Source organism: Oncorhynchus gorbuscha, unplaced genomic scaffold (genome assembly GCF_021184085.1).
Source record: "Oncorhynchus gorbuscha isolate QuinsamMale2020 ecotype Even-year unplaced genomic scaffold, OgorEven_v1.0 Un_scaffold_3149, whole genome shotgun sequence".
NCBI lineage: Eukaryota > Metazoa > Chordata > Actinopteri > Salmoniformes > Salmonidae > Oncorhynchus > Oncorhynchus gorbuscha.
Window position 1 is genome coordinate 1 of NW_025745176.1, and position 55,738 is coordinate 55,738.

General features: G+C 44.7%; 1 protein-coding gene across 1 annotated transcript; it reads right to left on the reverse strand.

Moving 5' to 3' along the window:
• Nucleotides 1–802: 802 nt before the first annotated feature.
• LOC124017736 (neprilysin-like) lies at nucleotides 803–48,584 on the reverse strand (the record flags this gene model as incomplete). Its single annotated transcript, XM_046332967.1, has 19 exons — nucleotides 48,002–48,584; nucleotides 47,539–47,619; nucleotides 47,311–47,406; nucleotides 39,642–39,760; nucleotides 27,683–27,751; nucleotides 25,981–26,115; nucleotides 19,884–19,985; nucleotides 16,550–16,686; nucleotides 15,281–15,374; nucleotides 15,003–15,131; nucleotides 14,419–14,517; nucleotides 8,141–8,218; nucleotides 7,815–7,918; nucleotides 7,620–7,678; nucleotides 4,773–4,892; nucleotides 4,517–4,650; nucleotides 3,701–3,766; nucleotides 1,954–2,049; nucleotides 803–879 (listed from the first exon to the last, which is right to left on the reverse strand). Coding segments are annotated over exons 1-19 (2,378 nt in total), but the record flags the coding sequence as incomplete, so codon positions are not given.
• Nucleotides 48,585–55,738: the final 7,154 nt, after the last annotated feature.

The following is a 55,738-nucleotide window of genomic DNA, read 5'->3' on the forward strand; positions in this document are numbered from 1 at the left end:
GAGGAAGTGGCCCTGAGTTAATATGGACAGAGATGGGGTGAGGGGAAGAGGAAGTGGCCCTGAGGACAGAGATTAGGGGAAGAGGAAGTGGCCCTGAGTTAATATAGACAGAGAAGGGGTGAGGGGAAGAGGAAGTGGCCCTGATTAATATGGACAGAGATGGGGTGAGGGGAAGAGGAAGTGGACAGAGTTAATATGGACAGAGAGGGGAAGAGGAAGTGGAGTTAATATGGAGGGGAAGAGGGGAAGTGGCCCTGAGTTAATATGGACAGAGATGGAGTGAGGGGAAGAGGAAGTGGCCCTGGATTAATATGGACAGAGATGGGGTGAGGGGAAGAGGAAGTGGCCCTGAGTTAATATGGACAGAGATGGAGTGAGGGGAAGAGGAAGTGGCCCTGAGTTAATATGGACAGATGTGGGGTGAGGGGAAGAGGAAGTGGCCCTGAGTTAATATGGACAGAGATGGAGTGAGGGGAAGAGTGGCCCTGAAATATGTGGGGTGAGGGGAAGAGGAAGTGGCCCTGAGTTAATATGGACAGAGATGGAGTGAGGGGAAGAGGAAGTGGCCCTGAGTTAATATGGACAGAGATGGAGTGAGGGGAAGAGGAAGTGGCCCTGGGTTAATATGGACAGAGATGGAGTGAGGGGAAGAGGAAGTGGCCCTGGGTTAATATGGACAGAGATGGAGTGAGGGGAAGAGGAAGTGGCCCTGAGTTAATATGGACAGAGATGGAGTGAGGGGAAAAGGAAGTGGCATTGATTGATACAGGAGAGGAATTGAATGAGGAGTGAGAGATCGTACCTGAACTTCCCTGGACTGTGTACATCTACTTTGATGGAGTTGCCAGCTTGTTGTGGTCGATGTGTTCCACACCACACCTGGAGGAGGAAGAGATGGGAGTGAGATAGGCTGTGACATACACCCATCCATTCTTCCAACCATCCATCCATCCAATCATTCACCCACCCATCCATTCTTCCAACCAACCATCCATCCATTCATTCATCCATCCATCCATTCTTCCAACCAACCATCCATCCATTCATTCATCCATCCATCCAATCATTCACCCACCCATCCATTCTTCCAACCAACCATCCATCCATTCATTCATCCATCCATCCATTCTTCCAACCAACCATCCATCCATTCATTCATCCATCCATCCATTCATTCACCCACCCATCCATTCTTCCAACCAACCATCCATCCATTCATTCATCCACCCACCCATCCATCCATTCATTCACCCACCCATCCATTCTTCCAACCAACCATCCATCCATTCATTCATCCATCCATCCATTCTTCCAACCAACCATCCATCCATTCATTCATCCATCCATCCATTCTTCCAACCAACCATCCATCCATTCATTCATCCATCCATCCATTCATTCACCCACCCATCTATTCTTCCAACCAACAATCCATCCATTCATTCACCCACCCATCCATTCATCCACCCAACCATCCATCCATTCATTCACCCACCCATCCATTCAATCATTCATCCACCCACCCATCCATCCATTCACCAACCCACCCACCCACCCATCCATTCACCCACCCATCCATTCATCCACCCACCCACTCATCCATTCATTCACCCACCCATCCATTCATCCACCCACCCACCCACCCACCCACCATCCATTCACCCATTCATCCACCCATCCATCCATCCAGTCACCCACCCATCCATTCATCTATCCATTCACCCATCCATCCATTCACCCACCCATTCATCCACCCATCCATTCACCCATCCATCCATACATCCATTCACCCACCCATTCATCCACCCATCCATCCATCCATTCACCCATCCATCCATCCATTCATCCACCAATCCATTCATTCACCCACCAATGCATTCATCCACCCACCCATCCCATCCGTCCATTCATCCATCCATCCGTCCATTCATCCATCCATTCATCCAGTCTGACCTGGGCGAAGTTGACAAAGAAGAGTTGTTGATGGTTGAGGTTTATTCCAGGCAGGAGAGGCTCATTCCCATTCTTCTCCACATAGTTCAGGTATGCCTGAAATCATCACAACACCACTTCAAACCACACTGGCCTGAAATCATCACAACACCACTTCAAACCTCACTGGCCTGAAATCATCACAACACCACTTCAAACCTCACTGGCCTGAAATCATCACAACACCACTTCAAATCTCTCTGGCCTGAAATCATTACAACACCACTTCAAACCTCACTGGCCTGAAATCATCACAACACCACTTCAAACCTCACTGGCCTGAAATCATCACAACACCACTTCAAATTTCAGCCTCTTTTGCTGAACACATGGTGAAGTTTAAATTAAGCTCACATTCTTACTGTAAAATAAAAATATTAATGTGTTTGGTATATGTCAATTCCTGACCAGATAGGTCACCCAACTGATTCCAAGGGAACAACTTCATTTTGGTTCAATGCTTGAAGACATAAACAGTTGGCACCCATTTTGAAGCTATTCCAATGCATTCATCCACCCACCCATCCCATCCGTCCATTCATCCATCCATCCGTCCATTCATCCATCCATTCATCCAGTCTGACCTGGGCGAAGTTGACAAAGAAGAGTTGTTGATGGTTGAGGTTTATTCCAGGTTGATTTCACTGGCCTGAAATCATCACAACACCACTTCAAACCTCACTGGCCTGAAATCATCACAACACCACTTCAAATTTCTCTGGCCTGAAATCATTACAACACCACTTCAAACCTCACTGGCCTGAAATCATCACAACACCACTTCAAACCTCACTGGCCTGAAATCATCACAACACCACTTCAAATTTCTCTGGCCTGAAATCATTACAACACCAGTCTTTAATACTTGACAATAGATCGATAGGTACTTGATTTAACACCAATCACATCAGATGATCTCAGACTCTCCTACCTTCTTAGAAAATGTATAAAGTAAACAAAGGGCTCTCAGAATCAGTGAAGAAGTGTTCTCCATTCCTCCGTCATCACTTCCCTCTGGACACTAACCCGAGACGCCTGGTTGGCCAATCACATTGCTCATTACTCACACCATGCTCAGAGAGCATGTCTAATGGTTCACCATGCTCCGAGAGCATGTCTAATGGTTCACCATGCTCCGAGAGCATGTCTAATGGTTCACCATGCTCCGAGAGCATGTCTAATGGTTCACCATGCTCCTAGAGCATGTCTAATGGTTCACCATGCTCCGAGAGCATGTCTAATGGTTCACCATGCTCCGAGAGCATGTCTAATGGTTCACCATGCCCCGAGAGCATGTCTAATGGTTCACCATGCTCCGAGAGCATGTCTAATGGTTCACCATGCTCCGAGAGCATGTCTAATGGTTCACCATGCTCCGTGAGCATGTCTAATGGTTCACCATGCTCCGAGAGCATATCTAATGGTTCCATCAGAGAGCTGGCAGGAGGAGTAATTAGTAATATTACTGGCAGATGGCAATTACCCACAAGTCCTTCCGATCTCATTTCATCTCACAACATGTCACTCAGACGTATATAGCTAATCATCAAATGCTAAAACAATGTAGATGTGAGGGAGCAATAGAGAAAATGGTGTAACAGATTACTGGAATCCATTTCTTGCCTGGGTTAAAGGACTCTGTCTTCATAATGTGGGTGCATCTTTTTTTAAGCTGGAAAATGTGTCTTTCTACAGTGGGCATTCGTACCTGGTAGGACTGACGGATGCCTCCATTGTCTGCGATGTTCTCACCCAGAGTGTTATTCCCATTGAGCTGCTTACAGAAAACAAAAAGACAGATGAATACAGCCTGTAATTGAGTATTTCAGCAGTTCTCCATCCCAGGGAAACCATTTTCCACGCTGCGGGTAAATGAGCATAAAACAAAATGCTATTGTTCACGGCAACAAGTCAGGGGAGGACAGGAGATGGAGAGAGGAGAGGAGAGGAGGGGAGGGGAGGGGAGGGGAGGGGAGAGGAGGGGAAAGGAGGAGAGGAGAGGAGTGGGGAGGACAGGAGATGGAGAGAGGAGAGGAGGGGAGGGGAGGAGAGGAGATGAGCATACGTGAAGAAACAGAGTGGTATAAATGTGAACCCTGCACTCATTTACTGGAAAAGAAAGGAGAGAAGGGGAGGAGAGGAGAGGAGTAGTGGGAGGGGAGGTGAGGTGAGGGATGGAGGGGAGGGATGGATGGAGTGGGGGAGGCGAGGGATGGAGGGAGGAGAGGTGAGGTGAGGGGAGGGATGGAGGGGAGGCGAGGGGAGGGGAGGGATGGAGTGGGGGGAGGCGAGGGATGGAGGGGAGGAGAGGTGAGGTGAGGGGAGGGATGGAGGGGAGGCGAGGCGAGGGGAGGGGAGGGATGGACTGGGGGGAGGCGAGGGATGGAGGGGAGGAGAGGTGAGGTGAGGGATGGAGGGGAGGCGAGGCGAGGGCAGGTGTGGTGAGGGGAGGGATGGAGGGGAGGTGAGGTGAGGGGAGGGATGGAGGGGAGGGGAGGCGAGGGGAGGGGAGGGTAAAACATACATTCAGCCCGTTGGCCAGGTCCCAGGAGAAGCTTCCATACTGGTCCACAATGCACTTGGACAGATTCACAAAGTTCTGGGTGGAGCTTGGCGTCCACCAGTCCTTCAGGTCACCATCTTTATCGTAGTTACGCCCTGGCAACCGGACAAACAAACTGTTACGGACAGCTGACCAGCTAGTCCACATGTCATGAAACGACACTTTGAATTGGACTGTCCATTCTAACAAAGGTAATTCCATGTGCAGAGTGTCTTACCGTTGTCATCGAACCCGTGTGTGATCTCATGTCCGATCACCATGCCGATACCGCCAAAGTTCAGAGACTTGGTCTGGCCCTTACCGAAGAACGGAGGCTGGAGGATCCCAGCTGGGAACACTGAGGAGGAGGAGGAAGAGGATGAAGAAAGGATCTCACATCTTTCACCTTCAGAGTGAAGGGAGAAGACAAGTAGAGGTGATGGGAGAAGACAGTAGAATTGATGGGAGAAGACAGTAGAGATGATGGGAGGGAACAGTAGAGATGATTGGAGGTGACAGAAGAGAAGACAGTAGAGGTGATGGGAGAAGACAGTAGAATTGATGGGAGAAGACAGTAGAGATGATTGGAGGGAACAGTAGAGGTGATTGGAGGTGACAGTACAGGTGACAGTAGAGGTGATTGGAGATGACAGTACAGGTGACAGTAGAGATGATTGGAGGGAACAGTAGAGATGATTGGAGGTGACAGTACAGGTGACAGTAGAGATGATTGGAGGTGACAGTACAGGTGACAGTAGAGATGATTGGAGGTGACAGTACAGGTGACAGTAGAGGTGATTGGAGGTGACAGTACAGGTGACAGTAGAGGTGATTGGAGTTGACAGTACAGGTGACAGTAGAGGTGATGGGAGATGACAAAAGAGATGACAGTAGAGGGGATTGAAGTTGACAGAAGAGATGACAGGAGAGGTGATTGAAGGTGACAGTAGAGATGATTGGAGGGAACAGTAGAGATGATTGGAGGTGACAGTACAGGTGACAGTAGAGGTGATGGGAGATGACAAAAGAGATGACAGTAGAGGAGATTGGAGTTGACAGAAGAGATGACAGGAGAGGTGACAGAAGAGATGACAGTAGAGGTGATTGAAGGTGACAGTAGAGGTGATTGGAGATGACAGTAGAGGAGATTGGAGATGACAGTAGAGGTGATTGGAGATGACAGTAGAGACGACAGTAGAGGTGATGGGAGGAGACTGTAGAGGTGACAGTAGAGGTGAGTGGAGGAGACTGTAGAGGTGACAGTAGAGGTGATTGAAGGAGACTGTAGGTGATTGGAGGAGACAGTAGAGGTGACAGTAGAGGTGATTGAAGGAGACTGTAGGTGATTGGAGGAGACTGTAGAGGTGACAGTAGAGGTGATTGGAGGAGCCTGTAGAGGTGACAGTAGAGGTGATTGGAGGAGACCGTAGAGGTGACAGTAGAGGTGATTGAAGGAGACTGTAGGTGATTGGAGGAGACTGTAGAGGTGACAGTAGAGGTGATTGAAGGAGACTGTAGGTGATTGGAGGAGACTGTAGAGGTGACAGTAGAGGTGATTGGAGGAGACTGTAGAGGTGACAGTAGAGGTGATTGGAGGAGACTGTAGAGGTGACAGTAGAGGTGATTGAAGGAGACTGTAGGTGATTGGAGGAGGCTGTAGAGGTGACAGTAGAGGTGATTGAAGGAGACTGTAGAGATGACAGTAGAGGTGTCAGTAGAGATGATTGGAGGAGACTGTAGAGATGACAGTAGAGGTGAGTGGAGGAGACTGTAGAGATGACAGTAGAGGTGATTGGAGGAGACTGTAGAGGTGACAGTAAAGGTGTCAGTAGAGGTGATTGGAGGAGACTGTAGAGGTGACAGTAGAGTTGATTGGAGGAGACTGTAGAGGTGACAGTAGAGGTGATTGGAGGAGACTGTAGAGGTGACAGTAGAGGTGATTGAAGGAGACTGTAGGTGATTGGAGGAGACTGTAGAGGTGACAGTAGAGGTGATTGAAGGAGACTGTAGAGATGACAGTAGAGGTGTCAGTAGAGGTGATTGGAGGAGACTGTAGAGATGACAGCAGAGGTGAGTGGAGGAGACTGTAGAGATGACAGTAGAGGTGAGTGGAGGAGACTGTAGAGGTGACAGTAAAGGTGTCAGTAGAGGTGATTGGAGGAGACTGTAGAGGTGACAGTAGAGGTGATTGGAGGAGACTGTAGAGGTGACAGTAGAGGTGATTGGAGGAGACTGTAGAGGTGACAGTAGAGGTGAGTGGAGTAGACTGTAGAGGTGACAGTAAAGGTGTCAGTAGAGGTGATTGGAGGAGAGTGTAGAGGTGACAGTAGAGGTGATTGGAGGAGAGTGTAGAGGTGACAGTAGAGGTGATTGGAGGAGACTGTAGAGGTGACAGTAAAGGTGATTGGAGGAGACTGTAGAGGTGACAGTAGAGTTGATTGGAGGAGACTGTAGAGGTGACAGTAGAGGTGATTGAAGGAGACTGTAGGTGATTGGAGGAGACTGTAGAGGTGACAGTAGAGGTGATTGAAGGAGACTGTAGGTGATTGGAGGAGACTGTAGAGGTGACAGTAGAGGTGATTGGAGGAGCCTGTAGAGGTGACAGTAGAGGTGATTGGAGGAGACTGTAGAGGTGACAGTAGAGGTGATTGAAGGAGACTGTAGAGGTGACAGTAGAGATGATTGGAGGAGACTGTAGAGGTGACAGTAGAGGTGATTGAAGGAGACTGTAGGTGATTGGAGGAGACTGTAGAGGTGACAGTAGAGGTGATTGGAGGAGACTGTAGAGGTGACAGTAGGGATGATTGAAGGAGACTGTAGGTGATTGGAGGAGACTGTAGAGATGACAGTAGAGGTGATTGGAGGAGACTGTAAAGGTGATTGAAGGAGACTGTAGGTGATTGGAGGAGACTGTAGAGGTGACAGTAGAGGTGATTGAAGGAGACTGTAGGTGATTGGAGGAGACTGTAGAGGTGACAGTAGAGGTGATTGGAGGAGACTGTAGAGATGACAGTAGAGGTGATTGGAGGATACTGTAGAGGTGACAGTAGAGATGATTGAAGGTTACGGTAGAGGTGACTGGTACCTATTTGGTTTTTGCTTGAGGAGTAGAAGGCATTGACAACGGCTGCTCCTGTTACCCATCTAGGGATGAGGCACAAAGACGTTCCACAACAATATTGAATAGAGGAGTTCATAATTAATCACTACTGTAATATTAGTGCTGTGGCTGCTATTTTAGCCAGCGCGGACAATGGGTTTTGGAAAGGAAGGATCTTACTCTTCTTTGTTAACTTTGACCCGTAGCATCCTCAGACGTTTCTTCTGTACGTAGTCCAGGTTCTGGAGGATGTTCTCAAAGTACTCCTCTGCACTGTAGCTCAACTAACACACACACCAACACACACACGCACACGCACACGCACACACGCGCACACACACGCACACACACACACACACACACACACACACACACACACACACACACACACACACACACACAGTGTCAATGGCAGATATCAGGTATGATAGTTTGAACCCTGTGTCCACTGTATCACGACAACTGACGAAATGCATGATTATGTTCCTTCACCTTTTAACACTCACATTTCTATACTCGTTGTTCAGGTAGGTGTCATTCTTGATGTTGTCGGAGTAGCCAATCCGCTCACGGATAGCTTGTGCCTACAGAACATTCGAAGAGTTTGAGGGGAGTAACAAGTGGTGTAAAGTACTTAAGTAAAAAATACTTTAAAAGTATTTTTGGGATATCTGTACTTTACTTTCCTATTTATATTTTTTGATAACTTTAACTTTTACTTCACTACATTCCTAAAGAAAATAATGTACTTTTTACTCCATACATTTTCCCTGACACCAAAAAGTACTTGTTACATTTTGACAAGAAAATGTTCTAATTCACACACTTATGAAGAGAACATCCCTGGTCATCCCTACTGCCTCTGATCTGGAGGTTTCACTAAACAGAGAACATCCCTGGTCATCCCTACTGCCTCTGATCTGGAGGTTTCACTAAACAGAGAACATCCCTGGTCATCCCTACTGCCTCTGATCTGGAGGACTCACTAAACAGAGAACATCCCTGGTCATCCCTACTGCCTCTGATCTGGAGGTTTCACTAAACAGAGAACATCCCTGGTCATCCCTACTGCCTCTGATCTGGAGGTTTCACTAAACAGAGAACATCCCTGGTCATCCCTACTGCCTCTGATCTGGAGGACTCACTAAACAGAGAACATCCCAGGTTATCCCTACTAGCCTCTGATCTGGAGGACTCACTAAACAGAGAACATCCCAGGTTATCCCTACTAGCCTCTGATCTGGAGGACTCACTAAACAGAGAACATCCCAGGTTATCCCTACTAGTCTCTGATCTGGAGGACTCACTAAACAGAGAACATCCCAGGTTATCCCTACTAGCCTCTGATCTGGAGGACTCACTAAACAGAGAACATCCCTGGTCATCCCTACTAGCCTCTGATCTGGAGGACTCACTAAACAGAGAACATCCCTGGTCATCCCTACTGCCTCTGATCTGGAGGACTCACTAAACAGAGAACATCCCTGGTCATCCCTACTGCCTCTGATCTGGAGGACTCACTAAACAGAGAACATCCCTGGTCATCACTACTGCCTCTGATCTGGAGGACTCACTAAACAGAGAACATCCCTGGTCAATCCCTACTGCCTCTGATCTGGAGGTCTCACTAAACAGAGAACATCCCTGGTCAATCCCTACTGCCTCTGATCTGGAGGTCTCACTAAACAGAGAACATCCCTGGTCATCCCTAACTGCCTTTGATCTGGCGGAAACACAAATGCTTCGTTTGTAAATGATGTCTGTGTGTTGGAGTGTCCCTGGCGATCTGTCAAAAAATAATTAAATACAAGAAAATTGTGCTGTACAAGGAATTTGAAATGGTTTATACTATTGATACTTAAGTATATTTCAAACGATTTTTGAAAGTAGTATTTTACTGGGTGACTTTCACTTCTACTCAAGTATGACAATTGAGTAATTTTTTCAACCACTGGGAATAACAACACAGAATGTATGAATAGAGCTTGTGATTATAACACTTGACAGAGGTAAAACAGAGACAGGTAAAACAGAGACAGGTAAAACAGAGACAGAGACAGGTAAAACAGGGACAGGTAAAACAGGGACAGGTAAAACAGAGACAGGTAAAACAGAGACAGAGACAGGTAAAACAGAGACAGGTAAAACAGAGACAGGTAAAACAGAGACAGAGACAGGTAAAACAGGGACAGGTAAAACAGAGACAGGTAAAACAGAGACAGAGACAGGTAAAACAGGGACAGGTAAAACAGGGACAGGTAAAACAGAGACAGGTAAAACAGAGACAGAGACAGGTAAAACAGGGACAGGTAAAACAGGGACAGGTAAAACAGAGACAGGTAAAACAGAGACAGAGACAGGTAAAACAGGGACAGGTAAAACAGAGATAGAGACAGGTAAAACAGGGACAGGTAAAACAGAGACAGGTAAAACAGAGACAGAGACAGGTAAAACAGGGACAGGTAAAACAGAGACAGGTAAAACAGAGACAGAGACAGGTAAAACAGGGACAGGTAAAACAGGGACAGAGACAGGTAAAACAGGGACAGGTAAAACAGGGACAGGTAAAACAGGGACAGAGACAGGTAAAACAGAGACAGGGACAGGTAAAACAGAGACAGGTCAAACAGAGACAGGTAAAACAGAGACAAGTCAAAGAGACAGGTCAAACAGGGACAGGTAAATCAGAGACAGGTAAAACAGAGACAGAGACAGGTAAAACAGGGACAGGTAAAACAGAGATAGAGACAGGTAAAACAGGGACAGGTAAAACAGAGACAGAGACAGGTAAAACAGGGACAGGTAAAACAGAGACAGGTAAAACAGGGACAGGTAAAACAGGGACAGAGACAGGTAAAACAGGGACAGGTAAAACAGGGACAGAGACAGGTAAAACAGAGACAGGGACAGGTAAAACAGAGACAGGTCAAACAGAGACAGGTAAAACAGAGACAAGTCAAAGAGACAGGTCAAACAGGGACAGGTAAAACAGGGACAGGTAAAACAGGGACAGAGACAGGTAAAACAGAGACAGGTAAAACAGGGACAGGTAAAACAGGGACAGAGACAGGTAAAACAGAGACAGGTAAAACAGGGACAGGTAAAACAGAGACAGGTAAAACAGAGACAGAGACAGGTAAAACAGGGACAGGTAAAACAGAGACAGGTAAAACAGAGACAGAGACAGGTAAAACAGGGACAGGTAAAACAGGGACAGGTAAAACAGAGACAGGTAAAACAGAGACAGAGACAGGTAAAACAGGGACAGGTAAAACAGAGATAGAGACAGGTAAAACAGGGACAGGTAAAACAGAGACAGGTAAAACAGAGACAGAGACAGGTAAAACAGGGACAGGTAAAACAGAGACAGAGACAGGTAAAACAGGGACAGGTAAAACAGGGACAGAGACAGGTAAAACAGGGACAGGTAAAACAGGGACAGGTAAAACAGGGACAGAGACAGGTAAAACAGAGACAGGGACAGGTAAAACAGAGACAGAGACAGGTAAAACAGGGACAGGTAAAACAGAGATAGAGACAGGTAAAACAGGGACAGGTAAAACAGAGACAGAGACAGGTAAAACAGGGACAGGTAAAACAGAGACAGGTAAAACAGGGACAGGTAAAACAGGGACAGAGACAGGTAAAACAGGGACAGGTAAAACAGGGACAGAGACAGGTAAAACAGAGACAGGGACAGGTAAAACAGAGACAGGTCAAACAGAGACAGGTAAAACAGAGACAAGTCAAAGAGACAGGTCAAACAGGGACAGGTAAAACAGGGACAGGTAAAACAGGGACAGGTAAAACAGGGACAGAGACAGGTAAAACAGAGACAGGTAAAACAGGGACAGGTAAAACAGGGACAGAGACAGGTAAAACAGAGACAGGTAAAACAGGGACAGGTAAAACAGAGACAGGTAAAACAGAGACAGAGACAGGTAAAACAGGGACAGGTAAAACAGAGACAGGTAAAACAGAGACAGAGACAGGTAAAACAGGGACAGGTAAAACAGGGACAGGTAAAACAGAGACAGAGACAGGTAAAACAGGGACAGGTAAAACAGGGACAGGTAAAACAGAGACAGGTAAAACAGAGACAGAGACAGGTAAAACAGGGACAGGTAAAACAGAGATAGAGACAGGTAAAACAGGGACAGGTAAAACAGAGACAGGTAAAACAGAGACAGAGACAGGTAAAACAGGGACAGGTAAAACAGAGACAGAGACAGGTAAAACAGGGACAGGTAAAACAGGGACAGGTAAAACAGGGACAGGTAAAACAGGGACAGGTAAAACAGGGACAGAGACAGGTAAAACAGAGACAGGGACAGGTAAAACAGAGACAGGTCAAACAGAGACAGGTAAAACAGAGACAAGTCAAAGAGACAGGTCAAACAGGGACAGGTAAATCAGAGACAGGTAAAACAGAGACAGAGACAGGTAAAACAGGGACAGGTAAAACAGAGATAGAGACAGGTAAAACAGGGACAGGTAAAACAGAGACAGAGACAGGTAAAACAGGGACAGGTAAAACAGAGACAGGTAAAACAGGGACAGGTAAAACAGGGACAGAGACAGGTAAAACAGGGACAGGTAAAACAGGGACAGAGACAGGTAAAACAGAGACAGGGACAGGTAAAACAGAGACAGGTCAAACAGAGACAGGTAAAACAGAGACAAGTCAAAGAGACAGGTCAAACAGGGACAGGTAAAACAGGGACAGGTAAAACAGGGACAGAGACAGGTAAAACAGAGACAGGTAAAACAGGGACAGGTAAAACAGGGACAGAGACAGGTAAAACAGAGACAGGTAAAACAGGGACAAGTCAAAGAGACAGGTCAAACAGGGACAGGTAAAACAGGGACAGGTAAAACAGGGACAGAGACAGGTAAAACAGAGACAGGTAAAACAGGGACAGGTAAAACAGGGACAGAGACAGGTAAAACAGAGACAGGGACAGGTAAAACAGAGACAGGTCAAACAGAGACAGGTCAAACAGAGACAGGTCAAACAGGGACAGGTAAAACAGGGACATAGACAGGTAGAACAGAGACAGGGACAGGTAAAACAGAGACAGGTCAAACAGAGACAGGTAAAACAGAGACAGGGACAGGTAAAACAGAGACAGGTAAAACAGAGACAGAGACAGGTAAAACAGGGACAGGTAAAACAGGGACAGAGACAGGTAAAACAGGGACAGGTAAAACAGAGACAGGTAAAACAGGGACAGGTAAAACAGAGACAGGTAAAACAGGGACAGGTAAAACAGAGAGAGAGACAGGTAAAACAGAGACAGGTAAAACAGGGACATAGACAGGTAAAACAGGGACAGGTAAAACAGGGACAGGTAAAACAGAGAGAGAGACAGGTAAAACAGAGACAGGTAAAACAGAGACAGGTAAAACAGGGACATAGACAGGTAAAACAGGGACAGGTAAAACAGAGACAGGTAAAACAGGGACAGGTAAAACAGAGAGAGAGACAGGTAAAACAGAGACAGGTAAAACAGGGACATACACAGGTAAAAAAAGGACAGGTAAAACAGAGACAGGTAAAACAGGTAAGACAGGTAAAACAGAGACAGGTAAAACAGGGACATAGACAGGTAAAACAGGGACAGGTAAAACAGGGACAGAGACAGGTAAAACAGGGACAGGTAAAACAGGGACAGAGACAGGTAAAACAGGGACAGAGACAGGTAAAACAGAGACAGCTAAAACAGGGACAGGTAAAACAGAGACAGGTAAAACAGAGACAGGTAAAACTGGGACAGGTAAAACAGGGACAGGTCAAACAGAGACAGGTCAAACAGGGACATAGACAGGTAAAACAGGGACAGGTAAAACAGGGACAGAGACAGGTAAAGCATGGACAGGTAAAACATGGACAGGTAAAACAGGGACAGGTAAAACAGAGACAGGTAAAACAGAGACAGGTAAAACTGGGACAGGTAAAACAGAGACAGGTAAAACAGAGGCAGGTAAAACAGAGACAGAGACAGGTAAAACAGAGACAGGTAAAACAGAGACAGGTAAAACAGGGACAGGTAAAACAGGGACAGAGACAGGTAAAGCATGGACAGGTAAAACATGGACAGGTAAAACAGGGACAGGTAAAACAGAGACAGGTAAAACAGAGACAGGTAAAACAGAGACAGAGACAGGTAAAACAGAGACAGAGACAGGTAAAACAGAGACAGGTAAAACAGAGACAGAGACAGGTAAAACAGAGACAGGTAAAACAGGGACAGGTAAAACAGAGACAGGTAAAACAGGGTCAGGTAAAACAGAGACAGGTAAAACAGAGACAGGTAAAACAGGGACAGGTAAAACAGGGACAGAGACAGGTAAAAAAGAGACAGGGACAGGTAAAACAGAGACAGGTCAAACAGAGACAGGTCAAACAGGGACAGGTAAAACAGGGACAGAGACAGGTAAAACAGAGACAGGGACAGGTAAAACAGAGACAGGTAAAACAGAGACAGGTCAAACAGAGACAGGTCGAACAGGGACAGGTAAAACAGGGACAGAGACAGGTAAAACAGAGACAGGGACAGGTAAAACAGAGACAGGTCAAACAGAGACAGGTAAAACAGAGACATAGACAGGTAAAACATAGACAGGTAAAACGAGACAGGTAAAACAGAGACAGAGACAGGTAAAACAAAGACAGGTAAAACAGAGACAGGTAAAACAGAGACAGGTAAAACAGAGACAGAGACAGGTAAAACAGGTCAGTCTGAGGTCAACAGGTAGATATCAAATGGCAGGTGAGTCTCACCTTCTCCTCAGCAGCCTTCTTGGTCTCTACATCCATCCATCTTAGGTGGTCTAAGTTACTGATGAATACCTCCCGTATAACAGAGATCATCTCTTCCATCTAACACACACACACACACACACACACACACACACACACACACACACACACACACACACACACACACACACACACACACACACACACACACACACACACACACACACACACACACACACACACACACACACACACACACACACACACACACACACACACACACACACACTTTAAACAGATCAGTATGTACTTGATAATGTCTCTATTGTGGATCTCAGCCCAGGTTCCTCTGGAACAGAATGTGATAGGTATCTCTTCTTTCAGAGTGTTAAGGAAAACAATGCTTTAGAGTGAACTTAAAATAAGCTTAAAATAGCTGTGTATGTGTCAGAGGCCTGACAAAACGTTTCATAGAAAATATGTGTTTGGATCACAATCTGTGTGAGCATAAACTCAATGGTATGAGACCCTATTGTGTCAGCCAATGGGTGACCTGAACAGGCTTACGGACACACACTCTCCCCCCTCCCCCTCATGAACCTCACCAGTTCTTTGCTCTCCCCAGAGAAGGACTCCTCTACGTACAGTCTTCCGACAGCGTTGTCCATATTGTTGTTGACGTAGATGACACACTGCCGCCACACCGCCGCCTCCGACGTGGCACCGTACAGCGCCTGCAGGGGGGGGGGGGGGGCAGCAGGGCATGGCTCACACTGATGACATCACACACACCAGAGAAATAGTGAGATGTAGGAAGAGAAGACGGACTAGAGAGAAAGGCGGGAGGTGAGAGTGAAAGGACGAGGAGATGGCGTGTCTGTACCTTGCGGAAGGCTTTCCTGGTGTCCCTGTACTGTCTGCTCAAACCCACCACCATGTTCATGACAAAACGCCACACCATGTAATTCTGCAGGACTCTGGAAAAAACAACACGGAAACACTACACCAGCGACTACAGTTGATCTACAATGTACTAGAAATGAGAACGTTTGAATAACTTATAATGATGTGCTTTTCTCAGTGTTCTCAGTGTGCTTCACAAGGATAGGGTTGAGTCAATGTTCTCAGTGTGCTTGGCTAGGATAGGGTTGAGTCAATGTTCTCAGTGTGCTTGGCTAGGATAGGGTTGAGTCAATGTTCTCAGTGTGCTTGGCTAGGATAGGGTTGAGTCAATGTTCTCAGTGTGCTTGGCTAGGATAGGGTTGAGTCAATGTTCTCAGTGTGCTTGGCTAGGATAGGGTTGAGTCAATGTTCTCAGTGTACTTGGCTAGGATAGGGTTGAGTCAATGTTCTCAGTGTGCTTGGCTAGGATAGGGTTGAGTCAATGTTCTCAGTGTGCTTGGCTAGGATAGGGTTGAGTCAATGTTCTCACCTCTTAGTGTTCTTGGCTAGGATAGGGTTGAGTCAATGTTCTCACCTCTTAGTGTTCTTGGCTAGGATAGGGTTGAGTCAATGTTCTCACCTCTTAGTGTTCTTGGCTAGGATAGGGTTGAGTCAATGTTCTCACCTCTTAGTGTTCTTGGCTAGGATAGGTTTGAGTCAATGTTCTCACCTCTTAGTGTTCTTGGCTAGGATAGGGTTGAGTCAATGTTCTAACCTCTTAGTGTTCTTGGCTAGGATAGGGTTGAGTCAATGTTCTCACCTCTTAGTGTTCTTGGCTAGGATAGGGTTGAGTCAATGTTCTCACCTCTTAGTGTTCTTGGCTAGGATAGGGTTGAGTCATTGTTCTCACCTCTTAGTGTTCTTGGCTAGGATATGGTTGAGTCAATGTTCTCACCTCTTAGTGTTCTTGACTAGGATAGGGTTGAGTCAATGTTCTCACCTCTTAGTGTTCTTGGCTAGGATAGGGTTGAGTCAATGTTCTCACCTCTTAGTGTTCTTGGCTAGGATAGGGTTGAGTCAATGTTCTCACCTCTTAGTGTTCTTGGCTAGGATAGGGTTGAGTCAATGTTCTCACCTCTTAGTGTTCTTGGCTAGGATAGGGTTGAGTCAATGTTCTCACCTCTTAGTGTTCTTGGCTAGGATAGGGTTGAGTCATTGTTCTCACCTCTTAGTGTTCTTGGCTAGGATATGGTTGAGTCAATGTTCTCACCTCTTAGTGTTCTTGGCTAGGATAGGGTTGAGCCGTCTGAAGTACTTAGGTGCGTAGTTGATAACATTCTCTGTGTCAGGCACAGTGATGCCGACCGTCCCCATGATCTTCCTGGTGAAGTAACTCCAGTCAAACACCTGAGAGGAGTGGTTCATCATCACCTGAGATGAGGGGTTTATCACATCTCGTGTATGATAGTTTTTGCATGTCTCACTCACGAAGCATTTAGCATACTCCCTGCCTGTACTGTTGTCATTTTTGGACCTACTGTGTATGACCTTCTGCCTGCCCCTAAACCCATCTACCTGCCTCCTACTAAAGACAATTGCATTAAACATCAGCTGCGATCTGAGCTTCAAACCAGCTATATGTCTCCCTCAAGTTCATTACACATCTGAGGAGAGGGGTTTATCATCAACACCTGAGAGGAGGGGTTTATCATCAACACCTGAGAGGAGGGGTTTATCATCAACACCTGAGAGGAGGGGTTTATCATCAACACCTGAGAGGAGGGGTTTATCATCAACACCTGAGAGGAGGGGTTTATCATCAACACCTGAGAGGAGGGGTTTATCATCAACACCTGAGAGGAGGGGTTTATCATCAACACCTGAGAGGAGGGGTTTATCATCAACACCTGAGAGGAGGGGTTTATCATCAACACCTAAGAGGAGGGGTTTATCATCAACACCTGAGAGGAGGGGTTTATCATCAACACCTGAGAGGAGGGGTTTATCATCAACACCTAAGAGGAGGGGTTTATCATCAACACCTGAGAGGAGGGGTTTATCATCAACACCTGAGAGGAGGGGTTTATCATCAACACCTGAGAGGAGGGGTTTATCATCAACACCTGAGAGGAGGGGTTTATCACATCTCGTGTATGATAGTTTTTGCATGTCTCACTCACGAAGCATTTAGCATACTCCCTGCCTGTACTGTTGTCATTTTTGGACCTACTGTGTATGACCTTCTGCCTGCCCCTAAACCCATCTACCTGCCTCCTACTAAAGACAATTGCATTAAACATCAGCTGCGATCTGAGCTTCAAACCAGCTATATGTCTCCCTCAAGTTCATTACACATCTGAGGAGAGGGGTTTATCATCAACACCTGAGAGGAGGGGTTTATCATCAACACCTGAGAGGAGGGGTTTATCATCAACACCTGAGAGGAGGGGTTTATCATCAACACCTGAGAGGAGGGGTTTATCATCAACACCTGAGAGGAGGGGTTTATCATCAACACCTGAGAGGAGGGGTTTATCATCAACACCTAAGAGGAGGGGTTTATCATCAACACCTGAGAGGAGGGGTTTATCATCAACACCTGAGAGGAGGGGTTTATCATCAACACCTAAGAGGAGGGGTTTATCATCAACACCTGAGAGGAGGGGTTTATCATCAACACCTGAGAGGAGGGGTTTATCATCAACACCTGAGAGGAGGGGTTTATCATCAACACCTGAGAGGAGGGGTTTATCATCAACACCTGAGAGGAGGGGTTTATCATCAACACCTGAGAGGAGGGGTTTATCATCAACACCTAAGAGGAGGGGTTTATCATCAACACCTGAGAGGAGGGGTTTATCATCAACACCTGAGAGGAGGGGTTTATCATCAACACCTAAGAGGAGGGGTTTATCATCAACACCTAAGAGGAGGGGTTTATCATCAACACCTGAGAGGAGGGGTTTATCATCAACACCTGAGAGGAGGGGTTTATCATCAACACCTGAGAGGAGGGGTTTATCATCAACACCTAAGAGGAGGGGTTTATCATCAACACCTGAGAGGAGGGGTTTATCATCAACACCTGAGAGGAGGGGTTTATCATCAACACCTGAGAGGAGGGGTTTATCATCAACACCTGAGAGCAGGGGTTTATCATCAACACCTGAGAGGAGGGGTTTATCATCAACACCTGAGAGGAGGGGTTTATCATCAACACCTGAGAGCAGGGGTTTATCATCAACACCTGAGAGGAGGGGTTTATCATCAACACCTGAGAGGAGGGGTTTATCATCAACACCTGAGAGCAGGGGTTTATCATCAACACCTGAGAGGAGGGGTTTATCATCAACACCTGAGAGGAGGGGTTTATCATCAACACCTGAGAGGAGGGGTTTATCATCAACACCTGAGAGGAGGGGTTTATCATCAATACCTAAGAGGAGGGGTTTATCATCAACACCTGAGAGGAGGGGTTTATCATCAACACCTGAGAGGAGGGGTTTATCATCAACACCTGAGAGGAGGGGTTTATCATCAACACCTGAGAGGAGGGGTTTATCATCAACACCTGAGAGGAGGGGTTTATCATCAACACCTAAGAGGAGGGGTTTATCATCAACACCTGAGAGGAGGGGTTTATCATCAACACCTGAGAGGAGGGGTTTATCATCAACACCTGAGAGGAGGGGTTTATCATCAACACCTGAGTGGAGGGGCTTATCATCAACACCTGAGAGGAGGGGTTTATCATCAACACCTGAGTTGAGGGGTTTATCATCAACACCTGAGAGGAGGGGTTTATCATCAACACCTGAGAGGAGGGCTTTATCATCAACACCTGAGTGGAGGGGTTTATCATCAACACCTGAGAGGAGGGGTTTATCATCAACACCTGAGAGGAGGGGTTTATCATCAACACCTGAGTGGAGGGGCTTATCATCAACACCTGAGAGGAGGGGTTTATCATCAACACCTGAGTTGAGGGGTTTATCATCAACACCTGAGAGGAGGGGTTTATCATCAACACCTGAGAGGAGGGGTTTATCATCAACACCTGAGAGGAGGGCTTTATCATCAACACCTGAGTGGAGGGGTTTATCATCAACACCTGAGAGGAGGGGTTTATCATCAACACCTGAGAGGAGGGGTTTATCATCAACACCTGAGTGGAGGGGCTTATCATCAACACCTGAGAGGAGGGGTTTATCATCAACACCTGAGTTGAGGGGTTTATCATCAACACCTGAGAGGAGGGGTTTATCATCAACACCTGAGAGGAGGGCTTTATCATCAACACCTGAGTGGAGGGGTTTATCATCAACACCTGAGTGGAGGGGTTTATCATCAACACCTGAGAGCAGGGGTTTATCATCAACACCTGAGAGCAGGGGTTTATCATCATCACCTGAGTGGAGGGGTTTATCATCAACACCTGAGAGGAGGGGTTTATCATCAACACCTGAGAGGAGGGTTTATCATCATCACCTGAGAGGAGGGGTTTATCATCATCACCTGAGAGGAGGGGTTTATCATCATCACTTGAGAGGAGGGATTTATCAGACATACTTAACAGAGCAGACAACACACATTGAGTCTCTTACTTGTGTGTCGACCTCTAGGCTGAAGTTAGCATTGAGAACACCCAGCTCCATTTTGTTGTAGAGGAGAACTGGGTTGTTACGGTCCTCTGGAGTATCAGTTGCCTGGGGGAGAGACAGTGAAAGAGGGCGAGAGAGAAAGGAGAGAGAGCACAATTTGCAAATTCAGCACAAACACCATTAACTCTATATCAAATAAAGCATTAAATAGATTTGGCTTGACGATCTGTCCTCTGGCTGTCACAGAGTTCAATTGTCAAAAACAGGCACCGCTGGTCCCATCATAAATGTCTGTTTTTCAATACACACACACACACACAACAGCATGGTTAGAGGCCCAGGGGTCCCTACCCTGTAAATGTCAGTAACAGAGCAGCCTGATTGTCCTGTAAAGGCAGCAGTGTAGCACTGAGCTATGGGAAACACAGGGATCTGCTACAAATTTATTAAGAAAGAGCCCATGGGCTCAGCGCTTGCTTAACCCAACAACTGGTAAGAACCAGAGCCGCCTGGTTGACACAACTGGTAAGAACCAGAGCCGCCTGGTTGGCACAACTGGTAAGGACCAGAGCCGCCTGGTGAACACAACTGGTAAGAACCAGAGCCGCCTGGTGAACACAACTGGTTAAAACCAGCACCCCCTGGTTAACATAACTGGTTAGAACCAGCATCCCCTGGGTAACACAATTGGTTAGAACCACCGTCGATTGGTTAAAGCCACAACTAGTAAGATGGAGATGTGGTAAGGGCTGAAGTCTGGCTTCATAAACACAGTGATAGAGAGGAGGTTAAGGGCTGAAGTCTGGCTTCATAAACACAGTGATAGAGAGGAGGTTAGGAGCTGAAGTCTGGCTTCATAAACACAGTGATAGAGAGGAGGTTAAGGGCTGAAGTCTGGCTTCATAAACACAGTGATGGAGAGGAGGTTAAGGGCTGAAGTCTGGCTTCAGAAACACAGTGATGGAGAGGAGGTTAAGGGCTGAAGTCTGGCTTCATGAACACAGTGATGAGAGGAGGTTAGGGGCTGAAGTCTGGCTTCATAAACACAGTGATGGAGAGGAGGTTAAGGGCTGAAGTCTGGCTTCATAAACACAGTGATGGAGAGGAGGTTAAGGGCTGAAGTCTGGCTTCATAAACACAGTGATGGAGAGGTGGTTAAGGGCTGAAGTCGGGCTTCATAAACACAGTGATGGAGAGATGGTTAAGGGCTGAAGTCTGGCTTCATAAACACAGTGATGGAGAGGAGGTTAAGGGCTGAAGTCTGGCTTCATAAACACAGTGATGGAGAGCAGGTTAAGGGCTGAAGTCTGGCTTCATAAACACAGTGATGAGAGGAGGTTAAGGGCTGAAGTCTGGCTTCATAAACACAGTGATGGAGAGGAGGTTAAGGGCTGAAGTCTGGCTTCATAAACACAGTGATGGAGAGGAGGTTAAGGGCTGAAGTCTGGCTTCATAAACACAGTGATGAGAGGAGGTTAAGGGCTGAAGTCTGGCTTCATAAACACAGTGATGGAGAGGAGGTTAAGGGCTGAAGTCTGGCTTCATAAACACAGTGATAGAGACGAGGTTAAGGGCTGAAGTCTGGCTTCATAAACACAGTGATGGAGAGGAGGTTAAGGGCTGAAGTCTGGCTTCATAAACACAGTGATGAGAGGAGGTTAAGGGCTGAAGTCTGGCTTCATAAACACAGTGATAGAGAGGAGGTTAGGAGCTGAAGTCTGGCTTCATAAACACAGTGATAGAGACGAGGTTAAGGGCTGAAGTCTGGCTTCATAAACACAGTGATGGAGAGGAGGTTAAGGGCTGAAGTCTGGCTTCATAAACACAGTGATGGAGAGGAGGTTAAGGGCTGAAGTCTGGCTTCATGAACACAGTGATGAGAGGAGGTTAGGGGCTTAAGTCTGGCTTCATAAACACAGTGATGGAGAGGAGGTTAAGGGCTGAAGTCTGGCTTCATAAACACAGTGATGGAGAGGAGGTTAAGGGCTGAAGTCTGGCTTCATAAACACAGTGATGGAGAGGTGGTTAAGGGCTGAAGTCGGGCTTCATAAACACAGTGATGGAGAGATGGTTAAGGGCTGAAGTCTGGCTTCATAAACACAGTGATGGAGAGGAGGTTAAGGGCTGAAGTCTGGCTTCATAAACACAGTGATGGAGAGGAGGTTAAGGGCTGAAGTCTGGCTTCATAAACACAGTGATGGAGAGGTGGTTAAGGGCTGAAGTCGGGCTTCATAAACACAGTGATGGAGAGATGGTTAAGGGCTGAAGTCTGGCTTCATAAACACAGTGATGGAGAGGAGGTTAAGGGCTGAAGTCTGGCTTCATAAACACAGTGATGGAGAGGAGGTTAAGGGCTGAAGTCTGGCTTCATAAACACAGTGATGAGAGGAGGTTAAGGGCTGAAGTCTGGCTTCATAAACACAGTGATGGAGAGGAGGTTAAGGGCTGAAGTCTGGCTTCATAAACACAGTGATGGAGAGGAGGTTAAGGGCTGAAGTCTGGCTTCATAAACACAGTGATGGAGAGGAGGTTAAGGGCTGAAGTCTGGCTTCATGAACACAGTGATGAGAGGAGGTTAGGGGCTGAAGTCTGGCTTCATAAACACAGTGATGGAGAGGAGGTTAAGGGCTGAAGTCTGGCTTCATAAACACAGTGATGGAGAGGAGGTTAAGGGCTGAAGTCTGGCTTCATAAACACAGTGATGGAGAGGTGGTTAAGGGCTGAAGTCGGGCTTCATAAACACAGTGATGGAGAGATGGTTAAGGGCTGAAGTCTGGCTTCATAAACACAGTGATGGAGAGGAGGTTAAGGGCTGAAGTCTGGCTTCATAAACACAGTGATGGAGAGGAGGTTAAGGGCTGAAGTCTGGCTTCATAAACACAGTGATGAGAGGAGGTTAAGGGCTGAAGTCTGGCTTCATAAACACAGTGATGGAGAGGAGGTTAAGGGCTGAAGTCTGGCTTCATAAACACAGTGATAGAGACGAGGTTAAGGGCTGAAGTCTGGCTTCATAAACACAGTGATGGAGAGGAGGTTAAGGGCTGAAGTCTGGCTTCATAAACACAGTGATGGAGAGATGGTTAAGGGCTGAAGTCTGGCTTCATAAACACAGTGATGGAGAGGAGGTTAGGGGCCTGACATCTGGCTTCATAAACACAGTGATGGAGAGGAGGTTAAGGGCTGAAGTCTGGCTTCATAAACACAGTAATAGAGAGGAGGTTAAGGGCTGAAGTCTGGCTTCATAAACACAGTGATAGAGAGGAGGTTAGGAGCTGAAGTCTGGCTTCATAAACACAGTGATAGAGACGAGGTTAAGGGCTGAAGTCTGGCTTCATAAACACAGTGATGGAGAGGAGGTTAAGGGCTGAAGTCTGGCTTCATAAACACAGTGATGGAGAGGAGGTTAAGGGCTGAAGTCTGGCTTCATGAACACAGTGATGAGAGGAGGTTAGGAGCTTAAGTCTGGCTTCATAAACACAGTGATGGAGAGGAGGTTAAGGGCTGAAGTCTGGCTTCATAAACACAGTGATGGAGAGGAGGTTAAGGGCTGAAGTCTGGCTTCATAAACACAGTGATGGAGAGGTGGTTAAGGGCTGAAGTCGGGCTTCATAAACACAGTGATGGAGAGATGGTTAAGGGCTGAAGTCTGGCTTCATAAACACAGTGATGGAGAGGAGGTTAAGGGCTGAAGTCTGGCTTCATAAACACAGTGATGGAGAGGAGGTTAAGGGCTGAAGTCTGGCTTCATAAACACAGTGATGGAGAGGTGGTTAAGGGCTGAAGTCGGGCTTCATAAACACAGTGATGGAGAGATGGTTAAGGGCTGAAGTCTGGCTTCATAAACACAGTGATGGAGAGGAGGTTAAGGGCTGAAGTCTGGCTTCATAAACACAGTGATGGAGAGGAGGTTACACAAGGGCTGAAGTCTGGCTTCATAAACACAGTGATGAGAGGAGGTTAAGGGCTGAAGTCTGGCTTCATAAACACAGTGATGGAGAGGAGGTTAAGGGCTGAAGTCTGGCTTCATAAACACAGTGATGGAGAGGAGGTTAAGGGCTGAAGTCTGGCTTCATAAACACAGTGATGGAGAGGAGGTTAAGGGCTGAAGTCTGGCTTCATGAACACAGTGATGAGAGGAGGTTAGGGGCTGAAGTCTGGCTTCATAAACACAGTGATGGAGAGGAGGTTAAGGGCTGAAGTCTGGCTTCATAAACACAGTGATGGAGAGGAGGTTAAGGGCTGAAGTCTGGCTTCATAAACACAGTGATGGAGAGGTGGTTAAGGGCTGAAGTCGGGCTTCATAAACACAGTGATGGAGAGATGGTTAAGGGCTGAAGTCTGGCTTCATAAACACAGTGATGGAGAGGAGGTTAAGGGCTGAAGTCTGGCTTCATAAACACAGTGATGGAGAGGAGGTTAAGGGCTGAAGTCTGGCTTCATAAACACAGTGATGAGAGGAGGTTAAGGGCTGAAGTCTGGCTTCATAAACACAGTGATGGAGAGGAGGTTAAGGGCTGAAGTCTGGCTTCATAAACACAGTGATAGAGACGAGGTTAAGGGCTGAAGTCTGGCTTCATAAACACAGTGATGGAGAGGAGGTTAAGGGCTGAAGTCTGGCTTCATAAACACAGTGATGGAGAGATGGTTAAGGGCTGAAGTCTGGCTTCATAAACACAGTGATGGAGAGGAGGTTAGGGGCCTGACATCTGGCTTCATAAACACAGTGATGGAGAGGAGGTTAAGGGCTGAAGTCTGGCTTCATAAACACAGTAATAGAGAGGAGGTTAAGGGCTGAAGTCTGGCTTCATAAACACAGTGATGGAGAGGAGGTTAAGGGCTGAAGTCTGGCTTCATAAACACAGTGATAGAGAGGAGGTTAAGGGCTGAAGTCTGGCTTCATAAACACAGTGATGGAGAGGTGGTTAAGGGCTGAAGTCTGGCTTCATAAACACAGTGATGGAGAGATGGTTAAGGGCTGAAGTCTGGCTTCATAAACACAGTGATGGAGAGATGGTTAAGGGCTGAAGTCTGGCTTCATAAACACAGTGATGGAGAGGAGGTTAAGGGCTGAAGTCTGGCTTCATAAACACAGTGATGGAGAGGAGGTTAAGGGCTGAAGTCTGGCTTCATAAACACAGTGATGAGAGGAGGTTAAGGGCTGAAGTCTGGCTTCATAAACACAGTGATGGAGAGGAGGTTAAGGGCTGAAGTCTGGCTTCATAAACACAGTGATAGAGACGAGGTTAAGGGCTGAAGTCTGGCTTCATAAACACAGTGATGGAGAGGAGGTTAAGGGCTGAAGTCTGGCTTCATGAACACAGTGATGAGAGGAGGTTAGGGGCTGAAGTCTGGCTTCATAAACACAGTGATGGAGAGGAGGTTAAGGGCTGAAGTCTGGCTTCATAAACACAGTGATGGAGAGGAGGTTAAGGGCTGAAGTCTGGCTTCATAAACACAGTGATGGAGAGGTGGTTAAGGGCTGAAGTCGGGCTTCATAAACACAGTGATGGAGAGATGGTTAAGGGCTGAAGTCTGGCTTCATAAACACAGTGATGGAGAGGAGGTTAAGGGCTGAAGTCTGGCTTCATAAACACAGTGATGGAGAGGAGGTTAAGGGCTGAAGTCTGGCTTCATAAACACAGTGATGAGAGGAGGTTAAGGGCTGAAGTCTGGCTTCATAAACACAGTGATGGAGAGGAGGTTAAGGGCTGAAGTCTGGCTTCATAAACACAGTGATAGAGACGAGGTTAAGGGCTGAAGTCTGGCTTCATAAACACAGTAATAGAGAGGAGGTTAAGGGCTGAAGTCTGGCTTCATAAACACAGTGATGGAGAGGAGGTTAAGGGCTGAAGTCTGGCTTCATAAACACAGTGATAGAGAGGAGGTTAAGGGCTGAAGTCTGGCTTCATAAACACAGTGATGGAGAGGTGGTTAAGGGCTGAAGTCTGGCTTCATAAACACAGTGATGGAGAGATGGTTAAGGGCTGAAGTCTGGCTTCATAAACACAGTGATGGAGAGATGGTTAAGGGCTGAAGTTACAAAACCTAAAGCAGATGGTAAGTAAAGCAGGTTTTCCTAGAGCAGCAGTGTTGAACTTACGTTGGCGATCTCCCTCTCCAGCTCAATGACCCTGGTGACCTCCTCTCTGATTTGGGTCTCGTTGACCTCTAGGCTGCGGTCGGTACGGATCAACCTGGCCACGTCTATCATGAACTGTTCATATGCTCTACATGGCTGGGAGGACACACACACACACACACACACAGACAGACAAACAGACACACATTAAAAACATGTATTGTAGTATCAACAGAAAAAAAGTAGTCATAAGTAGTTGGCTAGATGATGAAGAATGAGAGATACTGTATTCACATCACTGGAAATACAATGAGAGATACTGTATTCACATCACTGGAAATACAATGAGAGATACTGTATTCACATCACTGGAAATACAATGAGAGATACTGTATTCACATCACTGGAAATACAATGAGAGATACTGTATTCACATCACTGGAAATACAATGAGAGATACTGTATTCACATCACTGGAAATACAATGAGAGATACTGTATTCACATCACTGGAAATACAATGAGAGATACTGTATTCACATCACTGGAAATACAATGAGAGATACTGTATTCACATCACTGGAAATACAATGAGAGATACTGTATTCACATCACTGGAAATACAATGAGAGATACTGTATTCACATCACTGTAAATATATATTAGGCTTCATCATCCTCTGTTTGCTATTAAGAGACAGGAAGAGAACACTATGAAAATATAATCTGTCTAATCAATGACACACACACACACACACACACACACACACACACACACACACACACACACACACACACACACACACACACACACACACACACACACACACACACACACACACACACACACACACACACACACACACACACACACACACACACAACACACACACTCCTATCCCCCACGCCAAGTTTGGCAAGTACATAATCCTTTCAGAATACAAATCAGTGGTGAAACCATACCAGATAATATCCACCCCAAACACTCACATCTGGTTTGAGTTGGGCTGCGACCAAATCGGTCATCTCACTTCGTTATTTTAATGATCACATTGCTCCAGATGGCATCACACACACACACACACACACACACACACACACACACACACACACACACACACACACACACACACACACACACACACACACACACACACACACACACACACACACACACACACACACACACACACACAGACACACACTCCAGCTAGTCACATTGACAGTTAGATAAGTTGGAACACAGGTTATCCGTGGGCCAAACATCAGATTGGTTTTTAAGTGGGAAATGGATCATAATGTGGTTTATAGTTTCTTCCTAACAGAGACCTCAGACAAACAGGCTTATTTGGAGGTCTGTGTTAAACCACACTAACACAAACTCATTAGAGCATGTCAATGCTAATGATTAGTTCAATCATTAAACTACAGCAAAATATTCAGGTTCAAATGTCATCAGCTTTAGAGTTCTTCACATCTAGTTCTGGATGTTCATTAAACCATGCTGGAGATTTGGACCCAACGTGATTACCTAGAGAGGATGGTGATCTTATCCTAGACTGATGCTGAGGGCTTGCAGGCACTGCGGAAGTGGGTCATTGTGTGTTCTGGATGGATGGACCAGTGATCAGAACAACATGGGGTTGAAACCCAGACTCTGACATACCCGGCCAGATAAGTAATGTCCTTGAAACATTAACATGTGTGTAGCAGGTACAGTCTTACCTCTGCGTAGGGCCCGGTGCAAGTATAATGCTCTCTGGATAAGAGACCAAGGCTGGTTTGCTGGTCAAACTGGCAGAGGAGAGAGAATCAGGACACAAGCAGCCATTCATTCAACAGCAGGTGAAAGACAGTTCAGAGAGATTAGTGTGTGAATACTAAACACTGCCTAGGTTAGATTTAGGGTAGTTTACTGAGCAAATAAGTACACTATATCCCTAACTATGAGAGCGGGTTAAGGGGTACAAGTGATGGGGTACAGGCTTATTTATGTGTCTATCATATAATGGGGTACAGGTGTGTTTATGTGTCTATCATATAATGGGGTACAGGTGTGTTTATGTGTCTATCATGTGATTGTATACAGGTGTGTTTATGTGTCTATCATATAATGGGATACAGGTGTGTTTATGTGTCTATCATATAATGGTGTACAGGTGTGTTTATGTGTCTATCATATAATGGGATACAGGTGTGTTTATGTGTCTATCATATAATGGTGTACAGGTGTGTTTATGTGTCTATCATATAATGGGATACAGGTGTGTTTATGTGTCTATCATATAATGGGATACAGGTGTGTTTATGTGTCTATCATATAATGGGATACAGGTGTGTTTATGTGTCTATCATATAATGGTGTACAGGTGTGTTTATGTGTCTATCATGTGATTGTATACAGGTGTGTTTATGTGTCTATCATATAATGGGATACAGGTGTGTTTATGTGTCTATCATGTGATTGTATACAGGTGTGTTTATGTGTCTATCATATAATGGGATACAGGTGTGTTTATGTGTCTATCATATAATGGGATACAGGTGTGTTTATGTGTCTATCATATAATGGGATACAGGTGTGTTTATGTGTCTATCATATAATGGGATACAGGTGTGTTTATGTGTCTATCATATAATGGGATACAGGTGTGTTTATGTGTCTATCATATAATGGGATACAGGTGTGTTTATGTGTCTATCATGTGATTGTATACAGGTGTGTTTATGTGTCTATCATGTGATTGTATACAGGTGTGTTTATGTGTCTATCATATAATGGGATACAGGTGTGTTTATGTGTCTATCATGTGATTGTATACAGGTGTGTTTTTGTGTCTATCATGTGATTGTATACAGGTGTGTTTATGTGTCTATCATGTGATTGTATACAGGTGTGTTTATGTGTCTATCATATAATGGGATACAGGTGTGTTTATGTGTCTATCATGTGATTGTATACAGGTGTGTTTATGTGTCTATCATATAATGGGATACAGGTGTGTTTATGTGTCTATCATGTGATGGTGTACAGGTGTGTTTATGTGTCTATCATGTGATTGTATACAGGTGTGTTTATGTGTCTATCATGTGATGGTGTACAGGTGTGTTTATGTGTCTATCATGTGATTGTATACAGGTGTGTTTATGTGTCTATCATATAATGGGATACAGGTGTGTTTATGTGTCTATCATATAATGGGATACAGGTGTGTTTGTGTCTATCATATAATGGGATACAGGTGTGTTTATGTGTCTATCATATAATGGGATACAGGTGTGTTTATGTGTCTATCATATAATGGGATACAGGTGTGTTTATGTGTCTATCATATAATGGGATACAGGTGTGTTTATGTGTCTATCATGTGATTGTATACAGGTGTGTTTATGTGTCTATCATGTGATTGTATACAGGTGTGTTTATGTGTCTATCATATAATGGGATACAGGTGTGTTTATGTGTCTATCATGTGATTGTATACAGGTGTGTTTTTGTGTCTATCATGTGATTGTATACAGGTGTGTTTATGTGTCTATCATGTGATTGTATACAGGTGTGTTTATGTGTCTATCATATAATGGGATACAGGTGTGTTTATGTGTCTATCATGTGATGGTGTACAGGTGTGTTTATGTGTCTATCATGTGATTGTATACAGGTGTGTTTATGTGTCTATCATGTGATGGTGTACAGGTGTGTTTATGTGTCTATCATGTGATTGTATACAGGTGTGTTTATGTGTCTATCATGTGATTGTATACAGGTGTGTTTATGTGTCTATCATGTGATTGTATACAGGTGTGTTTATGTGTCTATCATATAATGGGATACAGGTGTGTTTATGTGTCTATCATGTGATGGTGTACAGGTGTGTTTATGTGTCTATCATGTGATTGTATACAGGTGTGTTTATGTGTCTATCATATAATGGGATACAGGTGTGTTTATGTGTCTATCATATAATGGTGTACAGGTGTGTTTATGTGTCTATCATGTGATTGTATACAGGTGTGTTTATGTGTCTATCATATAATGGTGTACAGGTGTGTTTATGTGTCTATCATATAATGGGATACAGGTGTGTTTATGTGTCTATCATATAATGGGATACAGGTGTGTTTATGTGTCTATCATATAATGGGATACAGGTGTGTTTATGTGTCTATCATATAATGGGATACAGGTGTGTTTATGTGTCTATCATATAATGGGATACAGGTGTGTTTATGTGTCTATCATGTGATGGTGTACAGGTGTGTTTATGTGTCTATCATGTGATGGTGTACAGGTGTGTTTATGTGTCTATCATGTGATGGTGTACAGGTGTGTTTATGTGTCTATCATATAATGGGATACAGGTGTGTTTATGTGTCTATCATATAATGGGATACAGGTGTGTTTATGTGTCTATCATATAATGGGATACAGGTGTGTTTATGTGTCTATCATATAATGGGATACAGGTGTGTTTATGTGTCTATCATGTGATGGTGTACAGGTGTGTTTATGTGTCTATCATGTGATGGTGTACAGGTGTGTTTATGTGTCTATCATGTGATGGTGTACAGGTGTGTTTATGTGTCTATCATATAATGGGGTACAGGTGTGTTTATGTGTCTATCATATAATGGGATACAGGTGTGTTTATGTGTCTATCATGTGATGGGGTACAGGTGTGTTTATGTGTCTATCATATAATGGGATACAGGTGTGTTTATGTGTCTATCATATAATGGGATACAGGTGTGTTTATGTGTCTATCATATAATGGGATACAGGTGTGTTTATGTGTCTATCATGTGATGGGGTACAGGTGTGTTTATGTGTCTATCATATAATGGGATACAGGTGTGTTTATGTGTCTATCATATAATGGGATACAGGTGTGTTTATGTGTCTATCATATAATGGGGTACAGGTGTGTTTATGTGTCTATCATATAATGGGATACAGGTGTGTTTATGTGTCTATCATGTGATGGGGTACAGGTGTGTTTATGTGTCTATCATATAATGGGGTACAGGTGTGTTTATGTTTCTATCATATAATGGGATACAGGTGTGTTTATGTGTCTATCATATAATGGGATACAGGTGTGTTTATGTGTCTATCATTTAATGGGGTACAGGTGTGTTTATGTGTCTATCATATAATGGGATACAGGTGTGTTTATGTGTCTATCATATAATGGGGTACAGGTGTGTTTATGTGTCTATCATATAATGGGGTACAGGTGTGTTTATGTGTCTATCATATAATGGGATACAGGTGTGTTTATGTGTCTATCATATAATGGGATACAGGTGTGTTTATGTGTCTATCATATAATGGGATACAGGTGTGTTTATGTGTCTATCATATAATGGGATACAGGTGTGTTTATGTGTCTATCATATAATGGGATACAGGTGTGTTTATGTGTCTATCATGTGATGGGGTACAGGTGTGTTTATGTGTCTATCATATAATGGGATACAGGTGTGTTTATGTGTCTATCATATAATGGGATACAGGTGTGTTTATGTGTCTATCATATAATGGGATACAGGTGTGTTTATGTGTCTATCATATAATGGGGTACAGGTGTGTTGATGTGTCTATCATGTGATGGGGTACAGGTGTGTTTATGTGTCTATCATATAATGGGATACAGGTGTGTTTATGTGTCTATCATATAATGGGGTACAGGTGTGTTTATGTGTCTATCATATAATGGGATACAGGTGTGTTTATGTGTCTATCATGTGATGGGGTACAGGTGTGTTTATGTGTCTATCATATAATGGTATACAGGTGTGTTTATGTGTCTATCATATAATGGGATACAGGTGTGTTTATGTGTCTATCATGTGATGGGGTACAGGTGTGTTTATGTGTCTATCATATAATGGGGTACAGGTGTGTTTATGTTTCTATCATATAATGGGATACAGGTGTGTTTATGTGTCTATCATATAATGGGGTACAGGTGTGTTTATGTGTCTATCATATAATGGGGTACAGGTGTGTTTATGTGTCTATCATGTGATGGTGTACAGGTGTGTTTATGTGTCTATCATGTGATGGTGTACAGGTGTGTTTATTACAGGTGTGTTTATGTGTCTATCATGTGATGGTGTACAGGTGTGTTTATTACAGGTTTGTTTATGTGTCTATCATGTGATGGTGTACAGGTGTGTTTATGTGTCTATCATGTGATGGTGTACAGGTGTGTTTATGTGTCTATCATGTGATGGTGTACAGGTGTGTTTATTACAGGTGTGTTTATGTGTCTATCATGTGATGGTGTACAGGTGTGTTTATTACAGGTGTGTTTATGTGTCTATCATGTGATGGTGTACAGGTGTGTTTATTACAGGTGTGTTTATGTGTCTATCATGTGATGGTGTACAGGTGTGGTTATTACAGGTGTGTTTATGTGTCTATCATGTGATGGTGTACAGGTGTGTTTATTACAGGTGTGTTTATGTGTCTATCATGTGATGGTGTACAGGTGTGTTTATTACAGGTGTGTTTATGTGTCTATCATGTGATGGTGTACAGGTGTGTTTATGTGTCTATCATGTGATGGTGTACAGGTGTGTTTATTACAGGTGTGTTTATGTGTCTATCATGTGATGGTGTACAGGTGTGTTCATTACAGGTGTGTTTATTACAGGTGTGTTTATTACAGGTGTGTTTATTAGAGGTGTGTTTATTACAGGTGTGTTTATGTGTCTATCATGTGATGGTGTACAGGTGTGTTTATGTGTCTATCATGTGATGGTGTACAGGTGTGTTTATTACAGGTGTGTTTATGTGTCTATCATGTGATGGTGTACAGGTGTGTTTATTACAGGTGTGTTTATGTGTCTATCATGTGATGGTGTACAGGTGTGTTTATTACAGGTGTGTTTATGTGTCTATCATGTGATGGTGTACAGGTGTGTTTATGTGTCTATCATGTGATGGTGTACAGGTGTGTTTATTACAGGTATGTTTATGTGTCTATCATGTGATGGTGTACAGGTGTGTTTATTACAGGTGTGTTTATGTGTCTATCATGTGATGGTGTACAGGTGTGTTTATTACAGGTGTGTTTATGTGTCTATCATGTGATGGTGTACAGGTGTGTTTATTACAGGTGTGTTTATGTGTCTATCATGTGATGGTGTACAGGTGTGTTTATTACAGGTGTGTTTATGTGTCTATCATGTGATGGTGTACAGGTGTGTTTATTACAGGTGTGTTTATGTGTCTATCATGTGATGGTGTACAGGTGTGTTTATGTGTCTATCATGTGATGGTGTACAGGTGTGTTTATTACAGGTGTGTTTATGTGTCTATCTTGTGATGGTGTACAGGTGTGTTTATTACAGGTGTGTTTATGTGTCTATCATGTGATGGTGTACAGGTGTGTTTATTACAGGTGTGTTTATGTGTCTATCATGTGATGGTGTACAGGTGTGTTTATGTGTCTATCATGTGATGGTGTACAGGTGTGTTTATGTGTCTATCATGTAATGGTGTACAGGTGTGTTTATGTGTCTATCATGTGATGGTGTACAGGTGTGTTTATTACAGGTGTGTTTATGTGTCTATCATGTGATGGTGTACAGGTGTGTTTATGTGTCTATCATGTGATGGTGTACAGGTGTGTTTATGTGTCTATCATGTGATGGTGTACAGGTGTGTTTATGTGTCTATCATGTGATGGTGTACAGGTGTGTTTATGTGTCTATCATGTGATGGTGTACAAGTGTGTTTATTACAGGTGTGTTTATGTGTCTATCATGTGATGGTGTACAGGTGTGTTTATGTGTCTATCATGTGATGGTGTACAGGTGTGTTTATTACAGGTGTGTTTATGTGTCTATCAGGTGATGGTGTACAGGTGTGTTTATTACAGGTGTGTTTATGTGTCTATCATGTGATGGTGTACAGGTGTGTTTATGTGTCTATCATGTGATGGTGTACAGGTGTGTTTATTACAGGTGTGTTTATGTGTCTATCAGGTGATGGTGTACAGGTGTGTTTATTACAGGTGTGTTTATGTGTCTATCATGTGATGGTGTACAGGTGTGTTTATGTGTCTATCATGTGATGGTGTACAGGTGTGTTTATGTGTCTATCAGGTGATGGTGTACAGGTGTGTTTATTACAGGTTTGTTTATGTCATAAGGTGAATGCACCAATTTGTAAGTCGCTCTGGATAAGAGCGTCTGCTAAATGACTTAAATGTAATGTTAAATGTTTATGTGTCTATCATGTGATGGTGTACAGGTGTGTTTATTACAGGTGTGTTTATGTGTCTATCATGTGATGGTGTACAGGTGTGTTTATGTGTCTATCATGTGATGGTGTACAGGTGTGTTTATGTGTCTATCATGTGATGGTGTACAGGTGTGTTTATGTGTCTATCATGTGATGGTGTACAGGTGTGTTTATGTGTCTATCATGTGATGGTGTACAGGTGTGTTTATGTGTCTATCATGTGATGGTGTACAGGTGTGTTTATGTGTCTATCATGTGATGGTGTACAGGTGTACAGGTGTGTTTATGTGTCTATCATGTGATGGTGTACAGGTGTGTTTATGTGTCTATCATGTAATGGTGTACAGGTGTGTTTATGTGTCTATCATGTGATGGTGTACAGGTGTGTTCAACGGAACGAATTTGATTAGTGTAGTGTCAACAACGCACCCACTGCCAGCTAGCCTACTTCAGCAGTACTGTATCATTTTAATCATTTTAGTCAATAAGATTCTTGCTACGTAGCTTAACTTTTTGAACATTCGAGACGTGTAGTCCACTTGTCATTCAATCTCCTTTGCATTAGCGTAGCCTCTTCTGTAGCCTGTTAACTATGTGTCTGTTTATCCCTGTTCTCTCCTCTCTGCACAGACCATACAAACGCTCCACACCGCGTGGCCGCGGCCACCCTAATCTGGTGGTCCCAGCGCACGACCCATGTGGAGTTCCAGGTCTCCGGCAGCCTCTGGAATTGCCGATCTGCGGTCAACAAGGCAGAGTTCATCTCAGCCTATGCCTCCCTCCAGTCCCTCGACTTCTTGGCACTAACGGAAACATGGATCACCACAGACAACACTGCTACTCATACTGCTCTCTCTTCGTCCGCCCACGTGCTCTCGCACACCCCGAGAGCTTCTGGTAGGCGGGGTGGTGGCACCGGGATCCTCATCTCTCCCAAGTGGTCATTCTCTCTTTCTCCCCTTACCCATCTGTCTATCGCCTCCTTTGAATTCCATTCTGTCACAGTTACCAGCCCTTTCAAGCTTAACATCCTTATCATTTATCGCCCTCCAGGTTCCCTCGGAGAGTTCATCAATGAGCTTGATGCCTTGATAAGCTCCTTTCCTGAGGACGGCTCACCTCTCACAGTTCTGGGCGACTTTAACCTCCCCACGTCTACCTTTGACTCATTCCTCTCTGCCTCCTTCTTTCCACTCCTCTCCTCTTGACCTCACCCTCTCACCTTCCCCCCTACTCACAAGGCAGGCAATACGCTCGACCTCATCTTTACTAGATGCTGTTCTTCCACTAACCTCATTGCAACTCCCTCCAAGTCTCCGACCACTACCTTGTATCCTTTTCCCTCTCGCTCTCATCCAACACCTCCCACACTGCCCCTACTCGGATGGTATCGCGCCGTCCCAACCTTCGCTCTCTCTCCCCCACTACTCTCTCCTCTTCCATCCTATCATCTCTTCCCTCCGCTCAAACCTTCTCTAACCTATCTCCTGATTCTGCCTCCTCAACCCTCCTCTCCTCCCTCTCTGCATCCTTTGACTCTCTATGTCCCCTATCCTCCAGGCCGGCTCGGTCCTCCCCTCCCGCTCCGTGGCTCGATGACTCATTGGGAGCTCACAGAACAGGGCTCCGGGCTGCCGAGCGGAAATGGAGGAAAACTCGCCTCCCTGCGGACCTGGCATCCTTTCACTCCCTCCTCTCTACATTTTCCTCCTCTGTCTCTGCTGCTAAAGCCACTTTCTACCACGCTAAATTCCAAGCATCTGCCTCTAACCCTAGGAAGCTCTTTGCCACCTTCTCCTCCCCCCTGAATCCTCCTCCCCCTCCCCCCCCTCCTCCCTCTCTGCAGACGAAGGTCGACGACATCCGATCCTCGTTTGCTAAGTCAAACGACACCGCTGGTTCTGCTCACACTGCCCTACCCTGTGCTCTGACCTCTTTCTCCCCTCTCTCCAGATGAAATCTCGCGTCTTGTGACGGCCGGCCGCCCAACAACCTGCCCGCTTGACCCTATCCCCTCCCCTCTTCTCCAGACCATTTCCGGAGACCTTCTCCCTTACCTCACCTCGCTCATCAACTCATCACTGACCGCTGGCTACGTCCCTTCCGTCTTCAAGAGAGCGAGAGTTGCACCCCTTCTGAAAAAACCTACACTCGATCCCTCCGATGTCAACAATTACAGACCAGTATCCCTTCTTTCTTTTCTCTCCAAAACTCTTGAACGTGCCGTCCTTGGCCAGATCTCCCGCTATCTCTCTCTGAATGACCTTCTTGATCCAAATCAGTCAGGTTTCAAGACTAGTCATTCAACTGAGACTGCTCTCCTCTGTATCACGGAGGCGCTCCGCACTGCTAAAGCTAACTCTCTCTCCTCTGCTCTCATCCTTCTAGATCTATCGGCTGCCTTCGATACTGTGAACCATCAGATCCTCCTCTCCACCCTCTCCGAGTTGGACATCTCCGGCGCGGCCCACGCTTGGATTGCGTCCTACCTGACAGGTCGCTCCTACCAGGTGGCGTGGCGAGAATCTGTCTCCTCACCACGCGCTCTCACCACTGGTGTCCCCAGGGCTCTGTTCTAGGCCCTCTCCTATTCTCGCTATACACCAAGTCACTTGGCTCTGTCATAACCTCACATGGTCTCTCCTATCATTGCTATGCAGACGACACACAACTAATCTTCTCCTTTCCCCCTTCTGATGACCAGGTGGCGAATCGCATCTCTGCATGTCTGGCAGACATATCAGTGTGGATGACGGATCACCACCTCAAGCTGAACCTCGGCAAGACGGAGCTGCTCTTCCTCCCGGGGAAGGACTGCCCGTTCCATGATCTCGCCATCACGGTTGACAACTCCATTGTGTCCTCTTCCCAGAGCGCTAAGAACCTTGGTGTGATCCTGGACAACACCCTGTCGTTCTCAACCAACATGAAGGCGGTGGCCCGTTCCTGTAGGTTCATGCTCTACAACATCCGCAGAGTACGACCCTGCCTCACACAGGAAGCGGCGCAGGTCCTAATCCAGGCACTTGTCATCTCCCGTCTGGATTACTGCAACTCGCTGTTGGCTGGGCTCCCTGCCTGTGCCATTAAACCCCTTCAACTCATCCAGAACGCCGCAGCCCGTCTGGTGTTCAACCTTCCCAAGTTCTCTCACGTCACCCCGCTCCTCCGTTCTCTCCACTGGCTTCCAGTTGAAGCTCGCATCCGCTACAAGACCATGGTGCTTGCCTACGGAGCTGTGAGGGGAACGGCACCTCAGTACCTCCAGGCTCTGATCAGGCCCTACACCCAAACAAGGGCACTGCGTTCATCCACCTCTGGCCTGCTCGCCTCCCTACCACTGAGGAAGTACAGCTCCCGCTCAGCCCAGTCAAAACTGTTCGCTGCTCTGGCCCCCCAATGGTGGAACAAACTCCCTCACGACGCCAGGACAGCGGAGTCAATCACCACCTTCCGGAGACCTGAAACCCCACCTCTTTAAGGAATACCTAGGATAGGATAAGTATTCCCTCCCCCCTTTAAGATTTAGATGCACTATTGTAAAGTGACTGTTCCACTGGATGTCATAAGGTGAATGCACCAATTTGTAAGTCGCTCTGGATAAGAGCGTCTGCTAAATGACTTAAATGTAAATGTAAATGTTTATGTGTCTATCATGTGATGGTGTACAGGTGTGTTTATGTGTCTATCATGTGATGGTGTACAGGTGTGTTTATGTGTCTATCATGTGATGGTGTACAGGTGTGTTTATGTGTCTATCATGTGATGGTGTACAGGTGTGTTTATGTGTCTATCATGTGATGGTGTACAGGTGTGTTTATGTGTCTATCATGTGATGGTGTACAGGTGTGTTTATGTGTCTATCGTGTGATGGTGTACAGGTGTGTTTATTACAGGTGTGTTTATTACAGGTGTGTTTATGTGTCTATCATGTGATGGTGTACAGGTGTGTTTATTACAGGTGTGTTTATGTGTCTATCATGTGATGGGGTACAGGTGTGTTTATTACAGGTGTGTTTATGTGTCTATCATGTGATGGTGTACAGGTGTGTTTATTACAGGTGTGTTTATGTGTCTATCATGTGATGGTGTACAGGTGTGTTTATTACAGGTGTGTTTATTACAGGTGTGTTTATTACAGGTGTGTTTATTACAGGTGTGTTTATTACAGGTGTGTTTATGTGTCTATCATGTGATGGTGTACAGGTGTGTTTATTACAGGTGTGTTTATTACAGGTGTGTTTATTACAGGTGTGTTTATTACAGGTGTGTTTATTACAGGTGTTTATTACAGGTGTGTTTATTACAGGTGTGTTTATTACAGGTGTGTTTATGTGTCTATCATGTGATGGTGTACAGGTGTGTTTATTACAGGTGTGTTTATGTGTCTATCATATGGTGTACATGTGATTACAGGTGTGTTTATTACAGGTGTGTTTATTACAGGTGTGTTTATTACAGGTGTGTTTATCATATGGTGTACAGGTGTGTTTATTACAGGTGTGTTTATTACAGGTGTGTTTATTACAGGTGTGTTTATTACAGGTGTGTTTATTACAGGTGTGTTTATTACAGGTGTGTTTATTACAGGTGTGTTTATTACAGGTGTGTTTATTACAGGTGTGTTTATTACAGGTGTGTTTATTACAGGTGTGTTTATTACAGGTGTGTTTATTACAGGTGTGTTTATTACAGGTGTGTTTATTACAGGTGTGTTTATTACAGGTGTGTTTATTACAGGTGTGTTTATTACAGGTGTGTTTATTATTGTTTATTACAGGTATGTTTTTATTACAGGTGTGTTTATTACAGGTGTGTTTATTACAGGTGTGTTTATTACAGGTGTGTTTACCACCCTTGGATTTGTTAACATTTTATTGTGTTACAAAGTGGGGTTAAAATGGATTGGAACTGTTTTTGTTGTTGTTGTTGTTGTTTTTGTTGTTGTTGTTGTTGTTGTTATCTACACAAAATAACATGTAATGTCAAAGTGGAAGAGAAAATCATAAAAATTCAAATAAACATGAACTAAAAATAAAACGCTAATCTATCTTGATTAGATAAGTACTCACATCCTCTGAGTCAACACATGTTACAAACATGTGACAGTCATGTGATGGGGTGTACGTGTGTTCAAGTGTATGTGTATGTACATGTGTATGTGTATGTGCATGTGCATGTGTATGTGTATGTGTATGTGTATGTGTATGTGTATGTGTATGTGTATGTGTATGTGCATGTGCATGTGTATGTGTATGTGCATGTGCATGTGCATGTGCATGTGCATGTGCATGTGTATGTGTATGTGCATGTATATGTGCATGTGCATGTGCATGTGCATGTGCATGTGCATGTGTATGTGTATGTGTATGTGCATGTGCATGTGTATGTGCATGTGTATGTGTATGTGCATGTGACGCCACCTACGTGAATGATGTGTGAATTGGAGTCTTTGTCATCAGTGCCGATAAAAAAATTAACCAAGACTTGAGTTCCATATTTCTCATTTAGTCTGGCAATGGCATCCTCCAACTTCCATGTGTCACCTAAGTAGGAGAGGAGAGGATTGGTATGAGGAGAAGAGAAGAGAGGAGAGGATCGGTATGGTATGAGGAGAGGAGAGGATTGGTATGAAGAGAGGAGAGGATTGGTATGAGGAGAGGAGAAGAGAGGAGAGGATTGGTATGAGGAGAAGAGAAGAGACGAGAGGATTGGTATGAGGAGAGGAGAAGAGAGGAGAGGATTGGTATGAGGAGAAGAGAAGAGAGGAGAGGAATGGCATGAGGAGAAGAGGAGAGAGGAGAGGATTGGTATGAGGAGAAGAGGTGAGAGGAGAGGATTGGTATGAGGAGAGGAGAAGAGAGGAGAGGAGGGGATTGGTATGAGGAGAAGAGAAGAGAGGAGAGAGGAGAGGAGGAGAGGATTGGTATGAGGAGAAGAGAAGAGAGGAGAGAGGAGAGGAGAAGAGAGAGAGGAGAGAGAGGGAGGAGAGGATTGGTTTGAGGAGAGAGAAGAGAGGAGAGGATTGGTTTGAGGAGAAGAGGAGAAGAGGAGAGAGGAGGAGAGGAGGTTTGAGGAGAGGATTGGTTTGAGGAGAGGAGGTTTGAGGAGGATTGGTTTGAGGAGAGGATTGGTTTGAGGAGAGGAGAGGAGATTGGTTTGAGGAGAGGATTGGTTTGAGGAGAGGATTAGTTTGAGGAGAGGATTGGTTTGAGGAGAGGAGATAATTGGTTTGAGGAGAGGATTGGTTTGAGGAGAGGATTGGTTTGAGGAGAGGAGATAATTGGTTTGAGGAGAGGATTGGTTTGAGGAGAGGATTGGTTTGAGGAGAGGAGATAATTGGTTTGAGGAGAGGATTGGTTTGAGGAGAGGAGAGGATTGGTTTGAGGAGAGGATTGGTTTGAGGAGAGGATTGGTTTGAGGAGAGGAGAGGATTGATTTGAGGAGAGGAGAGGATTGGTTTGAGGAGAGGATTGGTTTGAGGAGAGGATTGATTTGAGGAGAGGAGAGGAGATAATTGGTTTGAGGAGAGGAGAGGATTGGTTTGAGGAGAGGAGAGGATTGGTTTGAGGAGAGGAGAGGATTGATTTGAGAGGATCACTTCCGGGTTGGAGCGAGCGGTCGCATCCGCACTTCGCTCCGCAGGTAGAATAACTTTTTCATTACATTTCATTACATTTCATTATAGTACAACGGTTTGATTTGTCTAATCTTAGCAATTTCTTCTTAGCTAGCTACATAGCCGTCTTTGTATCAAAGATAATTGCGTAATTATCGTATTTCGTCGTCCTAACGTAGTCTTCACTGCTATTTGCCCAGCAGCTAGCCAGCTAGCAAACGTCCACCGAATAGCAGCACTGTAGAAACTATTACACTCAACTGAACGACTTGATTAGTGTAGTGTTAGCTAGCTACATAGCTGTCTTTGCTGTCTTCGTATCCAAGATAATTGTGTAGTTTAGAGTGTGTAGTCTTAGAGTGATTATCTTAATTTACAGAGGTTAGCTAGCCAGCTATTTGTCGTCCTTAACGTAGGAGACACTGCTAGCTAGCCAACAGCTAGCCAACGTCTACCGAATAGAACAACCCGGTCGCATTCCGCTTCGCTCCACAGGTAGTATCACATTTTCACTTCATTTCATTACAGTACAACGGTTTGATTTGTTTGATCGTAGCTAGGTACATAGCTAGCTACATAGCTGTCTTTGTATCAAAGATAATTGTGTAGTCTAGAGCGACTTTCTAGGTTAGCTAGCCAGCTATTGTCGTTCTTTTAATGCAACGTAACGTAATCAACACTGCTAGCTAGCCAGCTAGCCCCCGAATAGCAGCACTGTAGAAACTATTTCACTCAACGGAACGACTTGATTAGTGTAGTGTCAACAACGCAGCCACTGCCAGCTAGCCTACAAAGTCAACAACGCAGCCACTGCCAGCTAGCCTACTTCAGCAGTACTGTATCATTTTAATCATTTTAGTCAATAAGATTCTTGCTACGTAAGCTTAACTTTCTGAACATTCGAGACGTGTAGTCCACTTGTCATTCCAATCTCCTTTGCATTAGCTTAGCCTCTTCTGTAGCCTGTCAACTATGTGTCTGTCTATCCCTGTTCTCTCCTCTCTGCACAGACCATACAAACGCTCCACACCGCGTGGCCGCGGCCTCCCTAATCTGGTGGTCCCAGCGCGCACGACCCACGTGGAGTTCCAGGTCTCCGGTAGCCTCTGGAACTGCCGATCTGCGGCCAACAAGGCAGAGTTCATCTCAGCCTATGCCTCCCTCCAGTCCCTCGACTTCTTGGCACTGACGGAAACATGGATCACCACAGATAACACTGCTACTCCCACTGCTCTCTCTTCGTCCGCCCACGTGTTCTCGCACACCCCGAGAGCTTCTGGTCAGCGGGGTGGTGGCACCGGGATCCTCATCTCTCCCAAGTGGTCATTCTCTCTTTCTCCCCTTACCCATCTGTCTATCGCCTCCTTTGAATTCCATGCTATCACAGTTACCAGCCCTTTCAAGCTTAACATCCTTATCATTTATCGCCCTCCAAGTTCCCTCGGAGAGTTCATCAATGAGCTTGATGCCTTAATAAGCTCCTTTCCTGAGGACGGCTCACCTCTCACAGTTCTGGGCGACTTTAACCTCCCCACGTCTACCTTTGACTCATTCCTCTCTGCCTCCTTCTTTCCACTCCTCTCCTCTTTTGACCTCACCCTCTCACCTTTCCCCCCTACTCACAAGGCAGGCAATACGCTCGACCTCATCTTTACTAGATGCTGTTCTTCCACTAACCTCATTGCAACTCCCCTCCAAGTCTCCGACCACTACCTTGTATCCTTTTCCCTCTCGCTCTCATCCAACACTTCCCACACTGCCTCTACTCGGATGGTATCGCGCCGTCCCAACCTTCGCTCTCTCTCCCCCGCTACTCTCTCCTCTTCCATCCTATCATCTCTTCCCTATGCTCAAACCTTCTCCAACCTATCTCCTGATTCTGCCTCCTCAACCCTCCTCTCCTCCCTTTCTGCATCCTTTGACTCTCTATGCCCCCTATCCTCCAGGCCGGCTCGGTCCTCCCCTCCCGCTCCGTGGCTCGACGACTCATTGCGAGCTTACAGAACAGGGCTCCGGGCAGCCGAGCGGAAATGGAGGAAAACTCGCCTCCCTGCGGACCTGGCATCCTTTCACTCCCTCCTCTCTACATTTTCCTCTTCTGTCTCTGCTGCTAAAGCCACTTTCTACCACTCTAAATTCCAAGCATCTGCCTCTAACCCTAGGAAGCTCTTTGCCACCTTCTCCTCCCTCCTGAATCCTCCCCCCCTCCTCCCTCTCTGCAGATGACTTCGTCAACCATTTTGAAAAGAAGGTCGATGACATCCGATCCTCGTTTGCTAAGTCAAACGACACCGCTGGTTCTGCTCACACTGCCCTACCCTGTGCTCTGACCTCTTTCTCCCCTCTCTCTCCAGATGAAATCTCGCGTCTTGTGACGGCCGGCCGCCCAACAACCTGCCCGCTTGACCCCATCCCCTCCTCTCTTCTCCAGACCATTTCCGGAGACCTTCTCCCTTACCTCACCTCGCTCATCAACTCATCCCTGACCGCTGGCTATGTCCCTTCCGTCTTCAAGAGAGCGAGAGTTGCACCCCTTCTGAAAAAACCTACACTCGATCCCTCCGATGTCAACAACTACAGACCAGTATCCCTTCTTTCTTTTCTCTCCAAAACTCTTGAACGTGCCGTCCTTGGCCAGCTCTTCCGCTATCTCTCTCAAAATGACCTTCTTGATCCAAATCAGTCAGGTTTCAAGACTAGTCATTCAACTGAGACTGCTCTTCTCTGTATCACGGAGGCGCTCCACACTGCTAAAGCTAACTCTCTCTCCTCTGCTCTCATCCTTCTAGACCTATCGGCTGCCTTCGATACTGTGAACCATCAGATCCTCCTCTCCACCCTCTCCGAGTTGGGCATCTCCGGCGCGGCCCACGCTTGGATTGCGTCCTACCTGACAGGTCGCTCCTACCAGGTGGCGTGGCGAGAATCTGTCTCCTCACCACGCGCTCTCACCACTGGTGTCCCCCAGGGCTCTGTTCTAGGCCCTCTCCTATTCTCGCTATACACCAAGTCACTTGGCTCTGTCATAACCTCACATGGTCTCTCCCATCATTGCTATGCAGACGACACACAACTAATCTTCTCCTTTCCCCCTTCTGATGACCAGGTGGCGAATCGCATCTCTGCATGTCTGGCAGACATATCAGTGTGGATGACGGATCACCACCTCAAGCTGAACCTCGGCAAGACGGAGCTGCTCTTCCTCCCGGGGAAGGACTGCCCGTTCCATGATCTCACCATCACGGTTGACAACTCCATTGTGTCCTCCTCCCAGAGCGCTAAGAACCTTGGTGTGATCCTGGACAACACCCTGTCGTTCTCAACCAACATCAAGGCGGTGGCCCGTTCCTGTAGGTTCATGCTCTACAACATCCGCAGAGTACGACCCTGCCTCACACAGGAAGCGGCGCAGGTCCTAATCCAGGCACTTGTCATCTCCCGTCTGGATTACTGCAACTCGCTGTTGGCTGGGCTCCCTGCCTATGCCATTAAACCCCTTCAACTCATCCAGAACGCCGCAGCCCGTCTGGTGTTCAACCTTCCCAAGTTCTCTCACGTCACCCCGCTCCTCCGTTCTCTCCACTGGCTTCCAGTTGAAGCTCGCATCCGCTACAAGACCATGGTGCTTGCCTACGGAGCTGTGAGGGGAACGGCACCTCAGTACCTCCAGGCTCTGATCAGGCCCTACACCCAAACAAGGGCACTGCGTTCATCCACCTCTGGCCTGCTCGCCTCCCTACCACTGAGGAAGTACAGCTCCCGCTCAGCCCAGTCAAAACTGTTCGCTGCTCTGGCCCCCCAATGGTGGAACAAACTCCCTCACGACGCCAGGACAGCGGAGTCAATCACCACCTTCCGGAGACCTGAAACCCCACCTCTTTAAGGAATACCTAGGATAGGATAAGTATTCCCTCCCCCCCCCCTAAGATTTAGATGCACTATTGTAAAGTGACTGTTCCACTGGATGTCATAAGGTGAATGCACCAATTTGTAAGTCGCTCTGGATAAGAGCGTCTGCTAAATGACTTAAATGTAAATGTAAATGTTTATGTGTCTATCATGTGATGGTGTACAGGTGTGTTTATGTGTCTATCATGTGATGGTGTACAGGTGTGTTTATGTGTCTATCATGTGATGGTGTACAGGTGTGTTTATGTGTCTATCATGTGATGGTGTACAGGTGTGTTTATGTGTCTATCATGTGATGGTGTACAGGTGTGTTTATGTGTCTATCATGTGATGGTGTACAGGTGTGTTTATGTGTCTATCATGTGATGGTGTACAGGTGTGTTTATGTGTCTATCATGTGATGGTGTACAGGTGTGTTTATGTGTCTATCATGTGATGGTGTACAGGTGTGTTTATGTGTCTATCGTGTGATGGTGTACAGGTGTGTTTATTACAGGTGTGTTTATTACAGGTGTGTTTATGTGTCTATCATGTGATGGTGTACAGGTGTGTTTATTACAGGTGTGTTTATGTGTCTATCATGTGATGGGGTACAGGTGTGTTTATTACAGGTGTGTTTATGTGTCTATCATGTGATGGTGTACAGGTGTGTTTATTACAGGTGTGTTTATGTGTCTATCATGTGATGGTGTACAGGTGTGTTTATTACAGGTGTGTTTATTACAGGTGTGTTTATTACAGGTGTGTTTATTACAGGTGTGTTTATGTGTCTATCATGTGATGGTGTACAGGTGTGTTTATTACAGGTGTGTTTATGTGTCTATCATGTGATGGTGTACAGGTGTGTTTATTACAGGTGTGTTTATTACAGGTGTGTTTATTACAGGTGTGTTTATTACAGGTGTGTTTATGTGTCTATCGTGTGATGGTGTACAGGTGTGTTTATTACAGGTGTGTTTATTACAGGTGTGTTTATGTGTCTATCATGTGATGGTGTACAGGTGTGTTTATTACAGGTGTGTTTATGTGTCTATCATGTGATGGGGTACAGGTGTGTTTATTACAGGTGTGTTTATGTGTCTATCATGTGATGGTGTACAGGTGTGTTTATTACAGGTGTGTTTATGTGTCTATCATGTGATGGTGTACAGGTGTGTTTATTACAGGTGTGTTTATTACAGGTGTGTTTATGTGTCTATCATGTGATGGTGTACAGGTGTGTTTATTACAGGTGTGTTTATGTGTCTATCATGTGATGGTGTACAGGTGTGTTTATTACAGGTGTGTTTATTACAGGTGTGTTTATTACAGGTGTGTTTATGTGTCTATCATGTGATGGTGTACAGGTGTGTTTATTACAGGTGTGTTTATGTGTCTATCATGTGATGGTGTACAGGTGTGTTTATTCCAGGTGTGTTTATTCCAGGTGTGTTTATTACAGGTGTGTTTATTACAGGTGTGTTTATTACAGGTGTGTTTATTACAGGTGTGTTTATTACAGGTGTGTTTATTACAGGTGTGTTTATTACAGGTGTGTTTATTACAGGTGTGTTTATTACAGGTGTGTTTATTACAGGTGTGTTTATTACAGGTGTGTTTATTACAGGTGTGTTTATTACAGGTGTGTTTATTACAGGTGTGTTTATTACAGGTGTGTTTATTACAGGTGTGTTTATTACAGGTGTGTTTATTACAGGTGTGTTTATTACAGGTGTGTTTACCACCCTTGGATTTCTTAACATTTTATTGTGTTACAAAGTGGGGTTAAAATGGATTGGAACTGTTTTTGTTGTTGTTGTTGTTGTTGTTGTTGTTTTTGTTGTTGTTGTTGTTGTTGTTATCTACACCTGAAACCCCACCTCTTTAAGGAATACCTAGGATAGGATAAAGTAATCCTTCTACCCCCCCCTTAAAAGATTTAGATGCACTATTGTAAAGTGGCTGTTCCACTGGATGTCATAAGGTGAATGCACCAATGTGTAAGTCGCTCTGGATAAGAGCATCTGCTAAATGACTTAAATGTAAAATGATGTAAATGATTGGTTTGAGGAGAGGAGAGGATTGGTTTGAGGAGAGGAGAGGATTGGTTTGAGGAAAGGAGAGGATTGGTTTGAGGAGAGGAGAGGATTGATTTGAGGAGAGGAGAGGATTGGTTTGAGGAAAGGAGAGGATTGGTTTGAGGAGAGGAGAGGATTGATTTGAGGAGAGGAGAGAATTGAGGAGAGGAGAGGATTGGTTTGAGGAGAGGAGAGGATTGGTTTGAGGAGAGGATTGATTTGAGGAGAGGAGAGGATTGGTTTGAGGAGAGGAGAGGATTGGTTTGAGGAGAGGATTGGTTTGAGGAGAGGAGAGGATTGATTTGAGGAGAGGATTGGTTTGAGGAGAGGAGAGGATTGGTTTGAGGAGAGGATTGATTTGAGGAGAGGAGAGGATTGGTTTGAGGAGAGGAGAGGATTGGTTTGAGGAAAGGAGAGGATTGGTTTGAGGAAAGGAGAGGATTGGTTTGAGGAGAGGCAAACTAAAATAGGTATAGGAAACACAGAGGTCGAAGGGCATAGTGTCGTTCACCATAGACAGTCTCCCAGTGGTCTGTTGCTATTGGCCACTCAAACACATTAGGAAGTATGTCTAGTAAAGGAGCTCCGCCCCTTTTCTCAATCTGACCTTCAGAGGGGAAAAAAAACACAAAAGTGACCCAGGTTAACTCACAGCTTAAAGGTAGACAACTATTTGGACTTTAATGACTTACTCAATTGAAATGTAATTGACCTCAACAAAACAGACCAGCAGACTCACTCTCATTGGTGCAGGATCTGTAGAGGGTCTTGGCTTTAGTGAGGGCACTGGCCTCCCCCTCCACGCTTCTCTCTAGAACACCTACAAAAATATGATAGAGGTTATAGATTTGCAGCACATCTGTGTTGATGTTTGCTTTTAAACTGAAAATCAAAAAGAGGTTTGGATATGAGTTGAGCTGTGAATGTTGTGAGTAACATGGAGCATGTGAGCTGTGTTATGGAGGACAATGTCCCCCTCAGAGGGACTGTAACATTTCCCTTTAGACCAGACAGAACACAGTCAGACTCTGGGCCAAGGAGCTGTCGGTCTGCTGCTTTTCACCACATAACAAACATTGAGAAACATCACAGAACTGTGGAAACAAAAAAACAAAAAAACAAGCAAGGAAAAAAACAATGCTTTCAATGTGTGGTCATTTCCATGTGGTGGTAACTGTAGACAACATCCATGTGGTGGTAACTGTAGACAACATCCATGTGGGGGTAACTGTAGACAACATCCATGTGCTGGTAACTGTAGACAACATCCATGTGGGGGTAACTGTAGACAACATCCATGTGCTGGTAACTGTAGACAACATCCATGTGGGGGTAACTGTAGACAACATCCATGTGGTGGTAACTGTAGACAACATCCATGTGGGGGTAACTGTAGACAACATCCATGTGGTGGTAACTGTAGACAACATCCATGTGGGGGTAACTGTAGACAACATACATGTGGTGGTAACTGTAGACAACATCCATGTGGGGGTAACTGTAGACAACATCCATGTGCTGGTAACTGTAGACAACATCCATGTGGTGGTAACTGTAGACAACATACATGTGGTGGTAACTGTAGACAACATCCATGTGCTGGTAACTGTAGACAACATCCATGTGGTGGTAACTGTAGACAACATACATGTGCTGGTAACTGTAGACAACATCCATGTGCTGGTAACTGTAGACAACATCCATGTGGTGGTAACTGTAGACAACATCCATGTGGTGGTAACTGTAGACAACATCCATGTGCTGGTAACTGTAGACAACATCCATTGTTACAGTAACAGCTCTCTGCCCCTCTCCATTGTTATAGTAATATAATAATAATAATAATAATAGTAACAGCTCTCTGCCCCTCTCCATTCTTACAGTAACAGCTCTCAGCCCCTCTCCATTCTTACAGTAACAGCTCTCTGCCCCTCTCCATTCTTACAGTAACAGCTCTCTGCCCCTCCATTCTTATGGTAACAGCTCTCTGCCCCTCTCCATTCTTATAGTAACAGCTCTCTGCCCCTCTCCATTCTTACAGTAACAGCTCTCTGCCCCTCTCCCTTCATTTCTACAGTAACAGCCCTCTGCCCCCCTCCATTCTTATAGTAACAGCTCTCTGCCCCTCTCCATTCTTATAGTAATAGCCCTCTGCCCCTCTCCATTCTTATAGTAACAGCCCTCTGCCCCCCTCCATTCTTATAGTAACAGCCCTCTGCCCCTCTCCATTCTTATAGTAACAGCTCTCTGCCCCTCTCCATTCTTATAGTAATAGCCCTCTGCCCCTCTCCATTCTTATAGTAACAGTTCTCTGCCCCAATCGTTCTTCATTCTTATAGTAACAGCTCTCTGCCCTCTCTCTTCTTTCTTACAGTAACAGCTCTCTGCCCTCTCTCTCCATTCGTATAGTAACAGCTCTCTGCCCTCTCTCTTCTTTCTTACAGTAACAGCCCTCTGCCCTCTTTCTCTCTCTATTTTTACAGTAACAGCCCTCTGCCATCATTTTTACAGTAACAGCTCTCTGTCATCTCACCTCTCATTCTTTCTCTTTCCCTCTTCCTCAAATCCTCTCGTCATCCCCTGGTTTGGTTAGGGCAGAACCCCTGCAGTCTCATTACCTAGTGGGCACACTATTCATGTGCTCATGCAATGTTAATGAAGCGCTGGGTTAGGAAACCTTCATAGGGCGCTTCCTGCCAAAGGGCGCAGATCATGTGTGTGATTGGATTAACAACTGGATGTGGGGAAGAGAGAGGGGGGGGGATTCTGTTTGGATTAAAGACCACCTGATGCTCGTGTGGCAAACACCCCTTTAAATACAAGTTCACCTACTTTGGAAGCTTTCAGGGCTTCTTTTTACTTTTTGGGGGGGAAATAACAGCGGAGGAGATATTTTTGATGTCTTTTTCAACCCTGCGGTTCTGTCACTCTTACGGTGCTGTGGTTAAACTCCTGAGACCCAGAACACATATACGTGAGCACGCGCACACACACACACACACACACACACACACACACACACACACACACACACACACACACACACACACACACACACACACACACACACACACACACACACACACACACACACACACACACACACACACACACACACACACACACACACTTAAACAATGTGACCTTATCTGGGCCCCAACCTCAGAGCCCATCCTGATAAAAAAAGGAACTACACAGGAAGTATGTCTCCCCAGAGCCAATCCCTCTGTGTATATGTATTCAGCACAGAACACTGCAGAGCCCCCGGGCCTCAAATCCACCACATGGACTCAACTAGGGTACATACAACTGGAAACAGCTGCATTGTTGCTGAAGAGCTGAATATGGAGCACAGATCTAGTGCCGTCTGACCCTCTGTGATGTCATAAGATTTCTGACTTAGACATTCTTTCAAAACCTCTGTGATGTCATAAGATGCCTGATGCCTTGTTCGAATCTCCGACAACTGGGAATTTGGGACTGGGATTTTTGATTTATTTCAACGGTCATCCAACTCGGGAACTCTGGCCTCTTTCTAGAGTATTTTTCCTGAGGTCCCAGTTGTCTTAAATTTGGCACATTCTGTCACACCCTCTATGACCTACATAGCATGTATGACTGACAGACATTCTGTCTGATGCTTTGTAATGTCATGAGATGCCTGACAGACAGTCTGTAATGTAACATTTAGTAATGTCATGAGATGCCTGACAGACCGTCTGTAATGTAACATTTAGTAATGTCATGAGATGCCTGACAGACAGTCTGTAATGTAACATTTAGTAATGTCATGAGATGCCTGACAGACAGTCTGTAATGTAACATTTAGTAATGTCATGAGATGCCTGACAGACAGTCTGTATGTCATTTAGTAATGTCATGAGATGCCTGACAGACAGTCTGTAATGTAACATTTAGTAATGTCATTGCCTGAGACAGTCTGTATGTAACATTTAGAATGATGCCTGACAGACAGTCTGTAATGTAACATTTAGTAATGTCATGAGATGCCTGACAGACAGTCTGTAATGTAACATTTAGTAATGTCATGAGATGCCTGACAGACAGTCTGTAATGTAACATTTAGTAATGTCATGAGATGCCTGACAGACAGTCTGTAATGTAACATTTAGTAATGTCATGAGATGCCTGACAGACAGTCTGTAATGTAACATTTAGTAATGTCATGAGATGCCTGACAGACAGTCTGTAATGTAACATTTAGTAATGTCATGAGATGCCTGACAGACAGTCTGTAATGTAACATTTAGTAATGTCATGAGATGCCTGACAGACAGTCTGTAATGTAACATTTAGTAATGTCATGAGATGCCTGACAGACAGTCTGTAATGTAACATTTAGTAATGTCATGAGATGCCTGAGACAGAACATTTAGTCTGTAATGTAACATTTAGTAATGTCATGAGATGCCTGACAGACAGTCTGTAATGTAACATTTAGTAATGTCATGAGATGCCTGACAGACAGTCTGTAATGTAACATTTAGTAATGTCATGAATGTAACATTTAGCATGAGATGCCTGACAGACCGTCTGTAATGTAACATTTAGTAATGTCATGAGATGCCTGACAGACAGTCTGTAATGTAACATTTAGTAATGTCATGAGATGCCTGACAGACAGTCTGTAATGTAACATTTAGTAATGTCATGAGATGCCTGACAGACAGTCTGTAATGTAACATTTAGTAATGTCATGAGATGCCTGACAGACAGTCTGTAATGTAACATTTAGTAATGTCATGAGATGCCTGACAGACAGTCTGTAATGTAACATTTAGTAATGTCATGAGATGCCTGACAGACAGTCTGTAATGTAACATTTAGTAATGTCATGAGATGCCTGACAGACAGTCTGTAATGTAACATTTAGTAATGTCATGAGATGCCTGACAGTAATGTAACATTTAGTAATGTCATTTAGTAATGTCATGAGATGCCTGACAGACAGTCTGTAATGTAACATTTAGTAATGTCATGAGATGCCTGACAGACAGTCTGTAATGTAACATTTAGTAATGTCATGAGATGCCTGACAGACAGTCTGTAATGTAACATTTAGTAATGTCATGAGATGCCTCTGACAGACAGTCTGTAATGTAACATTTAGTAATGTCATGAGATGCCTGACAGACCGTCTGTAATGTAACATTTAGTAATTTAGTCATGAGATGCCTGACAGACAGTCTGTAATGTAACATTTAGTAATGTCATGAGATGCCTGACAGACAGTCTGTAATGTAACATTTAGTAATGTCATGAGATGCCTGACAGACAGTCTGTAATGTAACATTTAGTAATGTCATGAGATGCCTGACAGACAGTCTGTAATGTAATGTAACATTTAGTAATGTCATGATGCCTGACAGACAGTCTGTAATGTAACATTTAGTAATGTCATGAGATGCCTGACAGACAGTCTGTAATGTAACATTTAGTAATGTCATGAGATGCCTGACAGACAGTCTGTAATGTAACATTTAGTAATGTCATGAGATGCCTGACAGACAGTCTGTAATGTAACATTTAGTAATGTCATGAGATGCCTGACAGACAGTCTGTAATGTAACATTTAGTAATGTCATGAGATGCCTGACAGACAGTCTGTAATGTAACATTTAGTAATGTCATGAGATGCCTGACAGACAGTCTGTAATGTAACATTTAGTAATGTCATGAGATGCCTGACAGACAGTCTGTAATGTAACATTTAGTAATGTCATGAGATGCCTGACAGACAGTCTGTAATGTAACATTTAGTAATGTCATTTAGTCATGTCATGAGATGCCTGACAGACAGTCTGTAATGTAACATTTAGTAATGTCATGAGATGCCTGACAGACAGTCTGTAATGTAACATTTAGTAATGTCATGAGATGCCTGACAGACAGTCTGTAATGTAACATTTAGTAATGTCATGAGATGCCTGACAGACAGTCTGTAATGTAACATTTAGTAATGTCATGAGATGCCTGACAGACAGTCTGTAATGTAACATTTAGTAATGTCATGAGATGCCTGACAGACAGTCTGTAATGTAACATTTAGTCATGTCACGAGATGCCTGACAGACAATTAACATGCATTTAGTTAAAGAGGTCAATCAAACTCTTTGTTCATGACAGACAGTCTGTAATGTCATTTTTCCAACAATTGTTTACAGACAGATTATTTCAGGCAGATTATAATTCACCGTATCACAATTCCAGTGTGTCAGAAGTTTACATACACTAAGTTGACTGTGCCTTTAAACGGCTTGGAAAATTCCAGAAAACGATGTCATGGCTTTAGAAGCTTCTCATAGGCTAATTGACATGATTTGAGTCAATTGTAGGTGTACCTGTGGATGTATTTCAAGGCCTACCTTCAAACTCAGTGCCTCTGTGCTTGAAATCATGGGAAAATCAAAGAAATCAGCCAAGACTTCAGAATGTCCTGGTTCATCCTCGGAAACAATTTCTAAGTGCCTGAAGGGACCACATTCGTCTGTACAAACAATAGTACGCAAGTATAAACACCATGGGACCACACAGCCGTCATACCGCTCAGGAAGGAGACGTGTTCTGTCTCCTAGAGATGAAGGTACATTGGTGCGAAAAGTGCAAATCAATCCCAGAACAACAGCAAAGGACCTTGTGACGATGCTGGAGGAAACAGGTACAAAACTATCTATTTCCACAGTAAAACGAGTCCTATATCGACATAACCTGAAAGGCCGCTCAGCAAGGAAGAAGCCACTGCTCCAAAACGCCCATAAAAAAAGCCAGACTACGGTTTGCAACTGCACATGGGGACAAAGATTGTACTTTTTGGATAAATGACTTCTGGTCTGATGAAACAAAATAGAACTGTTTGGCCATAATGACCATCATTATGTTTGGAGGAAAAAGGGGGAGGCTTGCAAGCCGAAGAACACCATCCAAACCGTGAAGCACGGGGGTGGCAGCATCATGTTGTTAGGTTGCTTTGCTGCCGGAGGGACTGGTGCACTTCACAAAATAGATGGCATCATGAGGGGGAAGAATATGTGAATATATTGAAGCAACATCTCCAGACATCAGTCAGGAAGCTTGGTCGCAAATGGGTCTTCCAAATGGACAATGACCCCAAGCATACTTCCAAAGTTGTGCTAAAATAGCTTAAGGACAACAAAGTCAAGGTATTGGAGTGGCCATTACAAAGCTCTGACCTCAATCCCATAGAAAATTTGTAGGCAGAACAGAAAAACCTTGTGCGAGCAAGGAGGCCTACAAACCTGACTCAGTTACACCAGCTCTGGCAGGAGGAATGGGCCAAAATTCACCCAATTTATTGTGGGAAGCTTGTGGAAGGCTACCTTAAGCGTTTGACCCAAGTTAAACAATTTAAAGACAATGCTACCAAATACTACTTGAATATGTAAACTTCTGACCCACTGGGAATGTGATGAAATAAATAAAAGCTGAAATAAATAATTATCTCTACTATTATTCTGACCTTTCACAATCTGAAAATACAGTGATGAGCCGAACTGACCTAAAACAGGGAATTTTTACTAGGATTAAAAGTCAGGAATTGTGAAAAACTGAGTAATGTATTTGGCTAAGGTGTATGTAAACTTCTGACTTCAACTGTATATATATATATATAATTTGTATATGTCCACTGTAAACATGAATCACGGCAAGTCGGTTCCTGTTTCAGTCATGTATTTGGTCACGTTCACGTGGGTCAAACTAAACAAACAATGATTGGTTGACGATAGAACCTCCCACTATGTAGAAAATGGCTGCAGGGTGAACTTGTTATTGGGCAAATGCAGAAACTTGCAGTCGACTGCAGACAAAAGTGATCCGCTCAAACTCGCCCACTGTCTGACCCTTTGTGATGTCTCTGACAGACATGGGGCTTGTTCGACATTGCAGCTCAGAGTGCAAGCGACTGAGAACTGACTCACAAATCACCTTGCATCATAAATAACTACTCATTATTATTTGTAGATCAGTCAGTCACCATTTGCCCACAATGCATCATGGATTTGATGCTGTTGAACACAGCCACTGTCACGTCACTGCTGTCCGATTGACAGACTCCGCTGAACCTTTGTGATATGATGTCACAGCTGTCTGTCTGTAGACATTGGGAACTCTGACAAATACAAGGTCAAATCATGACGTCAGTGATCTTCAGGTCAGAAAGTCAGAGTTCTAGAAAGAGGCTAAAATTCCAAGTTGGAATTTTGAGTTGGATGTAGAATTCCGAGTTTTCCAGCCATTGTGTCTCAATATAATGTTCCATCAGTAAGTAGTGAGTAGATCTGTTTCTCATAAAGCTAGTCACAGCAGTCATAGAGGGCAGCGTCACGCAGGGTTTAGACCTTCTCACAGAGATCACAACCATATGTCAACCCCCCCCCCCCCCCATTTCCTTATACGTCTCTCTCCATAAACAAGGTATAATTAAAAAGCTCACAGTCAATTGGGCAAATGATTGCCCAGTATGCCATACCTGAAACAAAGCAGAGATGTAAAACTATCCCTGTGGTTAAGTGTCGAGAGCAGTGCCTTATTAAACCCGTCACATGGTTTCCATTCAGAACAGTTTATGCATTCACTACCGGTCAAAAGTTTTAGAACGCCTACTCATTCAAGGGTTTTTCTTTATTTTGACTATTTTCTACATTGTAGAATAATAGTGAAGACATCAAAAACTATGAAATAACACATATGGAATCATGTAGTAAACAAAAAACTGTTACACAAATGAAAATATATGTTATATTTGAGATTCTTCAAGTAGCCACCCTTTGACAGCTTTGCACACTCTTGGCATTCTCTCAACCAGCTTCATGAGGGAGTCCCCTGGAATGCATTTCAATTAACAGCTGTGCCTTCTTTAAAGTTAATTTGTGGAATTTCTTTCCTCTTTAATGCGTGTG